The sequence below is a fragment of the Mchenga conophoros genome, linkage group LG1, assembly GCF_057382185.1.
Source record: "Mchenga conophoros isolate Kocher_MC1m ecotype Shallow Benthic linkage group LG1, M_conophoros_male_GT1.1, whole genome shotgun sequence".
Lineage (NCBI taxonomy): Eukaryota > Metazoa > Chordata > Actinopteri > Cichliformes > Cichlidae > Mchenga > Mchenga conophoros.
The window spans coordinates 5,080,884-5,141,831 of NC_140526.1; the positions used below are offsets into that span (position 1 = coordinate 5,080,884).

At 38.5% G+C, this 60,948-nt stretch overlaps 4 protein-coding genes across 5 annotated transcripts in view; all 4 read left to right on the plus strand.

Moving 5' to 3' along the window:
- LOC146582783 (adhesion G protein-coupled receptor G1-like) overlaps nucleotides 1-4,208 on the plus strand; it is a 14,033-nt gene extending 9,825 nt beyond the window's left edge. The window contains exons 8-13 of the mRNA XM_085289691.1: nucleotides 1-130; nucleotides 450-718; nucleotides 2,461-2,557; nucleotides 2,852-2,981; nucleotides 3,149-3,305; nucleotides 3,779-4,208. The exon at nucleotides 1-130 is cut by the window's left edge and continues 4 nt beyond it. Coding sequence (XP_085145817.1) covers nucleotides 1-130; nucleotides 450-718; nucleotides 2,461-2,557; nucleotides 2,852-2,981; nucleotides 3,149-3,305; nucleotides 3,779-3,888 — 893 coding nt within the window. The 3' untranslated portion in view covers nucleotides 3,889-4,208. The remainder of the gene's footprint in view (nucleotides 131-449; nucleotides 719-2,460; nucleotides 2,558-2,851; nucleotides 2,982-3,148; nucleotides 3,306-3,778) is intronic.
- A 15,571-nt stretch (nucleotides 4,209-19,779) lies between these two features.
- Nucleotides 19,780-28,843, plus strand: LOC146582784 (adhesion G protein-coupled receptor G5-like). Its single transcript, XM_085280153.1, has 13 exons — nucleotides 19,780-20,173; nucleotides 22,636-22,699; nucleotides 22,946-23,087; nucleotides 23,486-23,599; nucleotides 24,253-24,378; nucleotides 25,133-25,178; nucleotides 25,338-25,432; nucleotides 25,527-25,642; nucleotides 25,942-26,210; nucleotides 26,291-26,375; nucleotides 26,598-26,727; nucleotides 27,842-27,998; nucleotides 28,622-28,843. The coding sequence occupies exons 1-13, from the start codon at nucleotides 19,834-19,836 to the stop codon at nucleotides 28,714-28,716; spliced, it is 1,779 nt and encodes a 592-aa protein (XP_085136279.1). The 5' UTR covers nucleotides 19,780-19,833; the 3' UTR covers nucleotides 28,717-28,843.
- Nucleotides 28,844-29,606: 763 nt separating this feature from the next.
- LOC146582785 (adhesion G protein-coupled receptor G5-like) lies at nucleotides 29,607-39,158 on the plus strand. Of its 2 annotated transcripts, none has more exons than XM_085280167.1 (14): nucleotides 29,607-29,676; nucleotides 30,392-30,451; nucleotides 32,052-32,270; nucleotides 32,388-32,547; nucleotides 32,877-33,027; nucleotides 33,210-33,332; nucleotides 33,502-33,627; nucleotides 34,044-34,092; nucleotides 35,420-35,526; nucleotides 35,737-35,852; nucleotides 35,941-36,209; nucleotides 37,540-37,645; nucleotides 38,277-38,605; nucleotides 38,694-39,158. In XM_085280167.1, exons 2-14 carry the CDS (start codon nucleotides 30,400-30,402, stop codon nucleotides 38,804-38,806), a joined length of 1,920 nt encoding a protein of 639 aa, XP_085136293.1. In that variant the 5' UTR covers nucleotides 29,607-29,676; nucleotides 30,392-30,399; the 3' UTR covers nucleotides 38,807-39,158. The 2 variants fall into 2 exon arrangements, with proteins under 2 accessions (XP_085136293.1, XP_085136301.1); XM_085280175.1 differs by having other exon boundaries at nucleotides 38,277-38,319.
- A 3,300-nt stretch (nucleotides 39,159-42,458) lies between these two features.
- LOC146582786 (adhesion G protein-coupled receptor G1-like) lies at nucleotides 42,459-59,012 on the plus strand. The gene is made up of 12 exons (XM_085289818.1): nucleotides 42,459-42,649; nucleotides 42,974-43,028; nucleotides 43,780-43,864; nucleotides 44,007-44,135; nucleotides 45,924-46,073; nucleotides 46,151-46,205; nucleotides 46,285-46,376; nucleotides 47,024-47,142; nucleotides 51,148-51,428; nucleotides 55,913-56,006; nucleotides 56,109-56,437; nucleotides 56,524-59,012. The coding sequence occupies exons 1-12, from the start codon at nucleotides 42,592-42,594 to the stop codon at nucleotides 56,646-56,648; spliced, it is 1,572 nt and encodes a 523-aa protein (XP_085145944.1). The 5' UTR covers nucleotides 42,459-42,591; the 3' UTR covers nucleotides 56,649-59,012.
- Nucleotides 59,013-60,948: the final 1,936 nt, after the last annotated feature.

Here is a 60,948-nt window from a genome sequence, read left to right on the forward strand (position 1 = left end):
CTGCTTCGTCTGGGGGGGATGCTGTTCTTTCAAAAAAAGACATGGAAATACTATCATACATTACAATAATTGGCTGTAGCTTTTCTCTTGTTGCCCTGGTCATCACCGTTTTACTTTTCATCACAAACAGGTAATTTATTCTTCTCTGGTTGTATTTTCCAAACTCTAATTATTTTTTCCCTTTTCAGGATCTGAAATGAGTAAATTCCACCTTGTATTTATTATTATTTACTATATATTTACTTCCATTTTCTGGCACATTTGTGCACCAATGTGTTTCTTTTTTTGCTCCTTCCCATTTTTTTTTTCCTTTTTTGTCAATTTTTTCCCCACCATCTGTGTTTTGCAAAGGTCATCTTTTTTCATTCTTTTGTAAAATTTTAATATAAAGTTAAGATATGACCGATAGAAAGTTATTTACAACAAATCCCTTCTTCTCTGTCCAACAGGACACTCAGAGAAGATCTTTCTATGAACATCCACATCAATCTCGTCATCGCCCTGATCCTCCTCAACCTGCACTTCCTGCCCAGTCAGGCAGTGGCAGCACACCCCTCCACTTGGCTCTGTTTCTACATGGCTCTTGCCCTTCACTACTCCCTGTTGGCCACTTTCACCTGGATGGCCTTGGAGGGGTTCCACCTCTACCTTCTCCTAGTTAAAATCTTCAACATTTCTGTCAGCAGATACATTCTCAAACTCAGTGTGGTGGGATGGGGTAAGTGGAATCCTTCAAACAGGAAGCGGTGGTTATTAGCAGTGTTGGGCAAGTTACTTTGAAAAAGTAATTAATTATAGTTACTAGTTACTTCTTCAAAAATGTAACTGACTCAGTTACTGAGTTACAAGATCCTAAAAGTAATTAATTACATGAAAAGTAACTATTAAGTCACTTTAAAAAAAGGTTTAACCCTCTGGGGTCCAGGGTATAATTGGCCATTTTAAACCACTTTTGATTTTACCTCTACATTTAACCTTTAAAAACGATTTACTTTACTTTGTCTGGTATCATTCTTTTCAGCACAACCTCACGTCTGAATTTACAGTTGTGTTTTCATTTTGACATTCTGTATTAACACAGTTGATCTAAAATCAGACAAAAAAAACATAAAATCTGAGTAGAAAGTTATATTTTTTACTGCAGCAACCACAGACATGTTTAATGAATCATGTTTCAGAACTTTAAATGCAAATATAAATGATCAATTTTAAAATCCTATGCACAAGTTTTGCCAACAACAAAGTTATCTGCTGCAATTTACCTTTTACCCTCTTTTTAAAAAAATAAACAAAAAAACATTTCAAACTGTTGACATAACAATCAGCTGTTCTGCATTAAATAAGATTCCACACAAATTATTTGTGCCACTCCAAAAAATAATTTCTCTCCACTATAAAGGAGAACATTACAGCCTGATACCTGCAGGTCTGACAGCAGCAGGTGTATCACTCCTTTTTTTACCTGGCGCCTCATTGTTCTGACACACAACACAAAACTATCTACAACACTACACACTAACTACACAAGACAACACATTAACTACACACTCCAAACATGCTGAAGGTCACAAATCTCTCACATCTCAAAACTCGCTCTCTCTCGTTTTCTGCTGTTTCTCTCTCGCTCTTTCTCACGGTCACTCCTTAAACTTCCCCCTCTTCTTAAACAACCAAATGTCATGTTGCCATATCATTTTTGATTGGTCGACATGGTGCATTTTTTCACCAACTGTTTTCTGTTTTATTTTTTGGTCATAAGCAGAGAGTGCTTGCTAGCGCTGTCCTTAGACAGTAAACGTGACGAAACTATTGAGGAAAAAACGCCGCGTATATATTGATTATCATGACTCTGGTTTTACGTGGCCTATCAACACAACTGGTATATATCACCTTGTTGCTTTGTCATCTTGAAGTGGTCATATGATTAGCTTACCACAATTACTTTATTCCTCCTTAGTCAAACAGCAGCACTCATGCGAAAGTTTGCCCCCTTATAGAATAGAATAGAATAGAATAGAATTCAACTTTATTGTCATTGCACATGCACAGGTACAGGGCAACGAAATGCAGTTTGCATGCATCCAGAAGTGCTTTAGCCATGATATAGATATATTACAATATATGTAAGCTCCAGGTGTTGTGCCAAAAAGTGATTGTGATTGCCATCCGCCGGAGCGCGCACAGCTGCTGAAAGCTGTAGTGCCCAGATTACTTATGTGCATTAAGCTGAACACAGCTTCAGCTGTCTGTTTGTTGAAAAATAGTAACGCAACAGCACAGCATTTTCTTGTTAGTAACCGTAACTGCGTTGTAACGATAGAAATAGTAATCAGTAATTAGATTACTTGTAACTTAAAAACGTAACGCCGTTAGTAACGCCGTTACTTGTGATGCCATTATTCGCATCACTGGTTATTAGTCAGCAAACTTCAGAGTGACTAATCAATTCTTGTGTTTCAGGTGTTCCTGCAGTGATTGTGTCAGTGGTGGTGATCATAGACAGAAGCTTTTATGGCCATGTCCTTCTAGACAAGTCAAACCATGATGACACTAAAATGTAAGGAAAACCTTTTAAAGGGTATGAAATTAGGAATTATAATTAATGTTGACTTATTAACTGTTTTGGATGTGTATTAGAAATTCAATATATATTTCAATGTTTTAAATTGTCTTGTACAGCACTTTGCTCAACGCTCCTGTTGTAATTAAATGTGCTATATAAATAAATAAACTATAAATTAACAAGTGGAAAAAAATATTAAGCAATGCTGAGACACTCAGTCATCTATATACACTCAACAAAAATATAAACGGGTAAGATGAAATCACTGTCTATTTCCTTTCTTTGTAGATGCTATATATCTAATGAAATAGTGAAGGTGGTCACTACCACTGGACTGTTCACCATGGTGTTCCTCTTTAACATGACCATGTTTATGGTGACAGTCAAGCGTGTTTTGAATGTTGGGTATAACAAAGAGGTATGAGTTATTCTTGCAATCTTTTTTAAATGAACATTAACCATTGATATTTCCAATAATTAGACACTGAAGAACAGCTTTTGTTCATACACAATTCAAGGCCTCTGTTAGCTTCAGATTGTCAATAACCTGCTGTGTCATATGTCATTGTGTATTTGACAAATTAGTTTGGGCAGCTTCACCATAAACAGGTCAGGAAAGCAATTTGCGCCCTGCTGGGTGTCAGCGTTCTGCTCGGGATTACTTGGGGCCTGGTTTTCTTCTCATTTGGTTACCTGACCACTGTTGCCCTCTACCTCTTCTGTGTTCTGAACTCCCTGCAAGGTCAGTATAGTTTGCTCCTATTCATTTATCTCACTTCTTTAACGACTTCAGTCACTGTGAGTGCTGAAGCTGGCATTTTAAAAACATGCATATGCAGCGCCAGGGTAACAATGCATTAAACAACAGCCATTTGGCTGCTGTTTATGCTATATATGGTATTTTTTACAAAATCATATGTTGGGGTCTTATTTTAGGTTTATGAAACCTGTTTATGCTCATAAACAGTTAATAATAGGAACGTAAACTTTTTTATAGGCCAGTTTGGGAATGTTACAGTGTTGGGATTGAATGAGTGATGCATAATATTAATATACATCCTTATACTTGGAGCAGATTTTTGACATTACTGTTATATACTCTGTATGAAACAGTAATGTCTGAAAGAGTTGAATATCAGTTTCGTTTGCATGATTTGTACTTCTTGTACACAGCCTAAACCTATTTCACCGTTTCTCCCCCTGTATGCTGTGCAGGGTTCTTCATCTTCCTGTGGTTTGTGAAGTCACTGAGAAAGGGTAAAAGCTCTGCCCCTAAGATAAGCAGTGAAGCAACTTCCCCCAACAGAAAGCTTAACAAAAACTAACAGCTCAGGAACTGAGTTGTTGGAATTTTTGTCTGATATTATTATTTCTGCTTTAGGTTGTTTACAGCGACTGATTTTTAAATTATTTAAATGAATGTGATATTTGTGAAATTTTTAAAGGCACTATTTAAATGTTATGTTTGATGCTTTGTGATTGTAACAGACTCTACATCCAGTGTAAAATAGGGCACTTCTGGGAGTGAAAGTTATAAATGCTGATATGATGCATCTTCATTCATTTTGTGTGTGAACCAACTGCCATTGGTTTCAGTAGCCTGAGTAATTTTGATATTGTCATGCAGATTACACCATCACTGTTGTGTTTTGCTGTATACTTATATCCTATTTCATGTGATATTTGAAATATCTTTCCTATATCTTCTTATCACATATATAAAATAAAATATATGAATCCTTTCAATAAAATCATGTATATTTGAACCTCTATTTGCACACATTGTGAGTTGCATACATTCACATTTCACTAGAATCTGTGTTTATGAATGCAGACATATTGCTGCCTGATGTTTTGAACTATTGAACATGTAAAATTAACATTTCCAACTGCAGCTATAAAGACAGAACCTTCTTTAACAGGCTGAAATTTAAATATGAGTGTTATGTAAGTGGCTAAAGTAAATAGCTTTTATCAAAAGATAGTCCAAGTTTAAACTATACTCTTTCTGTACACATCGGTGTTTCTGCCTCAGGTCATTGGTGTAGTTGATGATAGGGAGTTGGTTTAACCACATTCAGGTCTCTAAAAGCATCACTTACTCTAAAATTGTCCGGACATTAAACTCAGCCTACGGTAACCAGATGCCAAGAAATAAAGCTCCTACAATAATACAGTAAACAGAGAAAAGCCCAACAATCATATGACACCCTATGAGCATAATAACTAATGATCAAATGCAGAGACGTGTATAAACACGTAGTGAATGAAAAGGGTGGCTGAAGAAAAACTCACTCACTGATGTGCTGTTTGAGTGAGTCAAGATATTTAACAGTAACAGCTTTGAAAGTTATAACACATGGTGACACAAGATATATGTCAAGCTTTTATAAACACTGGAATAAGTGTCTATATGACTACCGCCCAGTAGCCCTCACCCCCATCATCACAAAGTGCTGCTAGTCCTAGCACACTTCAAATCCTGTCTCCCACCCCACCGTGGACCCCCACCAATTTGCATACTGTCAGAACAGGAACTCAGAGGATGCAATCTCCATCGCACTGCACTCTGTCCTATCACACCTGGACAACAACAACACCTACACCAGAATGCTGTTTATAGACTTCAGTTCAGCATTCAATACAATCCTCCCCTCACAACTCATCAGGAAACTGACAGACCTGGGCATCAGTTCCCTCATGTGCAAATGGTTACTGGACTTCCTGACCAACTGCCCCCAACATATCCAGCTGGATAACTGCTGCTCATCTACAATCACAATGAACACCACAAGGCTGTGTGATGAGCCCTTTCCTCTACTCCCTCTTCACTCACCACTGCAGACCTACCAGTGGTTTTAGCATCATCATTAAGTTTGCAGATGACACCACGGTGATTGGCCTCATCAAGGACAACGATGAGGGAGGAGGTGGATCGTCTGGCTGAGTGGTGCGACACAAACAACCTACTGCTTAACACTGAGAAGACCAAGGAGCTCATCGTGGACTACAGGAGGAATGCTGACCTACATCCACCCATCTACATTAAGGGGACGGAATGCATGTTAAATTCTAAATCTGCCTGTTCTCTTTCAGAAACCTGCCTGCAGAAAATTAACCTAAAGTATGTAATGCAAGGATGTCATCACTTTCAAGATGGAGAAAGCATAAAGTGACAATTATGAATCACTTAATATGATAAGGAGATTCTGCAGGTCATTAATCAATGTATAAAACTAAAATAAAATGTATTTTAGTGACACAGGACACAAACATGGAAGCAATATGTATAATTAGAATTTTTTATAACAATAAATTATTTCAATTTCTTTAACCATAAAGAATAACTAGAAAAATTTGCATTTCCTGCGAAAATGCAGTGTGGATGCTTAAAGCTGAAGCTGTATGCAAAAACTAGCTGAAAAAGCTGAAAAGTTGCAGAAATTGTAAAAACTTTGCAGAAGCAAAAGAAGTTTGCTAAAATGGAATAACTTAGCAGAACTGCAATATCTTAGAGGAAACATAATACTTGGCAGAAATACAATAGCATAGCAGAATTTAGCAGAAATATTGTAACTTACCAGAAACATGATAACTTCTCAAAAATACAAGAATTTAGGAGAAATAGTATAAGATAACAGAAAGAATATATTTAGCCAAAAATACTTAAACATTACAGAAACACTATGATTTAGAAAAATAGTACAACAGAGCAGAAATATTGTGATTTACCAGAGACACTGTGATGAACTATGAATATTGTAATTTTAAATTGAGACTATGTTTTAGCACAAATATTATAATTTGGCAGAAATACTATAATTTAGCAGAAATACTATATTAAGCACAAATCCTATAAAAAGCAGAAATGGTATGATTAAGCACAAATACTACATTTAGTAGAAATACTTTGTTTTAGCACAAATCCCATAAAAAGCAGAAATACTGTACTATGATTTAGTAGAAAAACTATAATTAATCAGAAATACTAAATTTAGCAGAAATACTATATTAAGCACAAATACTATAAAAAGCAGAAATAGTATGATTAAGCATAAATACTACATTTAGCAGAAATACTATATTAAGCACAAATCCTATAAAAGCAGAAATAGTATGATTTAGCACAATAGTAATAAGTTAAACAGAAAAATTGGAAAAGCAAAATGGACAGCTGAAAAAATGCTGAACATGCTGAGGGTCCCTCAAATATACTTGTTAAATGACAAAAATCTGCAAAAAAATTTATTACAGCCACACAATCACAAATATGTACACATGAGGAAACACACATGCACAGAGAGACCCACACACAAGATCCAATTCAGTCAACCAGTCTAAATATATTGAATTTAAATCTTAGAATGAGATCATCCCATTAAAAGCCTTTCTCTCTCTCTCTCTCTCTCTCTCTCTCTGTCACACACACACACACACACACACACACACACACACACACACACACACACACACACACAGGGAGAGAGAAGTAAGTTTCTAGGTCAGCCTGGGAGCTGGTGAATTTGAATCCACCAATCAGAGAGGCTGTGCACTTTTCCCCACCAAAACAGGTGCATCTGTTTACACACGCAGCAGCACAGAGAGACACAGGATTTTTGCAGTCTATTTCTCATAGTGACGACTCCCCTCAAACAAATGACCGTAATTTCCTAACCGTAGGGGCTAGAACGGTCATTCTTACACCGTTTTGTTCAGAAGAGATGGGGGAATCTTCAAGTGTTGACAATTTAATATTAAAATATGAATTTTTAGAGATATATGACATGGATGACTTGTTGACTTAGGAGCCACGAATTCCCCAATATGCAAATTTGAATGCCTGAGACCACATATGTGATTGGCTGCCTGGGAAGCCGTGCAGGCCCTGATTTGTGGATTTGAATTCCTCAGCCCTCAGATATGATTGGCTGGCTTAGAAGCCACGAAGGCCCCAATATGCAAATTTGAATGCCTCAGGACACTTATTTGATTGGCTGGGAAACTGTGCAGGCCCTGATTTGAAAATTTGAATGTCTCAGTCCTCACAGAGGATTGGCTGCCTGGGGACCTGGCAGAAATATATAGAAATACTATTATTAAGCATAAATACTACATTTAGTAGAAATACTATGTTTTAGCACAAATATTATAAAAAGAAGAAATACTATAATTTAGAACAAATAGTATAAAAAGCAGAAATACTATAATTTAGCAGAAATACTATGTTAAGCACAAATCCTATAAAAAGCAGAAATACTATAATTTAGCAGAAATACTATGTTAGGCACAAATCCTATAAAAAGCAGAAATACTATAATTTAGCAGAAATACTATATTAGGCATAAATCCTATGAAAAGCAGAAATAGTATGATTTAGCAGAAATACTGTATTTAGCACAAGTACCGAAAAGTACCAGAAATACTATGATTTAGCAGAATAGTAATAACTTATTGAAACACAAATGCACAGAGGGACACACAAACACAGGCTCTAATCCAGTCAACCAGTCTAACTATATTCAATTTAAATCCTACAATGACATGCTGCCAAATAAGGGCAGGGTCCTCTCTCTCCCACTAAACACACACACACACACACACACACACACACACACACACACACACACACACACACACACACACACACAGACACACAGGGAGAGAGCTGCCGAATTTAAATCCACCAATCAGAGTGGCTGTTTACGTTTTCCCGCCAAAACAGGTGCATCTTTTTACACACACAGCAGCACAGAGAGGCACAGGATTATTGCAGCCTATTTCTCATAGTGAGGACTCCCCTCAAACAAATGACCATAATTTCCTAACCGTAGGGGCTAGAGCGGTCATTCTTACACCGTTTTGTTCAGAAGAGATGGGGGAATCTTCCAGTGTTAACAATTTATCATTAAAATGTGAATTTTTAGAGATATATGACATGGATGACTTGTTGACTTAGAAGCCACGAATTCCCCAATATGCAAATATGAATGCCTGAGACCACATATATGATTGGCTGGCTGGGAAGCCGTGCAGGCCCTGATTTGTGGATTTGAATTCCTCAGCCCTCAGATATGATTGGCTGGCTTAGAAGCCATGAAGGCCCCAATATGCAAATTTGAATGCCTCAGGACACATATATGATTGGCTGGGAAGCCGTGCAGGCCCTGATTTGAAAATTTGAATTTCTCAGTCCTCACAGAGGATTGGCTGCCTGGGGACCTGGCAGAAATATATAGAAATACTATGATTAAGCATAAATACTACATTTAGTAGAAATACTATGTTTTAGCACAAATACTATAAAAAGCAGAAATACTATAATTTAGCAGAAATACTATATTAAGCACAAATCCTATAAAAAGCAGAAATAGGATGATTAAGCATAAACACTACATTTAGTAGAAATACTATGTTTGAGCAAAAATCCTATAAAAAGCAGAAATACTATATTAGGTACAAATCCCATAAAAAGCAGAAATAGGATGATTAAGCATAAATACTACATTTAGTAGAAATACTATGTTTGAGCAAAAATCCTATAAAAAGCAGAAATACTATATTAAGCACAAATCCTATAAAAAGCAGAAATAGGATGATTAAGCATAAATACTACATTTAGTAGAAATACTATGTTTTAGCACAAATAGTATAAAAAGCAGAAATATTGTAATTTAGCAGAAATACTATATTAGGCACAAATCTTATAAAATAGCAGAAATAGTATTATTTAGCACAATAGTAATAAGTTAAACAGAAAAATTGGAAAAGCAAAATGGACAGCTGAAAAAATGCTGAACATGCTGAGGGTCCCTCAAATATACTTGTTAAATGAAAAAATCAGCAAAAAAAAATGCACAGGGAGAGAGAAGTAAGTTTCTAGGTCAGCCTGGGAGCTGCTGAATTTGAATCCACCAATCAGAGAGCCTGTGTACTTTTTCCCGCCAAAACATGTGCCTCTTTTTACACACGCAGCACAGAGAGACACAGGATTATTGCAGCCTATTTCTCATAGTGAGGACTCCCCTCAAACAAATGACCATAATTTCCAAACCGTAGGGGCTAGAGCGGTCATTCTTACACCGTTTTGTTCAGAAGAGATGGGGGAATCTTCCAGTGTTTACAATTTATCATTAAAATATGAATTATTAAAGAAATTTGACTTGTAATGCACCATAACTGAGTAGAGCGAAGCAAAAACTGCCTTGACTTGCCCTCAAACAACGCTTTCTAACTCGAAATCTATTTGGAGTATCGATATCATTCTTTCACCGTAAGAGACAGCAGGCTTTGGTGAACAATCATGGAAATTTTCAGGTCTCTGTGGAAATCCAACAAAAAGTTATGACGAGAGAAAAAAGTGGTTCATTTCCACAGTTTGAAATCTGAAGAAATCTGAGCGAAGGACGAATTTCCTACCCTCAAACAAGTCCAACTCATTTCAGAACGGTAATAGGTGAGAAAGAAATTCTTGAATTGTGAGCGTCAGGGGTGTCTGAAGATATTCGGGGACAAGCCTCATGTCTTAACTTTGCTTCGTTAAGGAGATATGACGATTCGAATATGCCTCTCATTACAGAAATCCAGCGGTGATTTTGAACAAACTCTCCATTCACTTTATATGGAGAGTTTTCTGACCTTGTGTTAGTCTGAGGAGATTTGCAAAAATTCTATAAATCCCACAACAATGATAGTTACATTTTCTGAAAGCCAGCAAAAATACCTACATTTTGATGTATAATTTGTGGAAATTGAGTGAAAATTGAGCAAGTAGCAAGAAGTTGTTCGGACATGAAGAGAAGACTGCAAAAGCTTCAGTGGCACACTGGAAGCCAAGAGCATAGCAACCATAACAACGCATGTATTTTGTGAAAAATCACAATTGTGCAACTCAAAACTTTAAGAGGCATAAAAGTAAAACGGTAAAATATTTGAAAAAGCTGAATCATACATGAATAGCCCAATAATTTGTGAACATTTTAAAGTTTGAATGGTTTTTCTAGGCGAAAGTATGAGGAAGTAGTTAAGTTTCAAAAACAAGCAAAATTTAGCAGAATTGCGGAAGTTTTCCATTCATTTCAATGGGACAAATTAAAGGAAAAAAGCTTAATATTTTAAAAAGTATAATAGCAAAAAATAGCAAAAGTCATAGCCCGCATTAGCAGAAATAGTAGAATAGTTTAAAATTTGAACGGCGAAAATCGGCTGAAAATTGTGGGACTAGTTAAGTGCCAAAGAAGTACAAAAATTGGCAACTAGAATAATAAAGAATAAAGAGAAACAGGAACTCAATAGTGTGGATGCTTAAAGCATCCACACAACTAAATCCTTCAGGACAATGTCACATCAATGCACTGAACTCACTATGTTATCCCTCTAACAGAACCTCCACATGTTCTCACTGTAATTTCCCCCTCGTGAATGAATTTATGCTGCACTAATTTGAATGTTCGGGGGAAAATCAAACGCAGTACTCAAGCTGACTCACCTTTGTTTGAATGACGACTTGTAAGCGGTGACTCCACAGACAAGGTACGAAAATATGTCAGGCTACATCAATAGCGGTAGGTCTTCAGGGTTTCTACTCCACGGCCGTATTTCATACGGGTCCAAACCCCACCCTATCATGTGATTCCCTGTGGTCAGATGGCCCAGGATGTGAGTGGGTGTAAGGTGTCTAGGATGAGATCTCAGAACTGGATTATAGATGGCAGACATTTGGTGTCATAAAGCACCGCCTCTGTTCAAAGATGGTTGTTCACAGTGGACTTTCAGTCCTCTTTCAAAACATCTGTCTTCTCTGTCCAAAATGAACATTGGCATCCTCGAAAGAGTGACCTTTGACCTCTATATAAAGATGAACAGCTGTGTCTTGTCCCATTGAGGTGGCTCTTCTATGTTGTGCTATGTGTTTATAAAGCGGCTGTTTGGTTTTTCCAATGTAGAGGTCTGAGCATTCCTCGCTGCATTGCATAACACACACTATGTTACTAAGTTTTGTGTTTGGGAGTTTGTGTTTGAGATGAACCAGTTTTTGTCTAAATTTTTGGCTGGGTCTGAAGTACACTGGGAATTATGGTAAATGGTCTGTATTTATATAGCGCTTTACTAGTCCCTAAGGACCCCAAAGCGCTTTACATATCCAGTCATCCACCCACACATTCACACACTGGTTGATGGCAAGCTACATTGTAGCCACAGCCACCCTGGGGCGCACTGACAGAGGCGAGGCTGCCGGACACTGGCGCCACCGGGCCCTCTGACCACCACCAGTAGGCAACGGGTAAAGTGTCTTGCCCAAGGACACAACGACCGAGACTGTCCAAGCCGGGGCTCGAACCGGCAACCTTCCGATTACAAGGCGAACTCCCAACTCTTGAGCCACGATCGCCCTGCTTGGAGAAGACTCTCCTGAGTTTCTCTGATATACAGTACCTGCTGCATAGGGGATGAGAATATTGTTCCTTTTGTCCTTCTGATCCTCCCTGGTTGAGTTTGATCTTCTTTTCTGTGCATCTTTGCTGATTTGATGAAAGCTCAATTGGCATAACCACATGTTTTAAGAGCATTCTTTATATGTGTGTGTTCTGTCTTTTTCCCTTCTGGTATGGCGTTATTTTTGTGCTGCTCGCGTTCTCAACATTTCTGCCCGTGCGCGCTCAACTCTTTCTCTACACCGTTATATTTGTGCCACAAAACCACCCAATCACAGACTTGGATGCAAAAAAATATGATTGTCTGTTTTGGTCTCCAGTGAGCTCGAAATGACGAAATGCATTATCCCAGAATGCATTTCGTCCAAAACTCAAATGAGGCAGTGGCGGAGGAACACAGAGTGGCAGAGTTTGAAATATTACTCTTTCTGGGTCACAAAATAAACTTCTAAGATATTTTCATGCGAGAATGGTGCTGTGTAAACTTCAAATGTCTGCTCGATTTATCAAGACATCACATATTTACAAATGTGCTCTAATGTTTTCGGAGATGTGAAAGGGGCTGCTATTGTGTGTGTGTATGGATAATAGCAAACATTGAAATAAATTTTTTGCACGCAGCAATGCATTTTGTTCACTCAAATTTAGCTTTTCTTCGCTCAAAATAAATTTCTCCTCAAAATGCAACACTTGCACCTGCTAATTTTTTTTACATGGACTCTATTTTTTTTATACGTGCGGTCAGAGTGGCACAAAAATAATGCCATATTCTGGCTTACAGGGACTGGGCACTGGGCAGAAAACAAGATTGATTAAAAAGCTTGAGTGGAAGACTGTCCCAATTGGTTAAAGACAACCAATTGGTCACCCTAAATTCAATTTGTTGACACTAGTGAAAAACACAATGTACAAAACCAGGTTTATACATAGGATGTAAAGCTGTTTACAGAAATACCATGTGAGATAAAATAATTCATTTTTTCTTTATTAAAATCTCCCAAGGGTGTTTTAACTTTAGTTTTTGTCTCAAAGTAAAAATAAATAAATACAAAGAAAATGAAAATTGTTGAACAGAAACTATAAAAAGACAAACACAATATTGCTGATCAAGGAGAAGAGAGAGCTTGTAAGCAGTTCTTCTGCACCAGCCTTTATAGGTGATGACATTCCTAATTTAGGAATTGCTCCCTAACATTGCATGGTCAGGCCTAAGGTGGGGTAGGCCAGGACTACAGTACTCCAAGTACTCAAAGTTTGTATCAGGTTACACTTCCTCTTTTTTCACCAAGTGTTTTTTACATGTTGTTTTTGGCGTTTTTAATGAACAAGATTATATTCTCCAACATTAAAACAAACAAGGTCAGAGACTACATATGAAGTTTTTAAAAGTGCTGTAATTAGCTATAGTCAAAATTAGATGCCTACCAACTTTGCATTGTAGTTGCACTATAAAAATATGATAATGAATAATAAAATAATATTTTGAGTTGTATTTTTGAGAACTGCTTTTGGAAAAGCATTCAGTAATTTCTATTGATTGTAGTGCACTGTTTAGATTTACAACTAAATGTAAACATGTGTCTTCATGAATCTCCTTTTTTTATTTGAATGATTCTATAACAGAGTAATACAGTTGTATTGTAGTGATTTTTAAATACTGCAATGAAGCAAATAAATATAACTTTGTGTAGTACTTTGGCGTTGATCAGTGAAGAAATATTTCAGTCATGTAAATTTCATTTTAAATGCTCTTAATAGAACATTATTATAAAACATAAAATAAAAGAGTTGGTCAACATTTTCACATTTCATTCTGACTGAAATATGCTACCAAACAGAAAGAGAATCACAGTGATGCAGAGGTTGTTTTTGTTTTTTCAGTAACAGACAAAATGTAAATTAATACACATTTATACAGGAACGTACGTACACCAGGAAATAACAACCATGACCTTTTTAATAAAATCTAAATAAAAAATGTCAAACCTGCTGAAATGAGTGTGTTTTGCAGAGTGTTTTTACCTCAAAATAAACAAGCACTAAAAAGACAAGAGCCTTTTCCCTTTTTAGCTTACATACATGAAGGATAAATGGCAAACCAGGAGAGCAAACACAAAGGCTCAGAGTATTCAAAGAACTAAATGAACAAAACAATGAAAAAGGCTCATGGCAAGGCAAGGCAAGTTTATTTGTATAGCACAATTCAACAACAAGGTGACAAGGTACTCAATTACTCTACGTTATCGTGTTTTACTTACACTTTTCAGTTATAGTTGCTGACAATAAATAATATTGATTTGAATAATTAATGATTTTAGTACAATATAGTGATGAGTATAGATACCTATTTCACAAATATTTTGATTCAGTTTTAAACAAAAATATTAAGTACATGCAAAGAAGGTATTCTGTGAACCACATACTGAATTTTTTGTCTGAGATAAATGTAAATAAATACCTTAATTTTACACAAACACATACGCTAACATTTCAGACGTTTATTTCAAATTATCAAACTCAAATAATTACTAAAAGGATATTCATAGATTTTATCAAGCTCACCCAACTTATATATAGTGATTATATAAGTTGGATGTACAGTGGGGCAAAAAAGTATTTAGTCAGCCACCGATTGTGCAAGTTCCCCCACTTAAAATGATGACAGAGGTCAGTAATTTGCACCAGAGGTACACTTCAACTGTGAGAGACAGAATGTGAAAAAAAAATCCATGAATCCACATGGTAGGATTTGTAAAGAATTTATTCGTAAATTAGGGTGGAAAATAAGTATTTGGTCAATAACAAAAATACAACTCAATACTTTGTAACATAACCTTTGTTGGCAATAACAGAGGTCAAACGTTTACTATAGGTCTTTACCAGGTTTGCACACACAGTAGCTGGTATTTAAGATAAGATAAGATAAGATAAGATAAGATAACCTTTATTAGTCCCACACTTGGGAAATTTGTTTTGTCACAGCAGGAAGTGGACAGTGCAAAAGTTATGAGGCAAAAATTAGAATACAATAAGAATAAATACAGTACACAACTGTACAGAATAGAATAAAATACTATATACAGTAGAATAAAATAAAATAAATATACAATAAGATAAAAATAGAATACAAATACAAATACTATATACAACTGAGTAAAAATACAACGATGACAGAAAGGATTATTGCACTTAGTATTATTGCACATGTGTGGATGTGTGTGCTTGATCAGTTAAAGTCTTTATTATGGAGTCTGACAGCAGTGGGGAGGAAAGACCTGCGAAATCTCTCCGTCCCACACCGTGGGTGCCGCAGTCTCCCACTGAAGGAGCTGCTCAGTGCTGTCACAGTCTCCTGCATGGGGTGGGAGATGTTGTCCATCAGGGATGACAGCTTAGCTGCCGTTCTCCTGTCACTCACCACCTCCACTGGGTCCAGAGGGCATCCTAGAACAGAGCTGGCCCTTCGGATCACCCTGTTCAGTCTCTTCCTGTCCCCAGCAGAGATGCTGCCGCCCCAGCAGACCACGCCATAAAAGATAGCAGAAGCCACAACAGAGTCATAGAATTTCTTCAGGAGTGGGCCCTCCACTCCAAACGACCTGAGTCTCCGCAGCAGGTACAGCCTGCTCTGCCCTTTCCTGTAGAGGGCGTCTGAGTTATGAGTCCAGTCCAGTCTATTGTTCAGATGAACACCAAGGTACCTGTAGCTGTCCACAGCCTCAATGTCCATACCTTGGATGTTCAGTGGTTGCAGTGGAGAATGCTTGTGCCTGCGGAAGTCTACCACCAGTTCCTTGGTTTTACTGGCGTTGATCTGGAGGTAGTTCAGCTGGCACCAGTCCACAAAGTCTTGGGTCAGACCTCTGTACTCCTTGTCGTCCCCATCAGTGATGAGGCCGACTACTGCAGAGTCATCAGAGAACTTCTGCAGGAAGCACTGGGTGGAATTGTGGGAGAAGTCTGCAGTGTAGATGGTAGATTTTGGCCCATTCCTCCATGCAGATCTTCTCGAGAGCAGTGATGTTTTGGGGCTGTCGCTGAGCAACACGGACTTTCAACTCCCGCCACAGATTTTCTATGGGGTTGAGGTCTGGAGACTGGCTAGGCCACTCCAGGACTTTCAAATGCTTCTTACGGAGCCACTCCTTTGTTGCCCGGGCGGTGTGTTTTGGATCATTGTCATGTTGGAAGACCCAGCCTCGTTTCATCTTCAAAGTTCTCACTGATGGAAGGAGGTTTTGGCTCAAAATCTCACGATACATGGCCCCATTCATTCTGTCCTTAACACGGATCAGTCGTCCTGTCCCCTTGGCAGAAAAACAGCCCCATAGCATGATGTTTCCACCCCCATGCTTCACAGTAGGTATGGTGTTCTTGGGATGCAACTCAGTATTCTTCTTCCTCCAAACACGACGAGTTGAGTTTATACCAAAAAGTTCTACTTTGGTTTCATCTGACCACATGACATTCTCCCAATCCTCTGCTGTATCATCCATGTGCTCTCTGGCAAACTTCAGACGGGCCTGGACACGCACTGGCTTCAGCAGCGGAACACGTCTGGCACTGCGGGATTTGATTCCCTGCCGTTGTAGTGTGTTACTGATGGTGACCTTTGTTACTTTGGTCCCAGCTCTCTGCAGGTCATTCACCAGGTCCCCCCGTGTGGTTCTGGGATCTTTGCTCACCGTTCTCATGATCATTTTGACCCCACGGGATGAGATCCTGCGTGGAGCCCCAGATCGAGGGAGATTATCAGTGGTCTTGTATGTCTTCCATTTTCTGATGATTGCTCCCACAGTTGATTTTTTCACACCAAGCTGCTTGCCTATTGTAGATTCACTCTTCCCAGTCTGGTGCAGGTCTACAATACTTTTCCTGGTGTCCTTCGAAAGCTCTTTGGTCTTGGCCATGGCGGAGTTTGGAGTCTGACTGTTTGAGGCTGTGGACAGGTGTCTTTTATACAGATGATGAGTTCAAACAGGTGCCATTCATACAGGTAACGAGTGGGGGACAGAAAAGCTTCTTACAGAAGACGTTACAGGTCTGTGAGAGCCAGAGATTTTCCTTGTTTGAGGTGACCAAATACTTATTTTCCACCCTAATTTACGAATAAATTCTTTACAAATCCTACCATGTGAATTCATGGATTTTTTTTCACATTCTGTCTCTCACAGTTGAAGTGTACCTCTGGTGCAAATTACTGACCTCTGTCATCATTTTAAGTGGGGGAACTTGCACAATCGGTGGCTGACTAAATACTTTTTTGCCCCACTGTATATATATTTATAGTATATATATATATTTATAGTGATTAAGCCTCTGAATTACTTTTTAGAGTGTGGAGTGTCAGCTTTTATTGAGCACATAATTTGCAATTTGTATATAAAAAATCATCAAAACAGCTTTATTTTATCATTTTAGCTGGTAGAAATGTCCTCCAAGGAGGTACTTTTTACTTTCTTACCTTGAGTACATTTCAGAGCCTGTACATTTTTACCTTTTCCTGAGTAAAGAAGTTAAATTAGTACTTCAACTTTTACTAGAGTATTTTTTAACACTAGTATCTTTACTTGCACTTAAGTACAGAATTTCTGTACCTTTGCCACCACTGCAACATTGCAAGGAAGAAGGGTTAAATCAAGATAGCAAGTTCTTATGCTGCTGCATCACTTTCATACAAATAAAACAAGACAAGAACAGGTTTCCAAAAACAGAACAAGAACGGGTTTCCGTAAACAGATGGTGCAGGGGTGGGTGGCATTTCCTTCTTTCCAGTGGAAAAAATATGTAAATTTACCAAATGTAGGGATTAGTACTAGAAGGAAGATAGGTACACCTGGAAGGCATAACCACAAAATTAACATGATTTTAATGTTGATAAAATGCAGTGTAACTAAAAACAGTGAGTGTTCTTATTTCCTTTAAACACAATAAAGGTATTGTAATCCAACCACGCTTTTTTTGGGGCGATCGTGGTTCAAGAGTTGGGAGTTCGCCTTGTAATCGGAAGGTTGCCGGTTCGAGCCCTGGCTCCAACAGTCTCGGTCATTGTGTCCTTGGGCAAGACAAGTTGCCTACTGGTGGTGGTCAGAGGGCCCGGTGGCGCCAGTGTCCGGCAGCCTCGCCTCTGTCAGTGAGCCCCAGGGTGGCTGTGGCTACAATGTAGCTTGCAATCACCAGTGTGTGAATGGGTGGATGACAGGCTGTGTAAAGCACTTTGGGGTCCTTAGGGACTAGAAAAGCGCTATACAAATACAAGCCATTTTCTGCTGCTGAGTCATTCTCAAACCAGCCAAGAGATATAATCTTTCCAGTGAGTCCTGGATCTGTCCCCGAAGGACATGCCGAAAACACTTGGCTAAGAGGTGTCCAGGAGGCATCCTAATCATATGCCCAAACCACTGCAATGTTAATAAATAAATATATTTTATTTACTCTGTATTATTTTATTCCTTTCCTATTCTGCCATGATGGTTGAGAGTCTGTACACCATAAAATCTATTAATCAAACCCTGTATCTCAGTAATTCAAGTTCTTTCAAATAATTTCTCCTCATTGAAGTGTAGTTAACTGTAGCTTCCTCCTCTGTTGTAAAAGGTCCTAATTGCTTCACACTTTTTAACTTGTGAATATACTTTCACTGCTAAAAGTGTGTCAGTTCAGACAAGGCCTTTATGTAATGGACACGACTCACATTCTATCTGTATTTTTATACCATTTGTGGCTAAATGCTGAAAGGGAAGGTTTACACATAATCTACTTTATTCAATGTAGATTCAAAGCAAACGGTAACAGCAGAAATGCAGTTATTCACTATATGTAATATATTCTTGACCCTCTCACAAAAATCTCAATAATAGTTGATATAATTTTTTCGATGGCATTTCATAAAATCAAGTAAATTGTTTACCACCGCTAAAGTCCCACTGCAATGGCCTCCTTAACAAATACTGCAACTACACAGGCTACAGACTTGGATCCAAGATTTGTAAGTTCCTCTTCACTATTTTTTGTTTCATCTTTTTGTCTTGCCAATATGCTTTGACTCAATGGCATTTATTGTATCTCAACAAAACCTGAAATCACACTCAGAAATAATGGGTGTTACAACGTAACAACCATTATTGGGGTCCCTAAGGACCCCAAAGCGCTTTACACATCCAGTCATCCACCCATTCACACACACATTCACACAAATGTAGTAGCGTACTGGTATGGTAAACTGCATGGAGAATAAACTCCTTACATTCGGTATACCTGTAAGGACAAGTTGCTGAAACATGTAATAATAATGGATTGGATTTATATAGCGTTTTTCAAGGCACCCAAAGTGCTTTACAATGCCACTATTCATTCACTCTCACATTCACACACTGGTGGAGGCAGCTACAGTTGTAGTCACACCTGCCCTGGGGCAGACTGACAGAAGCGAGGCTGCCATATCGTGCCATCGGCCCCTCTGGCCAACACCAGTAGGGTAAAGGACACAACGACCAGGACAGAGAGCCCGGGGATCGAACCGGCAACCTTCCAGTTACAGATGTGCTTCCCAACCCCCTGAGCCACAGTCGCCACCTAAATATCTAAATATATGTAAATATCTCCAAACCAAGTCATTTATCCTGCATCCACTCTTGTGTTGGGAATTCCAGCAGGACGTACAGCTATATAAAATCTATACAGTTTCTGCATAACTAACTGAATAGATTCAAATTTCGTTTAATATTTTAATCATATTAGTCTGTATGTGATATGGAGTTAGTGGCAAAAGAGGAGTGGGAGTACATTTAGCTTTCTATCAGGTTATGCTTCCTCTTTCTGTGTCAGAATGTTATTTACATGCGGTTTTCTCATTCCATGATCCTATTCCAAGCCAGGAAGAATATTTATTTGCTTTTTTCCTGCAGTTACATCAACTCATCTCTTTTCAGATTGTTTTCTTTCTCAGCAACATGCAGAGGTAGGATTGTGATCTTAATCATTTTATTATGTAGTTCTTTTTTTTTGTTGTTAAAGATGAGAAATAATAGTGCTGGTTTTTGTTCTAAACTTCACAGGATGAAGTGGTCAGCAGTCTGGTGGTTGGTGCTTTTTGTTTCTCTGGACATGCTCTCTCAGAATTGTGTTTCAGAAATTGGCACCTGTGCAGCCTGTGCTAAAAAGTGTGGTGAAAACATGAGTAAGTGCGTACATGTTTTTCTTTAACATTTTCTTGACAGTTATATTAAGAATAAAAATTGCCATACCTTTTTATCATAATACAGGTTGCTATAAATACCTTGAATCCAGTAACGATGTATGGCAAATAGAGACACACCATCAGGATTTCCATAAAGCTGTATTGCCACAGTTTGACAATGACAATATTCCTGTGGGTGTTCTGTGGTGTATGATACTGGGATGTAGTAGAGGCATCTGCGGTGCAGCTGTTTATAGTTCTTGCTCCAGTGCATGTGGATTCTCAATCAGATCGAGGTCTTAGGATTTTGGTTTCAGATCAACATTTTGAGGTCTTTTTTGGGTTCTTCAAGTTGTTATTCAGTAGTTTGGGGATTTGATGTGTTTTTCTGTCTTTAATCTAATAAACTTTAGAAAGCAGAGGTAACCAAACTGTTTAAGAGTAAAGTGAGATCTTTAACTTAATGTGTTGCTTAGTTATTCCTTGTATGTGAGGAGAGGGATTGTATTAAACAAGGAGCCAATAAACAGAAGGATATATGGGAGAAATATGGTCTTTCTTTCTAGTCCCTGTCAGTACTCTCACCGCAGCCTTATGGCTCAACTGAAGGTGTTACATACTGATGGAAGGTGATGTTCGTCCAGGTGCACATTGGGGTGTATCACTCTAAAACATAGCAGTTCTGTGTCACTGCCGGCTTCTATTACTGCCCTGCATTACTTTTGTAAGGCATTACTTGTAATGAACCTTTGGTAATCAGTTTTTGGTAAGCAGGATAACTAATAGACAATAAAATAAAAAGTTCATAACATAAGATATGTAGCCTGGTCTCTACCAAAACATTTATAATAACATTTACTGAATCCAGTGAATTTCTGTGAATATATTTCATATGGAACAACACGGTTAAAAAGTCAAACGTAGGAATAACGTCATTTAGTTAGCACACCCACGTTACTCATCACAACTAATGTGCATTATCTTTGTTATTTGGTCACATTTATACCTTATAAACAGCAATTACACTCCACACATGTTAGTTTAAAGAAGTATCAACCTTAGTGCTGCACTATGATGTCAAATTATTGTCACAACAACAAAAGCAAGGTGATGTGTGGGGGCACAACCACATTAAAACAGCTTCACCAATAATTCTGAAAACCGTTTTTAACGTTTCAAATACTCAGGCTGCCACAAAGGTATTTCAGGAAGGTTCGGGGAGATTTTAATGTTAATGTGCTTCAGCATTTGTTCGTGGCGTTCCAAGATTGCTTCCGGGGTGAGGACGGGCTGCGGGGGGTGTTGAGTCCGCTGAGTCCGTGCTGGCTGGATCGTTATTGTGTTATTGTTCAACAGGGAGGACTCAAGTGCGGGACTCCAAAATCAGCTGTACAGAATAATTTATTTACAGAATCCACCTTGTGTCTTTACAGGCAGTGCAAGGCAGTGCTATATACAATTAAGTCAGGGACGGGGCTCAAGGGAAATCCAAGGGGTTAGTCACGTGGTGTCCAGGGGTCCAGGTTTTAGATCTCACCCTGAGTAGGCACACCTGAATCACATGATTAGTTCATTACCAGGCCTCTGGAGAACTTCAAGACATGTTGAGAAGGTAATTTATCCATTTAAATCAGCTGTGATGGATCAAGGACTCATCTAAAACCTGCAGGGACACCGGCCCTCATGGACTGGGATTGGGGACCCCTGAGTTACACAGTTCACTTTCAAACACTTGACTTAGCTTAGCTGTAGACTTCACTTTCATTAACGCGTGGCAGACAACAATCCAGCGAAGAACAGCAGTCACCTCCTGGCTTAAATGCATGCCACCCTGATTAGGCTCAGGTGTTTCCTCTCACCGAGAGCGTGGGCCGAGGGCGTGAACCTACAAAGAGTTCCGCCCCGGCGATAGAGAAGAGGTGAGAGAGAGAGAGTGGACGTTTGGAAAGAAAGATAGAAAAAACCTCTGATCAGCTGGACGCTGATTCCCCTGGCCGTGACAGGTATTAATGGGTAAGAAAATAAAGTAATAAAGTTACATATTATAATTTTAAATGTTTAATTGATCAGAGAAATCCAAAGACAAAAAACGTTAGACCCTACTACTAAACTCATACAGAGGCCCAAGGGATCGTGGGAATCATAGAATCATGATGTCATTTTTCTGAAGAACTGATTGTTCACTAAGTGGTGATTTGAACCTTTTGAAAATCTAGAACATGTAGCGATGACACATGTAGAAAATTGTGTATGATCCTAAATTTTTTTCGTAAATTAAAAGCTTTCAATATCTTCTCTCTGATATTTTTTGCAAATCACTTTTTTATATAATCTGTGGCATAAAATGATGGTAGAATAAACAATTTTTTTTGTGAACTGAATCTTTAATACCATTGAATATGTGGTACCTTTAATTGACCTTTTAAGCTTAGTATGATATGTTTTCTTTATTCCTTTAACAGCTAGCTGCTGTTTTCAGAATGTGTGGAACCCTGTGCAAAATGGCACCAAAGAAGACCCCATTAAGTAAATGTTTACATTTTTTGGTCATATTTATGCTTGTCTGAATATTTCTGTTTCTGTTTGTTTATGACTGATTTCTTAGTCTTTGATCAAGCATGTATATCAGAGCCAAACGTAAAGAATTAGCTGAGAATTAAGATTAAAATCACGTTCAAGATACGTATTCTGTGATGCGTAAATACTCAAAAGATGCAAATACAAAGGATTCATGTTAATATTTTCTTCTTTATCTCCCCCTCTCCCTACAAGAACATTGGAAATCCTAGAAAATATTCTTGAGCAAACAAAAGTGGAAGGGGCCATATCAATGCATTTCCCTGATTTAGTTGTTCTCCTGTTCAAACCCAATCGTACCTCTGACAACCTTGAAATTTTCGCCAGTGACAGTGAGGTATGAAAGAAAAAAGAATACATAATACACATAATAAAATATAATGATTTTGACATAATACATAATATGTTGATCCATGATTTTGTATTAAGCCCAATTAACATTGTTCTTGTGCAGCTCTAATGCCTTTGTTGTGCAGAATAATTTTTAGCAAAAATCTTCACATCATCGTATCACAGATACATTGCCATGAAATTTTGTTAGAATGAATTTAATAATTTTTAATAAATAATAATTATAAAATAATAATAATTTAATAAATGTTCGGATAATCCACCTTTTCCTCTAGCATGACTGTCAGGTCACTGTTTGTCATGTAAACACAACCTAAAAATCGATCTCATCACTCTCAGCTGAAGTATTCACATGCAATGCTTCTCTATCTTTCAATAATATAGGCAGGATTGACGCCAGTCGCCAACAGGAGAGTACACGTTCGACTACCAAGAGAAGTTGGAGGAGGGGGGAACAAGATTATCTTTTCCATGCTTAAGTTTGCTGAAACAGCCAGCGTGAGAGACTATACTTTGTTATGTATTATAAAAAAGACATGAGCAAATAGTCCTACCCATGTATACTTACTATGTAAATTTAAACTCCCACTTACTTTGGTTTGGCCAGTAAGATTTTTTAGCAAAAATATAATGTTAATATTAACTTACATTAGCGTTTTTGGTATTGCCTTACTTGGTTTTTGAACATGATTAGTTTTAAAACTGGAATTATCTTTTAATGTGGTTTAGTTTATAGCTCATGTTTGCAGTTCTCCTATACATCCAAATACACTGATTAGGGGGGAAAAAACTCCACCATATAGCACCTTTACTTTCTTTTAACCACATGAGAACAAACCACATCAAATTGAATGAATAAAAGTCAATTTATTAAAAAATTCTGAATATTGGATCAGCACTTTTGTTGCAATTTTTTTATTTAACTTTAGCAAGCTAATAAATCTACTAAAAGACAACTTATCAAACTACATAGACACGACTTGCAGGTTTAGTACAATGAGTTTATTTACAATTAATGTTGCACAAAAAACAGAATATGTCCACAAACACAGACAGACTGATAGAGAAAAGAGGGGAGAAATGGTAGACAGCAAAGCAAGTAAAGAAAAACTTTCTACAAGCCAACTTGATGAACTTGTGTTGTATTGCAGAGCATGGTTGGAACCTTCCATGAAGTTTATGATCAACGACTGGTTGGCCTAAGTGTGCAGGGCAAGAAAATATCAGGACTACAAGAGCGCTTCAACATCACCATGAATTTCACCACAACAATAAATGTAACTCCTGATGTAATTCAATATTTTACTCCAGTCTTACTTTCTATACCTTTATATCATTGTTAAAACAACATATCAGGTTTATTAGTTGTTAAAACACATGTATGTATGCTGTATTGCATAAGATGTAAAATGATCGCCATCTCACAATGCTGTGATTGCAGCTATTCCCCAAAGCTGTATGAATGGTGCTCATGGCCACTGATCAGTGGATACTGATCAATGGTCATCGCAATTTGCATATTAGTGATCAAGAAACAAACCTCACAGCCCGTTTTTGGTCAGCGGTGCTGGTTTTTTCCTTATGAGAATGTTCTCTTCGTAACGTTCGGGAAACCTTCTTCAATCTGGGCTGAAGAAGTCACTTTGATGAATGATGAAACGTTTGTACCACTGAAAATGTTACATTCAGATGAACAGAAGCAATTTTTGGGGGGATATAAATGTTAGAAAAAAGATATGCACTCACCAACGACTTCAGTAAGGACACCTTACAAGTGGACCCTGGTTTTTCATTAGAACTGCATTAAATAGAGACTGAATGAAGTTTTTATTCCCATCTACTAATATTGTTTTATTATTACATTATCATAGCACAAGGTTCAGTTGGGTTTCCATAAACACAGGTGGTAGAAACATATTCTCCAAAGAGCTACTGTTCACTTTCTTACTTTAAGTACTTTTCTTGACCATGCCTAAATGAACGCATGAACAGACACGCATATATAAACACACAATATTTTTTGTGCCATAGGAAACCCAAGAGCCATCCTGCCAGTTTTTAAATTTCACAGCAAAGAGTAAGTAACCAAGCGTCACTATTCAATAGTAATCTATAATACATTGTTTGTGTTTGTATTTCTCAATTGTGGTTTCACTCAGCATCAGGAATTTGTGGTGATGTCATTCAGCTATCACAGCAACTCATGCATAATGGTCCTGTTTGTTTGACTTACCAGATTTCAGTAAGGAGGGCTGCCTTACCCTGTGGACACGTGGTCAGGGTAATGTTACCTGTTCCTGTGACCACTTCACATACTTTGCTGTGATCATGGTAGAATTTACCTTTTTCATGATAAAAAGGGGCTTTAAAACCATTTATCCATGCTACATCTCTAACTGTAACAATGTGTATGTATTCTCCTCAGGTATGTACTTCCATCTCACTTAAAGACCAGAAGATTTTATCATACATTACTATAACTGGCTGTAGTCTTTCACTTTGTGCCCTGGTCATTGCTGTATTGCTCTTCATCACAAATAGGTATTATTCCCACCTTCATCATCCCCCCTTTCACATCTTCAATATGTGGAATCAGTATCAGTATCTTTAGTTTCTGCTCCCCTTTCCTTTTACCTTTTTGCTGGTCTTCTTCTTTTCATTAATTTAAAAAGGAATGCAGTCATCCTCTCTTACATTCCTTCTCTTTTCTTTTTTATTTCATTTCTCTCATCAAGTATTTTTTTTATTCTTCCACTTAATTTCCCTACAAACATGATATGACCATTAACTTTACACAAAAGTTATCACTTACCACAGATACCTTCTCCCCTCTCTGACAGAAAACTCAGAGAAGATATCTCTATGAAGGTCCACATTAACCTTGTAATTGCTCTGATTCTCCTCAATCTGCACTTCCTGCCCAGTCACATGGTGGCAGCAGAGTCCACCACATGGCTTTGTTTTTACATGGCTCTTGCCCTTCACTACTCCCTGCTGGCTGCTTTCAGCTGGATGGCCTTGGAGGGATTCCACCTCTACCTTCTCTTTGTAAAAGTTTTTGACACCTATGTCAGCAGATACCTGCTCAAAGTCTGTGTGGTGGGATGGGGTAAGTGGAGCACTTTAAACAGGAAGTTGTCTTCACCAGTCTGCAAACCTTTGTCTGACTGATCAGTTTGTGTGTTTCAGGTGTTCCTGCAGTCATTGTGTCATTGGTGGTGATCATAGACAGAGAGTTTTATGGCTACATCTCTATCTCCCCTGAAACTGCAGTGTAAGAAACAAATTTGCATGCATGTAAAATCTAACCTTACTTCACATTTATAAGGTGATTTGCATGTGCATCAAAATTTCTATGTATTTGCATGTCAGGGAGGAAAATGTGTCTAATTTGTTTAAAATACACTGCATGTCCTACATTTCTGTTACAGAATGCTTTTCTGGCTTTTCAGTGTGAGACATTAAATTATCATCTGTTTCTGTTCATTCTCTTTAGATGCTTTATAAACAATCAAATGGTGAAAATGGTGACTACAACGGGACTGTTCCCCTTTGTGTTTCTCTTTAACATGTTAATGTTTGCAGTGACAGTCAAACGTGTTTTCTCTGTTGGACAAAAAAAAAAGGTAAATTTGTCAAAAAAATCTTTAAATTACTTCATTTCTAAATCCTCCATGTCAGCCTGTCCCTTGGAAACCCCAGACCAACTGGTCTTGCCAACATTATTCCTCATTTTTCAATTTAAAATGGATCTGCCCGGGACCTCCTCCAGGTGGGACATGCCTGGAACACCCAGGAGGCATCCTGTCAGATTCCCCTATCACCATAACTGGCTCCTTTCCATGTGGAGGAGTAGCAGCTTTACACTGAGCCCCTCCCAAATGGCTAAGCTCCTCACCCTATGTCTAAGGGAGAGACCAGCCACCCTGAGAAAAAACTTAGAAAGCTCATTTCTGCCATTTGAATCTGTGATCTCTTTCAGTCACTACCCAGAGCTCATGACCGTAGGCGAGGGAAAGGATGTAGTTCGACCAGTAAACTGAGTGCTTTTCTTTTACGCTCAGCTCTCTTTTTACAATGACGAGCCGGTACAGCGCCCGCATCACTACTGCTGCAGCACTAATCCATCTGTCGACTGTCCCACAATTCTCAATTGAAAACAAGAACTCGAAATATAATATAACTTCTTTACTTCACTAATTATCTCATCTGTAACCCAGGGTGGGCACTCCAGGTTGAGGGGCATGGCCTCAGACTTGGAGCTACTGATTCTCATTCCTACTGCTTCACACTTGGTTATGAACCACTCCAGTGCAAGCTAGAGGCCACCACCCGATAAAGCCAACAGAACCATATTATCTGTGAAAAGCACAGATGAAATTCTGAGATCACCCATGTGAAAGCCTTCCAGCACTTGGCTATGCCTGTCCATAGAAATTATGAACAAAATTGGTGCTAAAATGACAGCCCTGGGTCCAACGCGGACCGGGAACAATTCTGACCTATTCCTGCCATTGTGAACCAAGTTATTGGAATGGTTGTCTAATTTTAAATATTCTGAAGAAAGTTATTTACTGGTAATATTTTAAAATGTGTTTTTAAAGCTTAAAACATTTCTATTAAAATCAGACTCTATAAATGAACAAGTGCATCTGGAGAACACAAGCAATTTTGAAAACATTTTGTGGTCATCTGTGTTTTTTTTAACCTGCTGTGTCATGTTTCATTCTGGTAAATCAGCTTGGGCAGATTATCCATACCAAAGTCATCAAAAGTATTTGTCGCTTGTTGGGAGTCTGCGCACTGCTTGGCCTTACCTGGGGCCTGGCTTTCTTCTCATTTGGACAGCTGACCACTCCTAGCCTCTACCTCTTCTGCATCCTGAACTCATTGCAAGGTCTGTACAGTCTACTGCTATGTGTGTTTCTGTCAAAGGGAATAATGAGGATTAGCTTATTGATTCCCACCCAGTATCCAGTAAGGGTCCTGGCTAGACCACCCATATTGAAAACCAAGCCCTGGAATGGCGCAGCTACATCTGCAGCCTGTCTGCAACTCGGACACAAAAACATTTAATTCTTCCCGTCTCACCACCATGGGAAGCAGAGCTTTTAGCTGCTATGCTCCCAGACTGTGTTCTATTTTATTGTAAAGTGTCCTTGGGTGTCTTGAAAGGCGCTTCCAAGTAAAATGTATTATTAGTAGTAGTATTATTATCAGTGTTATTATTGCATGTTGTTCTGTGTATGATTGTGTATGTGATGAATAAAGCTTGTTTGTTTGAAACTGAACAAAATTTTCCAACAAGGCCACTTGTTAAAGTGCACATGCTATCCATTTCATAGACATTACTTCGAAATACATTATTGTATGCAGTAGATTTTGACTTTTCGTGTGTATAAATGAACAGTAACCTAACACAGTTGACTTATCAGTTTATTTGAATTAATTGCACACTCCTCACACTTCCTGGACTCACTCTGATCCTTTGCCTAACACACTCTTCTTTGTGCCACACAGGTTTCTTCATCTTCCTGTGGTTTGTGATGTCAGTGAGAAAGTCCCAAAACTCTGCTAAACAGACGAGCATTGAAACACGTAGTAAAAGCAACTAGATTAAAGACAACTGGAAAAATACCAAAAGGTGTGCTGGTGAAATGTGCAACATAATGCTGAAATCTGACAGTAACGATTTTGTTTTACTTCTGGATTTTATATGCCCGGCAATTTACCATAACTGGCAGGAGCTGATTCTAAATGATGAAAATAAATGTAATAGTATGAAGATTTTGACAGTTCTGCTGCTTTATTTGAAATTTTCTTGTTTATATAAATCTTTGTGGAAAAGGGGTTATCATTCCAAAATAAAGCTTAAATAGGATGACAACATCCTATTTAAGCTTTTGAGAGTAAAAGTTGCCATACTGAAGAGAATCTAGAATGACTAGATTCCATGTCCGACTGGATTGTCAAGAGGACAATCATCGATTATTGATATTTTTCCCTTGAAGTCACCTGTCCTCTTTTTTTTCGATTGCACACAGAGCAGATCTTGCTTTTAAATGCAGTTCACCCTCCACTGGTTTAGTGCTTTGAGACATTTTGATATAGTTATGTTGATTACACCATTGTGAATTTACGGCATGTTTCCTTATAATCCAGCTTTGAGATTATTAGAAATTGTGTTAGTTATTTTATGTTTTGAACTTTTCTGTGCCAGTTTGTACATCTGAACATGCTCAATGCATTGCTAACTTATAAAAGCTACAGTGTCAGTGTGAATAATAAAAAAAATGATATTTTTTTTGCTTTGCTTGTTTGTTGTATTTCATAATATTTCTATTAACAGACCTAGTTTAGAAAAGACTGATGTCAGACTCCAAACTCCACTGAAAATAGTTTTTAGAACTGCAGTCATATTATTGCCCCCATAAAGAACATTTGCCTAAAACAAATACCTCCCAAAGACCACACAGAAGCGCCTCTTAAACATTAAACACATAGTCACTCAGGCAGATTACTGGTGACTGTCTGGTCCATCGTGCTCACCTCAGAGATGTTGACTGAATGTTAAGGTAAGTCTTTCTTTATTTTCTCATTATTTATTTCTTTGTGTGCTTTGTATCAAATGCAAAAAAGACATACATTCAAAAGTGAATTTTAGCTAGAAAAAATGCTTAACATCTTTATTAGTTTTGTAATGTATTTCGGCAAACACTTGCTAACTACTAGTCAAGCATTACTAAATCTTGAAAGACTGCAATGCAAACCAGGAATGGAGAAGACTGACCCTTGGACAGTAGCTAAAATCTTTCAAAAGCTGCAACTTTTACTATGAAGGCAAATGGTCCCAATTTCTAGTTTGTGTTGCACTTTTCACAGCATCACTATAGCTGGTCTTGAGGGAAAAAAATAGATCATTGACATTTGGCTACACCTGTATGACTGAGGCTTTAGCAATTATTTTCCCAGTGATTGGCATCAACCTTCAGAAATTACTTGCAAAGGGTCAGAAAATGCTCAAAATGGTCAATGGATACTTAAAATGAGAGAGAACTTGAGGGTAGGTAAACATTTGTATGTTTTTTAAAGGACTTGAAGACAGTCAGACAAGTGCATTATTGTTATCAGTACATGCTTTCCAATATGCATATTCGAGCTTACTTCCTACTACCTTCCTCATATGTGAATGTTTATTGACATGGATTTTAAATAAAGCCGATTGAAACTCTCTGAAACACATTCATTTTGTTTTATATTTTGTTTTAAATTTATTCCACATATTCACAGGATAAATAATGTTGACCGTACTTCTTTTGCTACTGCTGCACGAATCACTGGCTGACCAAGGTATGAATGTCTGTTTTGTTTGCTCACTCATAGGAATTTATATTTATTTATTATTTATTTATGTATCTATTTATTTATCTAACATTTTTGTGCAGTCTTCAAAAAATAACACAAATACAAATTGGATTTAAAATTCTGGTTCTCACCACTTATTTCTGTGGAATATTTTTTTTAATTTACCTCATATTTTATATTTTCTTCCATTTTTTCTGCCTTGTCGTGTATAAGACCTCATGTTTACATGAAGCTGTTATACCAACCACAAAGATAATTTGTAACACACGATTCAGAAAAATTCTATTATTTTATAATCTTACAATATATAGCACCTTGTGGCGACTGTTGCTGTGATGCTGTACTACTTGTTCCTATGTAAAACATTAAAGTTCTAGGAGATTTAGAGGGAGCAAGAACTGCAATCAAGCTCTATTTACAGTTTTTGCTATAACTTGCCTGGAAATTTGTTCTAACTGGCAACAGTTTTTTCACATCTCTGTGGAGGAATTTTGGCCCTTTTTCTTTGCAGAACTGATGAGTAAATTGGAGCGGGAGATTGAGAGACAGATTGGGGCTGCAGCTGCAATGATGTGGATGCTGTATCAATCTGTTGTGGTAAAAGGAGAACTGAGCATAAAAGCGATACTCTTATTTACCAATCAATCTATGTGCCTCCTCTCACATATGGTCACATTAGGTGTGACCAGCCGCTCACCAGCCTCTGTTGGCCTCACCAGCTGTTGTTTATCCGGGGCCTTGAAGTGGAGAGGGTGAGCAGCTTTAGGTACCTGAGCGTCTACATCTTTGAGGACCTCACCTGGACCTGGAAAATTTGGTATGTCGGCCAAGATCCTCAGCAGGTTCTGCAGCTGCATTGTGGAGAGCACACTGACAAGCTGCATCACTGCATGGTACAGCAGCACTACTGCCATGGACCGCAAACACCTGCAGAGAGTGATAACAACTGCTTGGAAGATCACTGCTGTCACTGCAGAGCACTTACCATCGCAGAGCCCAGAGGAGAGCTGCCTCCATCCCCAAAGACCCCCCACACCCCCAACACGGGCTGTTCACACTTCTGCCATTGGCATGGAGGTTCAGAAGTCTGATATCCAGAACATCTATACTCAACAACTCTTTCTTCCCCATCGCCATCAGACTCTTGAACAGCTGACCTATTTTTGACCAGTAATAATAATGTTTTGCACATCAGGCTGCATATTAAGCTATAGCTCTTTTGCACACATCTCTGTTTCACACTTCAATATTTTGTCTCCTTTTCTGTACTTTTGTACTATTTGTATTTTATCTGTTCTATTTCTGTTGTCTATATTAACCGGCATCTGAGGGTGGACAGCAAAGAAAAAAATTCATTGCACAGAGAAATGCCCTTTCCCCCCCTTTGGACACGTGACAATAAACACTTTGAATCTTGAAAAATGAAAAAAACTGTGAAATCAGGGAGGGGGCTTAAACTTTTTCACAGCACTATATGTGTACTACTTGGTCTCTCTGGAATAGTTGCTCTTAACTTAACCCTGACTGAATATGTGTAAGTTTATGTGAGTTACATCTTTTTTTTGTCTTCTGTGTCTGTGCACAGTGTGCCTCACCATTTCTACTTACACCACTGAAATTAATGGAACTAATGCAAACATCACTGAACATCAAAGTACGGTGGACTGTCAGATGCACTGTCAGACTTCCTGCGTCTTTCTATGCATCCCTGGAGAAAAGGCATGGTTCAATGGTACGTCTTACTGCTTGGATGTTAAGCCTGAAACAACACCTGAAAATGGAACAATTTATCAACTGGGAAAATGTAAGTGTGCTGAAATCTAGTCTGATTAGGATAGAAATTGTTCTGCCGAACTGCTGATTCACAGCCATTCCCACTTGTCCTCTCTTTTTCTTAATCTCTTTCGTGTCTCTTTTCCAGATCACACTTGCTACCTGTACCCATGCCTGAACAGTTCCATCTTGCGACTGATTGATTCACTGGATTATAAACAGAAAAACTTGATAACACTCTTCAACATAAGAAACTCGTGTTTGAACCTCTTCAATAATAATCAAAAACTCAAGTGGACCTTTATAAAGTAAGTAGGAGTCCTGCAGCAGGCACTCCTGCACATGCTGTTGAGTAGGCACATGTATTTGTCTTTTTTTCCTTTGTTCTATTTTTTCCCTTTAGTACTGTTAATCTTTAGCCCTGTGACCAAAATTGCTCACAGGATGGTTGATCCATCAATTTGGGTCAGACTGAGACATCTTAATGACAGTCAGGTCACCTTGGCACAAATTTTCGTGCCTTCACGTCACACTAGCATTTGTGGTTGCCAAATGCTAGTTCATTTAATGCAAATGTATAAATCTGATTGCAGAAGATGTTCTTTCATTTGCAAACATGTGGATTTTATTTCTGCAGTGAAGAAAGAAAGGCCATCCATACCCTCATAAATAACACCCAGACTGAGGCTGCATTGTCCAGTACCTACAACCAGCAGTACTTGTCTCTGAATGTGATCAACATCAGCAAGGCCCCAGTGAATTCCATAGTGGAAATAGAAGCTCCCCAGGTACACAAGCCAGATGTTGATGAAAAACACAAGGGAATAATATGGACTCAGATAGCATGACAGTGGTTGTTTAAAAGTATTGTCTTTGATCTAGTTACTTATACTGTATGCTTGATTAAAACTACCCTTAAATTGTTCTGCAGAAGGATATAAATGGACTTTTTTTCCCCATCCACTGTTAGCTGCACCCTCAGAACCATTCATTCATCCCTAAGATTTGGCTGCCTGTCGATGCTCTAAAGACCATCCCAGAGGAGAAGAGGATTATTGGCTTGGTCAGCTTCATGTATCACGACCATTTCCAAGTATATCCTAAATCTTTTATACTATTTCAATATGTTTTGATGAACTTTTTTATATTCTCAGTCATGAGCATTATCCCCATTTAAAACAAATTATGTACATAAAACATTTGTATTTATACCATATAATAATGGTCTTTATTTCCTCTCTTACTGTACATTCCTTTGTTAGTTTGATCAGGAAAAGATTTTATCAGTGGTTCTCAGAATAGAGGTGCTGGGGGAAGAGCGCCTCAGAAATCTGGCTTCTCCAATCAAGATGACCTTTAGAGTTAAAACAGACAAAGGTCAACTGGATGTAAGTCTGTTTGTACGGAAATGTTTATTCTTTTAGTTATTGAAAATTTGTAATCGGATTATGGTTCCACGGTGTAATGGTTTACATATTTGTCCAACATGTCAAAAGTCCCTTTGATGCTGTGGCAGTAAAGGCATCTAGCATAACAGTCTGTCAGATCAAACATGCAGTTCCTCCTTGTGATTAAGGGAGCAACTGAGATCACTGTGTCTGATAATCTCGGTGTCTGTTGCCTAATCATACACTGAACCACTAAATTGTGCAACACTAAATGTTCTGGCTCATAAAAAGGGGAAAAAAGATGTGACTTGATTTCATCATCATCATAAGTTTTATAGAACTTTTCTTTTACTAGTTTTATTCTGTTTAAGAAGCTTAATTGACTTTGCATTATTAACATTTTTCTAATTTTACAGAATGACTCACAGTTAGTCTGTCACTATTTTGATGAATTTGATGAAAATGGTAAGTATATATCAGTTTTATTGGTTACTTCAAGATGAACACCAAAGTAATGAGATTGGACACATTAATATTTTTTTACCTAATTATTTGTTAACTGACAATTTGGGGAATCTTTAACTACTGGCTTGATTTATTTACGCTATATTGGCTTTATAAACATGGTGTTTTAAAACTCCTGTAGTTTGGTGTAAGTAAATGGATCTTTGTACGTGAATTAGGACATGTAGTGTAATAGACACAGTGCAACATTGCTGCAGAGACAAGCATAACTGTATTTTGATGCAGTCGTTGTAACCTCTAATCTAATCTTTTGTTGAGAGCTTCCTGTTTTATTTCTGCATGTTCTTCCTGGGGAGGGGGGTGTTTCTATTCAGTACTCTAACCTCTTTGTACACTCATTTCTACTACACTCATTTCTACTACAAACACACCGTTCTGCCCTGCTTCATAGATTGAAACTCGCCCAAAATGCCGCGGCTCGCCTTCTAACTGGTACTGGTAGGCTTGAGTTTATCACCCCAATTCTCTCTGGCTTCCACTGGCTTCCAATTAAATACCGCATTGATTTCAAAATCCTACTGCTCACCTCTAAAGCCGTAAATGATATCGCACCTAGCTACTTTATTGATCTCCTCAGTGTGTATATTCCCAGTAGAACACTGAGATCATCTGACCAATTTCTCTTGGTGCATCCTAGGTCACAGCTGAAAACCAGAGGTGACCGTGCCTTCGCTTCAGTCGCACCTAACCTCTGGAACAACCTCCCTCATGCTATTCGCTCGTCTGACTAAAGCCAGACCTTCAAGTCTCGATTGAAAACCCACCTTTTTAGTTTAGCCTTCCCGGCTTCCTAGAGCATGCCTTTTAAGTGTACTTTCTTGCCCTCCCATTTTCCTCTTTTGCTTATATTGTTTTATCAATTTTATCTTTAAGTCTTACTTGCTTATCTGCGTACTTGTATGCTTGGTTAATCAATGCCTCCCACCTGCTAGCTTATCTGCTTTTGTATTTTGCTACTGTTTTATTGGATTTTGTGAAGCACTTTGGTGTATCTCTGGTTTTAAATGTACTATACAAAAGTTGTATTGTATTGTATTTCGTCTCTAGATGTGGATGTGTGGATCCACATCTGTGGATGTGCATCCTCAGTTAGGCCTGTGATGGACTGGCGGCCTGCCCCACATTCTATCTCTTGCCTTTTAAAAATTTTGCATATGCTTAAGTGAAGTTAAGAAAGCAGTAATGAAAAGGCACGGATGTATAGATTACTGCACTTAAAATAGGAAACTGTTCAAGTACAAAGAACGAAGTTTTACTTATTTTTTAGGCTCACCCTGGAAAACTGATGGATGTGAGACTCAAAGCTTCAACCAATCAGATGAACAGGACATTGCGTGCTATTGTGACCATACTACACCGTTTGCTGTTCTTCTGGTAAGTTGTTCCTGATGAACTTCTTGTTTTTAGCCGCTTTCAGTTTTAAGATATAAGAAAAATAAATCTAATTATAGAGATCTTTATTCAATATGGGTTCCAGAGGTTAGGTGCGACTGAAAATCCCCTATTTCCTAATTTTCTCACTTGTTTTTAGATATTGGTAAAAGTAAATATGTAAACTACAGACAATTTTCATCACTTTTGCAGATAAGAGGTCAAATTGCAGCAGTCCACTGGAAAATATTGTCATACATCAGTTACATAGGCTGCGGTCTGTCAGCTTTCTTTACTGCTTTGTCTCTTTTGATGTATGCTTTCAGTCGGTATGTATCATAAAATTAGCATGCATAATAATGTGCTTGTCTGTGGACTTCACATATCTGATTGTTTTTTTATTTGTCTCCTCTTCAGTAACCACAAACTGGACTACTCACTATCTATTCACGTATCCCTGAGTGGGGCCTTGTTTCTGCTCAATTCATCCTTCCTGCTGACTGAGTGGGGAGCTACACTGGACCTAGAGGGCGTGTGTGTGTTTGTTGCAGCATTCATGCATTACTCCTTGCTCTGCAGTTTCACCTGGATGGCCATAGAGGGACTTCACCTCTATCTAATGCTGATCAAGGTGTTTAACACCTACTACAAACACTACCTACTGAAACTTTCACTTGCGGGTTGGGGTGAGTATTGCAAAATTTTCAACGGTATTTACTACATGAGAAAAGAGGAAAGGGTTTATGAGGAAACTTGCACTGAACCAGAGATCATGTAGACAATGGCTGCAATCACTATTGAATGTGAAAGTATGGGTAGCTACTAGGGCTGGGTGATATATCAAGTTTTTAAATATATCGATATATTTTTATAAGAGATATTTGATGTGACAATATTGTTTATATCGATATAGTCTATGCTATGTTATAATTATACTTGTGGAGCTGCAAGTTTACCTCTCTTTCTCCCACTTTTGCCTACGCTACGTTACTCTGACTCCCCTCTCTACTTCACTGAATTCACTAGCTGGGCCCACGTCCTCATATTAGGTTTGACAAAGTACTGGTAGGTAAAAGTGAATGCTTTGACACGAATTGAGCTGCGGTTTGGGGAAGGCCTCGAAGGGGACTGGCGATGGCTCCCAGGCCTGGCCGATCCCCATGCACTAAATAGAAATGAGGAAGTTAAAGAATTGAGAACAAGGAGGGAGGGAGGGAGGGAGGGAGGGTGAGGCACGTAAACAACGATCAACTGCTTGCAAGAAAACCATTAATCAGCATATGAACATTAACTGATGCTACTGAAGTGAAGCAGAGCAAAGTTACAGAGGTTTTATTAGAGAGCGAAGCAAGTGAATAATGCAGAAAACAGAGTGTTTTAGACGGGAAACAATTCCTGAGAGAGAGAGAGAGCTCTGCACTAAGCATGATTTTATCATGGTGGAAGCAAAACAGCAAAAGTCAGAGGGAATTCATGACGATGTTTATGTGAAGCGAAATGTGAAGCGATCTTCTTTTGCTGCTGGTTCAGTCAATATTGTTTGGAGAGAGATAAAAACCTGCAGCATCAGAATCGAGCGCAAAAAGGACGTAAACACAAAGCTTTCGGCTTTCAGCCCCGACGGCGTGTCCATGCCCGTGCTGTCAGGTGAGAAAGGCGAGAGGGAGAAGAGACATCCTCCTGGGGGATGTAACACCTCTGAGTCAATTGTGAAGTTTGAGCAGAAGCTGAATAACGCGACTGAAAAAAATCGCACAGTGTATGCCAGCTTAAAGAATATCAATACCAGCCCTAGTAGCCACCCCTTTTGAGATTTCCTTCTACATTCACTGTATGATTAATGAACACTGTTAAAATTGAACAACATCTCTTAGAAATATGTCTGACTTCTTCAGACTCACTTGACTGCCAGATTTCCCTAAACTTATGAATGAAGTCTTTCATATGCTGGGTGCCTCTTTGATAGTAAATAACTTGGTGTTAAACTGTGTCTGTGTCTTATTGTGTGCTTCTTAGGTATTCCTGCTGTAATTGTGGCAGTCTCTGTAGGAGTGATGGATTGCAAACAGTTTTATGGAGTTAAACAGATGACCATGGCTGACACCAACCAAACTAGTTCGATGTAAGTAAACCTGCTTTTGGCAAGACTATAAACTAGCACTATGCGCCTTTAGCAATAGGAATCCAAAACCATGACTGAGTTTGCAGGGCAACCTGTCTGCTACACATGACACAGGCCATGTCCACATGAATACGTTTTTATTTGAAAGCGTTTTGGCCTTCCATCCACACTGGCAAATGGAGCATTTTGAAAACACTCTCCAAAGCAGATACATTTGAAAATGCAGTTTTCACGTCGCAGTGTAGACAACGAACCCGGAGCCTTTTCGAAAACGATGACACATTTTAGTTTTCAAATTTATCCAGGCTAGTGTAGACGTAGCCACGGTGAGAATTTTCATGCCACACAGACATATTTAAAAACCTGCTGAACATTATATAGTTTGTAATCAGGATAGCAAATAAATTAAATAACGCACTGGAAAAAATGTTCTTTACAGGATGTTCCTGCCTATTAAAGTAAGATCTGTCTTACAAAGAAGTGCGTACTGCTGAAACCATAAAGTACCAACAACCAAGTTTCATATCATTATGAAATTATACTGTTTCTGTTCTTTGTATGCTGGACTGTAGGCAGACTATGCAGCCACAGATTTTGAAACTGTACTTTGACAGCTCTGCCTGTTTTACAGCTGCTGGATCACTGACGACACCTTCTTCTACTCCTTGAACCTGGTATATTTCACCCTTGTTTTTATCTTTAACACTGGCATTCTCATGGCAGTGGCTTCTAGCATATGTAAGATGAAACAAGTGTTACAGACTACCTTAAAGACAGGAGCCACAGCTAAGGGGAAATTGTGGGGAGACCGAGAGAGGCTTAACGCATCCTGTAAGAGTGGCCTAACATTGTTTGGTCTTACCTGCCTGATGGGTACCACCTGGGGCCTGGCCTTCCTGGGTTCTGGATATATCAACTACCCCATTCTCTACCTTTTCTGTATCCTCAACTCCACACAAGGTCAGTTTAGTGGTTTGTGTTTGTGTGCAAGTGATTTGGGCATTTTGTGTCTGATCTGTTCATTTGTTTCTCTGGTTTTCTTGATAAGGTTTCTTTATCTTCCTGTGGATTTGTCTGTCAGCAAAGAAGCAGAGAAAGAGGGCTAAGGAGGACCGAACATCTTCAGCTCCTGTGAGAACTACAGAAATCAAATCTGATTAGAGTTACTCTCTACCATTTCTGCTCTACATGTAATCTTCTGTTATGTTAGATTTAAAAACACACTGAAACTTTAAATACTATTGCTTTATAGTATGTCTGTATTGTCTATATGATTTAATATTTTTTCTGTTTATATTCTGTTTATTTATTTTTTTCTGTTTAGTCAATCATATATATTTTACCTCTAATATTCTTGATATGTATAATTGAGCAATTTGTATATATTAGAGCTATTTCTTAATTTTTTTTAAAAAAAACTCTGTAACATATTTAATTACTTTAGTCTGTTACTGTTAGTGTCTTGGAGCAACTATAACCCACATAATTTCCTTAGAGATTAAAGTATATTCTGATGTATGCTTCTGAATAAAGTTGTACATGATATATGGTAGACTGGTAATGGACTGATTCTTATATAGCGCTTTTCTACTCTCCCGGAGTACATAAAGCACTCTATACAACATGCCTCATTTACCCAAGCACTTCTAAGCTCAAGTGCAAACTAATCTACTTTCACACTCCAATTAACATATCAGAGGGCAACTTGGGGTCAGTATCTTGCCCAAGGATATTTGACATGCAGACTGGGGAAGCCAAGGATCAAACCGCCAACCTTCCAATCAGTAGCTGATCTGCTCTACCACATGAACCACAACCACCCCACTGAAGTGTTGTTAAGTTTCTATGGGCCTGAACACATGATTAACTTTGCCCTTTTCAGACTTTCTCACACGACACACTGAAGAATTAGACCATTTCTTCAAAATGTAATATGCTAGTGAAAAATATCTCTGTATCCATCCAGGTTAATGTTAGGTTAACTGTGCTTTCATTTCAGCACATGCACCAATAGCCCAGTGACCTTTGGACAACCCCCTGTTAAATAGATAACAATTCTTTATAAGACCGATTTATAATATAGTGATGTCATCAGTGTGATAAGTCGGTCTGACTGATTTATTCAGAATTCATTGAGATATGTAATACCATGCATATGATAAACAATTTACCGAACTGTGGATTTTGCAAAGCTGAGCTAGTGAACTAATATTAACATCTGGAAAAGATCCGGAAAAAGAGTAAAATAGATCCATTGCAATGAACTCCTTATGGAGATTTAACTTTTCTTCCTTTCCTGGTGTGGTCCAGAGAGACTCAATTTTTATTATTACAGCATTTAATGCACCATTTATTCCAGACTTCAAATAAAGGGTGCAACAGTGGTCTGTTTTCAGTTTGACATTTTTTTAGAGAAATCAACTTTCTTAACTTCTACATGTTTAAATCCTCAGTTCTTTTCTCAACCTCAGTGGGTTGTAATAGTTCTCTGAGGTTTGGCCAAAGGGGCCAAAGGTAAGAGATGAGAATTCCGGAGTAAGTACTCAAAATTCCCATGGGATTAAATGCAACAATAATATATGGTATTCACAGTTAAACTCATGTGATCTAAATATAATCTAAATGTAATATGCATTTTAATACGTCACAAAGGTAAATGTAGTTAATTAGAGCAACAAAACTATCATATGAATCACAAAATATAATTCCCTCGTATGCAACTTCGAATGTTCTAGAGATCTGTGAAGGTAGCATATTAGTTTTGAGCGGAGACTGAGAAGGAGAGAACGTATAGCGGAGAAACACATGGGTGTCAGTTCAACACGTGCGACATACTTGGCTTTGTTTGTGTGTGACCAGACGTTAACAGTGTGAGGTGACATTTCCGAGAGTCGCACCACAGTGTAGAAAGGTGTTTTCAACTGCAACTGCTAAGGTTAAAGGTTGGTCGCGACAACTCGTCTGATCAGCGGACCCTGATATGGACCGTCGGAGAGCTGTAAAGTGACTTGCTGGCGCGCTGTAGCACAGACAGCGCGGTGTCCTCAGGAGGAGCCGAGAACTGGATTCAGTGGACTGGTGAGCAGCCACCGACAGAGCCACTGTGTTTCCATTTTTATGTGCAGTGTCTTTACTTATATTGGTCAAGGGACTTTAGTGAACAGGATTTACAAAGGGGTTATGCATAAAAATAAAAATAAAATAACAGTTATGACTTTATATCTTTATGACTGCATGTATGTTACTGTACATACATAACCAGTCCAGTACTTTTTGGCCACTTAAAATATCTTTATAGAACTCTTGCTATATTTGTTGCAATTTCTGTTGTCCTCTTCGCCAGATTACTCTTAAAAAGCCATTTTTTTAATGTCAACGAGACTTTTTAACTGGACAGTAAACTAAAAGGCACTTTGCCAAAAACTGATTGTGGCTTCTACCTTGTGATAGGAATGTTGTTTGTGGCTCAAGATGACTTGATATCATTCATGAGGGATATACTTGACACATTTCACATAGCATAGGCCAACAAGTGTGGTTTGCTTTTTTGTTTTTTTTTTTGTTTGGGGGGGGGGGGGGGGGTAGCAGTGTAACTACGGGCCATCGCTTCTTGGTAAATACCGAAAATCAGTTTTTGACAGGCAATCACATTTTGGCACAACACCACCAAGATGTGATAACCTGCTTCTGTGTTGCTTAATAATATTTCATATGGTATTATTTAATTTAAAATATCTATTTCATTTTCTTGTGGGGATAGGTTAATTGGATAATCCAAATTGTCACTATAGGTGTGAATGTGCGAATGAATGTCTGTCCCTGTGTGTTGGCCCTGCGACAGACTGGCGACCTGTCCAGGGTGTACCCCGCCTCTCGCCCTATGACAGCTGGGATAGGCTCCAGCGCCCCTGCGACCCTGAAAAGGATAAGCGGAAGCGAATGGATGGATGGATGGATGGATGGATGGATATTTCATTTTCTAAAGTAACTGTGATATCATTTGAATTTATAAAAAATGTGTGTTTTTGTACATTTTTATGCTGCACCAAAGTACAGTAAATGTTCTGTTCTTGTGCTTAAGTTGTCTGGGATCAATTCTTTCATTAGTGTTTAAGTGTAACATGCAGGCAAGGGGTTTATGGTTAGTTTCCTTGATTCCTGTCCATACCAAAACCATTGTGGAATCTGATGCAATAACTAATCCAACACCCAAAATAGTGGGTCTAAACTGATGTAAGAGGGTTTAGACTCAGTATAACGGGTGGAGTGCTACACTTTTCATGACATCTGTTGAAGTTCTTAGACCTGATATATAATTTTGAATAATTTGTGCATGTCTTTATGAAGGTGTCTGACACATCTTCTTGTCGATCTGGTTACCCACTAGCAGAGGAAGAACAGAAAACTTTCCTTGCCACTACTTAAAATGATAAACCTGTAATACCACAAGTCCATCACACCAAACCTCATTAGATCTAAGGTAAGTTTAAAGCAAACCACTACTAACGGAATTTTTGGAATAATACATGAGCTATTCTGATTAGAAATGAAATAGACTATGTAAAGAGAAACAGGTCAGGAAGAATAGAAAAATACAGCAGTCCAGTTACCTCCAAAGACTTTATTTTCAAAGATTTGCATCTTATTTTACTGTGTGCTGCAACCTGTAGAACTGGTGTGGCGCAAGTTCCTGTTTTACTTCCTCAGCAAGCTGTAAGTATCAGCACTTCTTTAGTACTTAAAAGTACTTGATTATTGTGGTAGCACTGAAAGAAATTGCCTGATGTGAGTCATTTCCTTTTCTGAGCTGTGAACCACAGATCTGTTAAAGCATGTGATATATGTAGATATGAAACTCCCCCTCATTCAGCAAACGTCAACCAGAAAGGAAAAATACCCTCTGGACCTCTTACAGCAAATCTATATCTGTTGATGAGTGAGACGCAATGTGGATTATACTTTTTATCACAACAGCCCTCTGTTTTTCTATGTCCCGAGCTATTGGTGAGTAAACCTACCATGTTATCACTCTTATGTTGAAAGGAGTATACTTGTGAAGTGAATCTCAAAGTCATGAATCCTTGAAAAAGTAAAATTACCCAGCTTCTTTGTTACCAATAGCTATTAAAGACTCTAAGTCAACCAGTTTCACAAAACTACCTGCAATTTTATCAAGTGCTGATCAAATACTTGTAAAATAACATCTTGTCTCTCATGTGTCTCTGGAGTTAGATGCCACTTAGACGTTTTATCAGCTTCCAGTCTTGTTTAAATGTATTCATTATGCTAATTTTGGTCTTTCCTTTTCTGTGTGTTTTACTTTGACAGACCTTTGTAAAAATGTTCTTAAAGAATGCCGAGACAGTGACCCATCATGGATAGGGTAATGCAGCTTCTACTGTACATGTCGCATTCCTGTTTGTGAAAAATAAATTGTCCTACATGAATGAATAAATGCTGTCAGTACTTGTTAATTGTTTTCAACAGTGGCTGCTTTTCAGTGGTTTTACATGGCTTCATCATCAAATAAGAATCATTAGAGTATTAGTATACAGCCTCTAACATATACTCATTGTAACAAATACTGCTGTTTCAAACAAGAACACAGTGTAACACTTTGGAATAACCATAATTTTGTATTATTGTTTAAGTGTATTGTGTATGTTGGCGTGTATTTAAACTTGTTACATACTTGATTTATCTAGAAACATTATTTGGATGATTTACTGTACTTTTTATATTTCTTTCTTATTTTTCTTTTTGGATTTTGTTAGCTGCTTGGAATTGACAAAGCTGTAGAATGTGATACTGTGATAATATGGACATTATTATTTAATTATTGTCAGAGTTTCACAGCTCAGCATTATTTTGTGCAAATTGAAAAGCACTGAAGGATGCTTAAACCAAATACAACAGAATCTATTTCTGTTCATCTCAAATTCTTGCAGTTTCATTTTTTCTCCTTTAAATGTATATCCATGAACAAATGAAGTAATCAAATAGCAGAGAAAGGTCCACTATGAAATAATTGATCTTACTTCTCATCTCTTTGCATTAGTTTGTCTTTTTTATCCTCAGTTATATCCCTGTTTGCATGTTTATATATCTGAACTATGTTAAATATCTGTTGGTAGTTGTTACGAGGATCGAATTATGACCTGCAAAACAGGCCGCTCCTTGACAGGCATCAAACAACTCAAAGTAGACTCGCTTCAAGAGGTGAGGTCATTTGGAGCTGAAGTGCTTTTTAGAAGTGAAAAAGTTACATTTGATCTGAATTTCTGTATTTTTGTATTAATGAACTCTAATTACTGACAACCAACACATTTTTTAAAGTTATGTTTTCGTGTATGCTTTTTAGGTTGATGTGAGTCCTACATTTGAACATAGAGTTCACATCCCATCATCAGCTCTCCAGAGAAGCATAGGAAATGTGCCTGAGGTGGATGTCCTGGTGGTGGCCTCTGTAATAAACAGCAGTTATTTTAAGGTTGGTAACGCTAAAAGCAACAGAAAAAAAACTTAAATATTCCCACGAGCAGAGTCTCTTCACAATCAGCTGTTGCTTATCATGAAAAATGATTAAAAGTTGCTCCTTTAATAAAGAGTTGTTTTCACTGAGGGCCACAATGAGAAATGTTTGCTTTAATTTAGTCTAAAATGTTTGTCTTATATTTGTCTTATATGACAAATTCCTCAACCAGTGTACAAACAACTTTATTAGACTTTAAAATGTTTATTTCAGAAAAGTAATGCATTCTGACTACAGTTCTATAAAAAGGCTACTCACAACAACAATCTTTGGCTACCTTTACCTAATATTACTGTCACGGATTGCCGGGGCAAGCCGTGTGGAATGTAGGAAGGACCCAAAAGGCAGCAGCTCTGGTGCAGGTGAGTGTTTATTAACAGGGGTGGGTAAGTACAAACAGCGGTGGCGACAAAACATGAAACTGGAAACCTAAACTGGGTAAACTAATAAGACAAACCAGAACGAGGATGCAGGGAGGTCCGGAGAAATACATATGGGAAGACGCAGGGAGACCAAGGGGAAACAACACAGACGAACCAGCAATTACTAAGACAGAAAATACAACTTAAATACACTCAGAGAACACAGGGAGATTACACACAGGTGGGAAACACAGCTGGGAGTGATTAACATAACGAGACTAGGGAGGCAAACTGAAAACACTCACATAAGACGCAGACCTTCACAATAAAACAGGAACACACGGGCAGAACAGAGTAAACACTAAACAAAGGAAGAACAGAACCAAAATCGAAGAGAAAACACAAAATGCTGGGTCAAAAGGACCCAGGATCATGACAGTTACAATTTGTTTAATGGTCTGAAACATGTAAGTGCGAGAAATATAAAAGAAATCTTCAAAATGCAAATACTTTGTTCATAAAACTGCGCTTGTGGCTGTACAAACTGTAGCTACAACTAGCCAACATTTAAAAAAAAATATCTTGAAATTTAACTACAAGTCCTCTGCCAGGATTAAAGGCTAGATTAGTTTTTGAGATTTGAGATACATTTTTTCATATTAATCCCACCCTAACATTTTATTTATTTTATTTATTTATTTATTTTTTAGAAAGAGGGGCAATACATATTAATGAACATTTTAACAAATGTAAATATGCCAGATTATAGGCTTGGGCTAATTTCCATCTGCAGACCCTCTGGCAGGTTGGTGTTAAACACAAGTTAGTAAAAACATACAGAGACACTATTTACAGGTCATGTGACAAGGACAAAAACAGTGATCACATTATACTAGAACAAACAATGACAAGGAGAGTGGACACAGAGGACAGTATAGATAACAATAACGGAAACACATCAATTATATTGCACAAACCCCAGTATTGTACATGCCCTGACCATCGTGATATTGCGTTCACCCATTGCACTAACAGTTGTTTCCCTTTTTGTAATACACTAACTCTTTTCCCCGTCCAATATAAAACATGATTATTAAACATGATTACATGTTTGTGTGTCCCTCAGCCGCCCTTTTAAGTGACTCTTAAAGATGGGTAGACTTGTACTTTCCCTCACTGACAGTGGAAGACTATTCCAGAAGCTCACTCCCTGATATGACAGAGCATTCTGTGAAAAGGTGGTCCGCCTGAGTGCCAGTTCACAATCACTTCTAACAGTGGCCTGAGTTAGTCGAGACCCGGCAACACTGCTAGACTTTTGTTTAATAAAATCACTCATTGGTGGAGGCGCCACTAACATAACTGTCATGTGCCATCCTTTCAGCTGAGTCCTCCCCAAAGAAGTAGGATACCACAAATTCACCGCAGAAATGGCAAAGTATTTAGGGACTCAGCCGTATGTGTGCGGGCAGGAAACCGTGCAGTCGAGAATCTCTCACAACCCATCACGTTAACCTTCAAACACAACAAAGAGGTAAAAAGACAAAAGTGTTGGACGAACATCTTAAATAGAAAATGTAACAACCTGTTTACCGTTCATTTTGATTCCAGGTTGAAAGTGGAACGTGTGTATTTTGGAAGGAAACATCAGCAAAGGATGGAACAGGTACTACTGGAGATGTCAACCTTCAGTGTTTTTGTTTCTAAATAAAATGACTTAGTTACTCCGAATGTTTTCTTTATAGGTTACTGGAGCAATGAAGGCTGTGACACAAATTACACGGCACATGAATTTATTTGCAGCTGCAACCATCTGAGCTTCTTTGCTGTGCTTGTGGTGAGCTGAAAATCTCTTCCTACATATGATAAAAGCCTTTGGCAAACACCATATTTATCTAATTAATATTTAATTAGATAAACATGTTGATAAACAATTTGAATTGAGAGGCTGTCTCAAATTTATACTGTATAAATAGCCACATATTTAGTTCCAGTCTTTCCACAACCAAATGACCAGAACTGAAATGTCAGCAATACACTCAAAGATGATAATTATGATATTTAAATTATAATTATAGTTATAAGTTCACTGTACACATACTTTGTTGTGCATGTAAAATAACAATAAAGGGCTATTCTATTCTATGAGCAAACTAGTGTGTTACACATAGATTGTATAAAAGATAGAGGGAGCCACCATGGTATCAAGTCACAATTTAAGGCTATGGGTCAGCACACCTGTCACTCTAATTTTAAGCTTTGCCAGCACATGGATCACTTACAAAAATAATTAACTCATCATACAGTTGTGATGAAGGGTGAACCAACCGATACATTCCCAACCATGTATTGCACCAAAATGTCTTGCCATCTTAACATGGAAATTTAGCAATTGATAAATTAACAAATCTTGGTCTACTACTAAAACAAATTTCTTATGTAAAATACATTTCAAAACAACAACTTCATCTTTTTATGTTGCAGAATCCAGGAATATCGGTGACAAAAGCTGATGCCGACAAGCTAAACTACATCACTTACATTGGATCAGGATTCTCCGCCCCCTTCGCACTGATCAGTTTGTTCATCTATATTTATCTACAGTGAGTAGATATCATATTATTCACATTTAAAACTTTATAGTTTTCAGTTCCCAATTGTGATCAAATGAGAAACTGGAGAAAATAGACTGTATAAAAGCTATTGAGTTCGTTAGTGACAGCAGCTCAGTGATAAGGTCTCTGACCACAACACCCACACTCAAACATGAGCAGATGAAAATAAGAGATGAAAAAATAAGAACAAACCGATACTCTTAAGAATTTTGCATCTCAAACGATGAAGAAATTAAGGAAGTACCAGGTTGTTTCCAACTGCTTCTTAAGCAAAGTATGCACAATTTGGACTTCTATACCTGGCTGATGCTCATACTAGCCTTTGGCTTCCAGCTGTCTTCCCCTAAATCAGTGATTAATGACCCACTCTTAGTCACGTTAAGTTTAAGGAAATCGTCATTCCGAACATTTAACAAATGCAGGCAAAGCATCAGCCAGACCTGACTGTGAGGTCTGAAGAGGAGGCAGCAGTGCAGTGTTATCAGGAAACTTCAAGTCTAGGAGCTGTCTGTGTACATGATAAAAACCAGAGGAGAAAAAACACAGCCCTCAGGAGAGCTGGAGTTTGATAGGTTTGAGAGGGTTGGACATTTTACAGAAATCCCATTCAAGTTTCTCAGTTAAAAAATTCAAATGTAACATTAAAATCTGATCAAGTAAAATAATTTCAGAGGCCAGTCAGTCCATCAGTACATGGGGCTGCACCTTATCAAAAGCAGAAGATGCTTATATGCTGTATGATCTAGAACAATGAGCTTATCATCATCTATATCAATGCTTACTTTATAAGCAAACAGCAGTGGCTCTAATCTGTCATCAGTTGAGGACACAACCTCATCAGTTTTTTTTTTATCACAAGATGTGTAAATACAGCGGATCTTAACTCATTTAGTTTTCTTGCATCTTTTTTTAGTATTGTGATTAATATGTTTTTTTTCTAAATGACTTCACATCAGTTACATTTCATTTGTTCTGTATGCTGGTTATGTTTCCACCCTCTACACATCTCTGTACGATTGTAGAAAAATCCTCACTGAGCTAGATGGCATCGGGGGCCAGCAGCTGTCCTAATATTCACCATTTTCAAGATGGTTTCAGCCTGTTCTAGTGACATGACAAAATGATTCTGAGAAAGATTCACTAGTATGAAAAAAACATTTTTTCATTTCACATTCCTCCATTGCTTCCTCACTTCTCCACAGCTGGTGTTAGCAGCAGCACCAGCAACCTGTAAGGATTGGTTACTATTTGTTGCTGGTTCACAGTCAGGCAACCCTGACGGCTTACATGCCGTTACTTTGACACATTTTGCTGCATTTATGTTTAGTTTAGTGTTTTTTATTGTTTTCTCTCAGCTTTCCAGCTCCACCTTTTCACCACTTCTTCCACAATAAACTTTTTCACAAGGTGCGTGAGAAGGTAGAGGGGAGCTGGTCACATTAAGAAAGTTGATTGAACAATCCAGTGGCAGTATTTAAAAAATGAACAAATGGTGTCAGTGCTTTGACACCTGTTGTGCCAAGGTAGTTATCTCCTACAGCATTTGTGTCTCCTGCGCTCCCAACGGGGGAGAAACTAATTCTGTCAGGGATAACTAGCTTTGCATGACACCTGGTGCATGGTGGCCCTTCAGGCAAAGACAAGCAAAGGGAACCCATACAGTTAATATACATACATTTAATAAAATGTAATGGAGTAGCATGATGGTGCAAGTATTTCCCGTTTTTTCACAATATTAGTTTTGGCTATGATATTATACAGAAGACAACTTATTACAGGAAGAAGAGGAGTGGGAAAAGGTGGTGGTACTAGGGGAATCGAGGGGGGCAGTATATCTTGAGGTTCAATGTTGTTATGGCACTGAGAAGTAAACTGCTTTTGACGCTGTTTCTCAGGTGGCAACAGGTCAAAAGTGAGACCAAGATTATTTACTCAATCCTGCTAAATTGAGTAAGTCCTGTAGAGAGGCCGTAGTTTCTGCACAATGTGATACAGTACTTTCTGTAAAAAGTCATGAGCTGTTTTTGACTCACTTTGGTCTTCCCGAGTACTCTGATGAAATGAAGTCATAGCTGTACCTTCTGCTAACTGCAGAGTCTTCTTTAAATTGCAACAATTAAAGTCTCACAAGGAGGAATTTAGCAAATGGAGCAAATAGAGTCCAGTTTGTGCATTAGGTCAGCGATTATCTGAGGAGTAGCTGACATGTTGACTTGTGGATGATTAAACACTGCTGTATAAAACAACTGTTGTTGTTTGGCAAATAGAATACATGGAGTGAATTTATCCACAGTTCCACTGCAGCAGTACATATCCTGATGTTTGCAGTATTACACCGCTTCCATTTACATAAACAGCTGGTATCTGTAGAGCTCTGTAGGGAAAGAAGAAACTCTTGACTCAGACTAACTCTCCTATGTGTGTCTCCACAGCAATGTAATTACATAAAATAAAATAGAATGCACTCATACTCTGCATCACCAAAGAACTTACTAATAGCCTGTAATACTCTGACAGAGTATATCTGAGTCTGGTTTGTGGCAAAAACCTCTGAGGACACAAATACTGTGAGTTCCTACTGTGCTTTTTATGAACTAAAGGGTCGAACTTTTGCTACAGATGTATTTGCTAACTTTTGTCAGGGTTCCCTGTATAAAGAAACATCCCTCTTCCTTTAACAGTTGTCTCTGCAAAGAATGATGAGCGTGTGTGTCACGGTCTGGCTGGCAGACCGTGGGGATGTGGGGAAAGGAGGACCCAAAACGCAGACTCTGCGATGCAAACAGTGCTCTTTATTTACAGTGAAAAGGCTGTAAATACAATAACTCCCCGTTGCTCCCTCGAACCCCGTGCTCGTGCTCCCCGCTGTTGTGTTTCCGCACCCCCGTGCGTGCTGCCTCTCCGGACCACTCCTCCTCCTGTAGGGAAACCAGAGACGCAGCCGTCAACACTAACCCTCGGCGGGCATATACGCACAGCACAGACCTAAGCTAACACACACTGACTTGGTACGATAACTCAATGATCCCGCGCCGGTGGGAGCTCCAACTCTCTCCTAAGTAGCTCCCCCGACGAGCCCTGATCACCAACAGGTGTGGCATGAACTTCAGGTGTGGCCAGTCCTTCCGCAGGGCCACACCCCTCAGGCCTGCAGGTGGCTGAGCTCCATCCTCCAGCCACACCCGCAGACATACACACCCATACCCTGCCTATACATATGAGTGGGACACAGACTAACACAGCACAGTGCAGAAAAACACACACATCACCAAAATAATAATAATAACAACAATAACATCAACAGTCAAAACTGCTCACGGACCCCGAGTCCTCCAGAGCTGGGTCCGTGACAGTGACAGTGTGAGGTTGCAGAGATTGCGTCACAAAAGCTCAGTTGCTGCTTACATTTTGGGAACTATTTTTTTTCAACATGTTGATACTGGTATAAACAAAATGTAGTCACTTCCCCAGAGACATCTTCTGTCAAGTAGCCTCAAAGAAACACTGCTACGAGGGCCTGGAAATGCCATAAAAAAAACCCTGAACATTAAGAAAACAAACTCAATAATATTAATGGTTAAAAAAATGTGATTGTGAATGAAATTTGTAAAGTAATTAATTAAAGAAATGTTGTGTACATTAATATATCTGCCTGAGAGTGATTTTGTCATGTTTGTCTTTGTAATTTGTTTGTTTAATGAATTTGTTGATTTTCCCATTTCAGTTCAACCCATATTCTGTTACATTTCTAACATTATATGATGCAAATGAGGCGACTGCTACTCAAAGTGTGGTATTAAGTGAACTTTGTGGCTACATCTAGTTAAGAGACCATTAGAGAAGTGAGGCTACAGCCTCATGGCCTTTCTTATATATAGTTTTATCTGCTGCATTAGTGTGGGGTTATTACCATCATCTCACATCTAAAAAGGCAAGATAATATCCACTATCTCCACAGTTGGCAACAAGAGAATAATTCTGTTTCTGTTTTAGTCGGCGGCATCCTGAGAAATCCATAAGTCTGCACATGCAGCTAACAGTGGCGATGTTCTGCCTCCATCTCACCTTCCTGCTGTCCAGCCTCCTGGCCCAACTACTGAAGGAAAAAGAGGACGGCTCATCTTGCCTGGTACTGGGTCTGGTTTTACACTGGTCCCTGCTGGCCACCCTGACCTGGAGTGCTCTGGAGGGGTTCCACCTCTACCTTCTGCTCATCCGGGTCTTTAACATCTATGTGAGGAGGTACCTGCTCAAACTCAGCCTGATTGGATGGGGTGAGTGTCGTTTAGGTGGGACGCTGCTCTGCAATACACTGTCACAAATCTTTAAATGAAAGTGGATTGTGTTGAAGTGTTACATCACAATAAAGGCTTAAACCCTTTATTCTGATGTATTGTGATGTCAAGTAAATTCGCCTTATTTGCATAACCTACTGTATTTAAGCACAACAGACACTGACCAAACACTAGGGCAAATAGGTACAAAACTACTTAAAAAAATCACGAATCATGAAATGTCTTGTATGTATTTTAAAAGTAATTAAATGACACTGTTATAAATTAGGCCTTAACTGAAAAGCCTGTCTAAGAGAGATGTGTTTTAAGTTCAGATAATAATACTGTGAAACAGACGATCTGATATGGACGATTGTATATTGTTCAGCTTTAGTCATTCTAATTTATTCTGTTGTTTAGAATCAACAGCTGTTGGTAAGATCACCTGTGCAGTCAGCATGGGGCACAAAATTTTAAGGACAGGGTTCGTACAGGTGCTTGAAATCCTTGAAAATGATAGAATTTTAATATTGTCTTTTCAAGGTTTGAAAAGTGCTTGAATTTCAGATGTGGTGCTTAAAAGTGCTTGAAAGTGTAACTGTATGTCATCACCACAAATAACATTCTGATTGAATAGTTTTCTTATCAGATAGAGAAATAAAATGAGTCGCAAAATGTAAAAACAAAATTTCAATTTGGGTCGAAAGTGCGGACTTCAAACTATACACCAGTTTTTAAATTGTGTTGATCGGCCATGTAAAACCAGAGGTATGATAAAAAATACACGCAATGTTTTTTTCTTAATAAAACAGTGGTGTTTGCAGGGGGAACAAACAGCACTAGCAATCACTCTCAGCCTGGGAGTGAAAAAAAAGGAAAAGAAAAAATACTCCTTCTAGAGCAGGGCGATATGGCCAAAAATATTTATCACGATATATATTTGAAAATTTGCGATAACGATATAACTGACGATATAATTGATGCGAGACAAAATACAACTCCACAACATTACTAACGCAAAAAGACAACCTTCCATTTATTTTCACTTAAACAAGAAGCTGGTTTTTATGTACATTAAAGCTTTATAAAAATGTAACAGTGCAAATGCAAATTCCTAGCTGAAAGTTTAACCAAAAGGCATTTCCAGTAGAAATGGGCTGACATATCCTGAGCATAACCATGTATAATATCCACTGAAGTTAAAAAGAGGTGCTTTGCAACATTAAACTGCAGTGTGCAGTACGTATTTTTCGGACCATAAGGTGCACAGGATTATAAGGCACATTAAGCGAAACAAAGCAGTCAGATAAATCAAACTTTATTAAACTCATTCTTCTTGCTTCCTCCACTTCTGTACCATTGATTCATTAATGTTGAATTCTCTGGCCGCTGCTCTGTTCCCATGTTGTTGCAGTATATTAATGACTGACCTCGTATTGTGGATGGATTATCTCAGTTGTTCTTCTGACTGAAGTTTGGTCCGTTTACAGCATCCTGCCATGCGATTGCATTTGTCTCTAACTATCAGAAACCTTAACGTTAACCTTTTTAAGTGGAAAAGTGTTAGTGTTCGTCCTCCAGCTTCACTGTTTATATTATGCTAACATAGCTGTGTTGCTAGCGATCACGTAGCACATCATTAAATACCAGCTAGCCCAACTTCAGTAACCCTATAAACGTCACTGCTGTTTAGTTTCCTGTCTTCATTTATGTTGGAAGTGATAGCAGAGCTGTACGTTTGATTTTTTTCAGAAATCTCTCAGTCTCTCAGTCAGAACATGCTAGCGAAACTAGCGAGCTAACTTCCGCTAGCTTCCTGCTAACTTCTAACTCCGTTAAATGTAATAAATTTTGTTTTCATGGATGCCTGGAAGTTAAACTTCATAGTTACACCTGGTAAAGCAGCAATGCTGATCGTTTTATTAAAGATGAAAGAATTTAGACAATTTTTAATTCTCAGTGATGCTGCAGTGTTCGTTTGACCTGAAGAACGTGGAGTTTAGGACCCAGATTACTCCCAGATTTAAGAGCATCTTAGTCCGACAATAACGACGGCCGCTTGCATGTTCTGCAAAAAAATGTGCTTTGTCGTGTATCTGACGGACAAACACCAAACCAGTTCCACATCACTGAAGTTGCACCATTTTTACAAACCAATTCTGGTTCATTTGTTTCACTCAACAATCGGCCATGTGCGTATGAAAACAAAGCCACTGCGCATGCGCGTTTTACTCATATTCTATCGCGATATTTCATTTTCCTATCGTTGCATAACATTATACCGGTATTACCGTGAACGGTATAATATGGCCCAGCCCTAACTCCTTCCCTATTGGTGGAAAAATGTACCATTTCGACCAATCAAAAAATGTGGCATTTGGTTGTTTAGGAAGAGGGGGAAGTTTTAGGAGTGACACCAGCGAGAGAGAGCAAGTGAGCGAAAGAAAGAGAAAGTGAGTTTTGATAGATACGTGATAGATTTGTGACGTTTACCATGTTTGGAGTCTCACGTTAGTGTGTTATCTTGTGTAGTTAGTGTGTAGTGTAGTCGTTGTTTTGTTTTGTGAGTCACTTCTACTAGAGAATGTCACAGTTGCTGCAAAAAAGCCACAAAAGGCAGATCGCAGTGTAAACGCTGTCTCCAGGTGGAAAACAGGAGTGACACACCTGCTGTCAGACCTGCAGGTTTATCCCTGTGCTGTTCTCCTCTGTCTTAGTGGATACAAATTATATTTTGGAGTTGCATAAAGAATTTGTGTGCCTTCCTATTTGGTGCAGAACACCTTACTGTTCTGTAAGTAGTTTTAAATGGTTATATAAAAACGTCTTAGCCTTGGTTGCATTTTTGGGTGTAAATAGTACCATATAACTTTGTTGTTTGCAAAAATTTTGCATATTTTTTTTAAATGTACAATTTCTATTTGCATTTCAAGTCTGAATTTAGATCAGTTGTGCTTATACAGTATGTCAAAATGAGAACATAACAGATGGGCAAGATAAACAGTTTTTAAAGGTGAAATATAGACGCCAAATAAAAAGTAGTCAAAAATGGCCAATTATACCCTGGACCCCAGAGGGTTAAAGGCTAAAAGCAAAGTTGTCACCAAGTACTGTTTATATTTCTATGTATTTCTGCAGGCACTAAGTATTAACTTAGTGCCTTTGGGTGAAATAATGATAATATGAGGGACCGATCCATTCGGTCACAAAGAATAGCCACTTGCTACCAAAGTTCCCCGGCTTTCATTCACAATGTGATTATCGTCAGCACCTACACATTAAACTACTTAAACATTATAAATGTCTTCAAGCTCACAATGAGGCCACAATAAGGCCTGTATCTACTGTCTCAGCCACTGAGACAGTAGATACATTTATATGTGTTTTTATAAATGAATATTTCATACTTTAAGGCTGCCTGTTTATTTAAGGGAGATGAACAAAATACTGTAGCGGGTCAGGGCTGTTTGGGGTTTGACAGCTATGTTTTGTTGTTCCAGGCGGCAGCGTTATGTTGCCATGGTTACAGGTGATGCTCTCTCTCTCTGCGACTGTGTGTTTCTGGGTGGAGAGAGCGCCTTTTTCTTGTGGTTGTTGTTATGCTAGAGCTACGCCGAGCAGTTGAGTTAGCAGCGTTGTGTTTCCTGTTGAATGCTAATAAACGGCTGTGCTCCCTGGCTAACTCTGTGGGAAGCAAGACCAAACGATCCCTTTGCCTCCTCCTTGTCTGAGCTCGCCACAATGCATTAGAATTGTACGTGATAATATCATAGATGATAGATTAAATAAAAAATTTTAAGTAGATGCTTGTGCGTTCTTAAAGTCTTATATATTGAATTGAACTATGTGATCTATTCAAAGCCTCTTGCAGTCAGTGCTGTTCTCCATGCCTGTCTGACTGTACATGATGTTATTAGCACAAACACTTTAAAGGTGATCATTTAGGACTTCAGCAATAATGCAAACAGCAATGTAGTTAAACATCTTACAGTTAGTTTTATTAGGAATTAACTTAAAAAACAAACAAACATCTGTCTCCTATTTTTTGTGTCATACAGGAAAGAAGCATCAATATCTGATGAGAAGACTTATTTATTTCTGTTTTGTTTGTTTTTTTCAATAGGAAATGAATATCTAACAAGTTGATCTGATCACATTTTCACATCTTAATTCTTAAGTGAAATGCGCATTTTGAGTTTATACAATATATGCATTTAAGGCGACCATTTCCTTTTGCAGTATGTTTGTCTGGTGCGTTTTTCTATGTCTTAACAAAAGGGCAACAAAGATGTTTAAGTTCACCTTGGATGATTTGTTTTAATTTTCACATGGTCTTACTGAGGTGATGCGAACTGAAATTTGCATTCTTTGGGGGGGGGGTAAATGTGAAAAGGGACCTTAAAGCAGAGGAACAGTGACAATAATGCCTCACGCTGTCCTAAAGAACACTCAGCTGACATTAATTCTGTCTTCCATGTTTTCAGGTTTTCCTACACTGGTTGCAGCTGTTTGTGGGATTTCACGTGTTTATGGCAAATACACTCTGAAATACAGCAACAGCAATTTAACACAACACATGTAAGAACCTATCTTTGGTATCATTTTATATTAGAGTGAGCCAGGAGATTTTATTTCTTAGCAAATTCATGCTGTTTTTTTAATTTCTTTATTAATGAGCAGGTGCTGGATGAGCAACGAGTCTGAACAAAAGCTCCTCGTAGTCAGCTACATCACTACCGTGGCCTTTCCTTTCTTGGTGGTTGTGTTCAATGCCTGCATGCTGGGGCTGGTGGTGTTTAAGATGTTGGAGCTAAGAAGGGGTGATAGAAGCTTTGGAAGCAGCAGTGACTGGAAGAAGATAAACAAAGAGAGAAAGAAGAGGTTATGGAAGGACTGTGTCACAGTGCTGGGCCTCAGCTGTGTGCTTGGGTTACCTTGGGGGTTAGCCAGCACTACATACGTTTCACTCGCTGGGATCTACGTATTCACCGTATTGAACTCCCTTCAAGGTTAGTATGTGATCATCATGTCAAGGATTAACTGGACTTTGATCATTTAATAGAAGAACTGACAAACTATGTCTCTCTCTTCACAGGTCTATTTATTTTCCTGTGGTCTGTGGCGATGGCCTGGTCAAAATCTCAACCTGAAAATAACTCATCAATCAGAGACTCTTCCTCTCAGAAAATGATGACTACTAGTTTCAACAGCAGAAACTGAAAAGACTAATGCATTATCCATGACCTATATTAGGTGTTGCGCTTCTATTGATATGTAGTTCAGTATAACCAATAGGGCTGCCACGATTAGTCGACTATCAAAATCGACGACTGATTTAATAGTTGACGCGTCATTTGAAGCTTTGTTTGCTTTTTTTGATGTATTGTGCACTTAGAGATGCTCTTCTGCATAACCTGGTTGTAATGAGTGGCTCTTTGAGTTTACATTGCATCACCCTTTGAGGTCTTTCTGATAAATCGTTCCTAGTGCTGTACCTACTTATAATTAAGTTATTATTTATAGCAGCTTTCAGGTAAAAAGGAAAAACAACTAGAGTAATCTCTAAATGATCTATATACATTAAGAGTATTTTAAAATACATTGTATTTAATCTCCCCAATTCTTCCCAGATACTGATACTGTTAATATTCAACTCCATCATCATGACCTGACATAAGAAGTCTAACCAGGTGGCAGGTGCCACAAGGTGGCAGCAATACCCACAGGAGACACTCTTCCTCTTTTTTTATGCATGAAGATAAGATAAGATAAGATAACCTTTATTAGTCCCACGTGTGGGAAATTTGTTTTGTTACAGCAGTGGAGAGTGGAAAGTTACATGGAAAATTAGAAAAAAGAAAAACACTGGAATAAGATATCAATAGATACTGTGCGCAACTGTACACAATAGAATATAATAAAATAAAATACTATATACAATTGAATAAAATAGAATACAAATGCTATATACAATTGAGTATAATACAACGATGCCAGAAAAGAGTATTGTACTTAGTGTTATTGCTATTGCACATGTGTGGATGTGTGTGTTTGATCGGTTGAAGTCTTTGTTGTGGAGTCTGACAGCAATAGGGAGGAAAGACCTGCAAAATCTCTCCATCCCACATTGTGGGTGCCACAGCTGCCACTGAAGGAGCTGCTCAGTGCTCTCAGAGTCTCCTGCATGGGGTGGGAGATGTTGTCCAACAGGGATGACAGCTTAGCCACCATTCTCCTGTCACTCACCACCTCCACTGCGTCCAGAGGGCATCCTAGAACAGAGCTGGCCCTTCTGATCAGCCTGTTCAGTCTCTTCCAGTCCCCAGCAGAGATGCTGCCCCCCAGCAGACCACACTGTAAAAGATGGCTGAGGCCACCACAGAGTCATAGAAGGTCTTCAGGAGTCGGCCCTTCACTCCAAAAGACCTGAGCCTCCGCAGCAGGTACAACCTGCTCTGCCCTTTCCTGCATAGGGCGTCTGAATTATGAGTCCAGTCCAGTTTATTGTTCAGATGAACACCAAGGTACCTGTAGCTGTCCACAGTCTCAATATCAATACCTTGGATGTTCAGTGGTTGCAGTGGAGGACGTTTGTGCCTGCAGAAGTCTACCACCAGCTCCTTGGTTTTACTGGTCTTGATCTGGAGGTAGTTCTGCAGGCACCAGTCCACAAAGCCTTGGGTCAGTCGTCTGTACTCCCTGTCGTCCCCATCAGTGATCAGGCCAACTATTGCAGAGTCATCAGAGAACTTCTGCAGGAAGCACTGGGTGGAGTTGTAGAAGAAGTCTGCAGTGTAGATGGTAAAGAGGAACGGTGCCAGAACCGTTCCCTGTGGGGCCCCCATACTGAACTGTTATGAATTGCTCATGCATTTCATGCATGACTCCATGATCTGCTTTTTACCTGGATGGCCAATGATGCACTTCTGTCTCCTGCTGATAAAGGTGTTTATATCCCACCCCTAGCTCCTGAAACTGTCAGGAGTAGTGCAACATCACTATGTAGTACATGCTGTTTGGATCAAACAGTGTGTGATGTTGTTTAAGCTTAGCACAGGATATACCAAGAAACACGTTTCAGGTTATAGATGGAAATAGAGGAAACAGTTTGCTAGGAAGCCTGCTGAGTCTCTCTTACGCAGAACCCTGTCCACATCTTCTAAGATGTTTTTCTACACTGATAAGATAAGATAACTCTTTATTGTCATTGCACAGTCATACATAGTACAGTAGTACAATGAAATTGGAAAACTGTCCTACGTCGGCACTACATATAACACAACACGACACGATATGACACATCACAACGCAACAAACAACACAACACAGTATATTAACTTAGTATAAAAAAGAAGAATAAGTGTATTTGTATTGCACACTGTTATTATTGCACATTAATTATTATTGCACCTTGTTATAAATATAAATATTATTATTGTTATTGTTTTAAACATTGTTACCTCTGCCTTAAAAATTCCAGGGAGGTAGCCAGTCAGGTCAGCTATTTACATTGTGGGCTTTCTTCAAATCTTTTAGAAATGGCATAATATGATTCACATCATGTATTATAAATGAAATCTTACATGTGCTGGTTGTCTCTTGAATATGATCTTTGACATGTCACTCTGCATGCATGTTATTGTGTGAGGATTCCTGGTGTAATCATCCAAACCAATTTCCTCTCATATGAGGGTGACAGATTAGGTATTCTCAGACCTCGAGAAAGTGGTGACACATCTGAATAATTTAACTTAAAGAATAACTTAAAAAACAATTCAAATAAATAATTAAAAGACCAAATTTACCACTGACATTCATGCCAGTGATGAGCGTATGTAAACTTCTGGCCACTACTGTCAGTATCCGAGCTCTGATACCAGGGGAAAGGACAAAACACATTCAATAAAAGCATAATAAAATAGAATACTCATATTTTTATCAGTGTAGAAATGAAAGTTTCCTTAAATATGACAGATGCTAGTTTTTAAAGTTCAGATTTGAATCATGAATTCTTCCGCAATATTTACAAGACTGAACGGACTCCACTGACTTTCCCTCAATGGACCGTGTTGCCTATAAGACGATTTAATTCTCTCTTCTTTTTTGCCTGTCCCGTTTGGTTCTTTAGCCATCAGAATTACTGTCGGAAGGCCAAGAAAGATGCCCAACGGATTTACTTTACCTAGTGGATCATCGCAGTCTTGCCATATTGGTCCATTTGATTGACCTTGGTTTTATTTTCAGTTGTTACAGACATGACTGGGAGAAAGAAAGAAAGAAAGAAAGAAAGAAAGAAAGAAAGAAAGAAAGAAAGAAAGAAAGAAAGAAAGAAAGGGAGGGAGGGAAAGAAAAACAGAGGGGAAGAGGGACAGTGAGAAATGGCACTTAAAAAAAATCACCTGGATCACCTGTTGAGAGAAGAATAAAAAGAGAAAACAAGCAAAAAAGAGAGCAACATAATAAACACAACACCATTGCAATAATCTAGCTAAGCATAAATAACAGTAAATACTAAATATTGAATTTTATTTTGCAAATGTCCAGGGTGCGAGGGGTCTTTGATGATGATGCTGGCTTTCTGCTGAAGTCTGCCAGTATAAATGTCTCTGAGGGGAGTTAGTATGGTGCCAATTGCCCACCCACGTGTTTTTTCCTCTTGTCCTCCGCGGTGCAGTAGTTGAAACAGAGTGTGCAGCAGTAAGTCAGAACGCTCTCGATGGTGGAGCGGTAGACGTTTCGAGAACCCTCTGACCTACTGCTGCACACTCTGGTTGCCATTTTTAGAAAAATAATAAGATGCAAGTTCAGGTTTCACTTCCTTGATAACCTATAATTCTCAACAGTTCCTGACAATTATGGCTTAACTTCTTCTTATCTGTTGCGTATATGGAAAGCAGTACCATTTGATCACTTCCTTTTTCTTCAAAACATCATCTCATAATAGTTATTTAGTTGCAAGTAATTGACTTTTGTTTCTGTGTGACCGTTATTTCATTGTTTTTTAAAGTATAATTGTATAAATGATCAAGACTAGCGCCTCAAGGTGCTTTATATTAACTCCTGGCTCCACCCGGAGCCTGCACCCATACCGCAACTGCCTAGAAAAAAAAAACCTGAGTTAATATGAACTTCACATTTGCAAGCAACTGTGGGTCAGAAGAGTAATAAGGGATCTAGCACTGTTGCCATAATTTGCCCAAATCATGGATCATCCCATCTGTTTACGCAAAACTACTGTAACCAATGACTGTTCTTAAGTAATTTCACTTAGTTGTTTTTCTTTCTTGCTCATTGTGTCAGATGTTTAGTTACTCCTCGGCCTCCTTTAGCAGTAATGATATCTGTAACAAATGTAGCATATTTGCAGCGCTGGAGGCCAGGATTACTGAATTGGAGACTCGGCTTCGCACCCTTCATTCACCCGTAGCTAGCCAGGCCCCTGGAGCTGGTGCAGCCGAAGATAGCGTAGGCCCCGCTAGCTGTTCCCCGGCAGATCCCAAGCAGCTGGGGAAAGAGGGCG

Excerpts from the sequence above, each read along its gene's own strand:
- LOC146582784 (XM_085280153.1), top strand. The coding sequence starts at position 19,834 with ATGCGGTTTTCTCATTCCATGATCCTATTCCAAGCCAGGAAGAATATT. Across the intron at positions 26,211-26,290 it reads AGTCTGTGTGGTGGGATGGG|GTGTTCCTGCAGTCATTGTG; the intron begins GTAAGTGGAGCA and ends TGTGTGTTTCAG. Across the intron at positions 26,376-26,597 it reads ATCTCCCCTGAAACTGCAGT|ATGCTTTATAAACAATCAAA; the intron begins GTAAGAAACAAA and ends CATTCTCTTTAG.
- LOC146582786 (XM_085289818.1), top strand. The coding sequence starts at position 42,592 with ATGTGGATTATACTTTTTATCACAACAGCCCTCTGTTTTTCTATGTCC. Across the intron at positions 46,377-47,023 it reads GCTTCTTTGCTGTGCTTGTG|AATCCAGGAATATCGGTGAC; the intron begins GTGAGCTGAAAA and ends TTTATGTTGCAG. Across the intron at positions 56,007-56,108 it reads AGCAATTTAACACAACACAT|GTGCTGGATGAGCAACGAGT; the intron begins GTAAGAACCTAT and ends ATTAATGAGCAG.
- LOC146582785 (XM_085280167.1), top strand. The coding sequence starts at position 30,400 with ATGTTGACCGTACTTCTTTTGCTACTGCTGCACGAATCACTGGCTGAC. Across the intron at positions 35,527-35,736 it reads CACCGTTTGCTGTTCTTCTG|ATAAGAGGTCAAATTGCAGC; the intron begins GTAAGTTGTTCC and ends TCACTTTTGCAG. Across the intron at positions 35,853-35,940 it reads TTGATGTATGCTTTCAGTCG|TAACCACAAACTGGACTACT; the intron begins GTATGTATCATA and ends TCTCCTCTTCAG.